Here is a 71,056-nt window from a genome sequence, read left to right as displayed (position 1 = left end):
GAAGGCATTCCCCCTGACCAGCAGAGGTTGATCTTTGCTGGCAAACAGCTTGAAGATGGCCGCACCCTGTCTGACTACAACATCCAGAAAGAGTCCACCTTACATCTGGTGCTGCGTCTCAGAGGTGGTACAAAAATTTAAACTGACAGTCTCAGAAATAGACAATTAATTATTTCAGTATTTTTCGCACATGCTCTCACCCCTTTTCTTTATTCCCATGCTTTGTTACGGAGTGACATTACATTTTATTGGCATCTTTTTCCACCTTGTTTATCTTGATGACAAAATAAAGCATTAAAATGTTTTTTTGTTTTATTTGTATTCTTTGTGTGACTGCAAGACTAATAACATGATGTTTTTTTTTTTTCTTCCATTTATGAAGTTGGGGCAGTAAAGGTAGGAGGTTGTATTGGTAAGCAAAGAGTCTCAAGGTTCTTAAGCAAAACAGACTATTAAAGTAATAGTTTCTAATTTCATGTCAACCTGTTCTTATGAAACAAAAATACTTTGAGCCATGCATTAGTATTAATCTAGACTTCATAATTATTTTATCAAATGACTGCTGATGTGATGTTGATCTAGAGAAAATGTCTGAAACCCTGAGGTGGTACTGTTGAATGGTAGGATAATGCTTCAGTGTCCTTCCAGTTAATGAGCTGTTTGTTCAAGCAATCTACTTGAAATTCGAACAAGTGTTGGAAGAAATTCCAAACTGTAGCTCGATGCCTTGTAAGCATGTTGTTGTTGTTGTTGTTGTTCTTCTTTTTTATTATTATTATTTTTATCCTTGTTAATCAACAAATTAAACTGTAATGTTAACCCTATTGTTGGCCAATGAGGAACCTTGGTTATAAATAATTTTATATGTTAGATTTCCAGGTATCAATTTCAGATTTAAAAAAATATATATCTTCCACCTGAATATAAATCTTCTTTAAACAGTGCTGTTTTTGAACTCCTTAGTTATTAGTCATTATTTAAATTAACCACAATTTTGTTGGACATTTCTTTTTTTATGTAATCAAAATGAACATGTAATCAAAATGCTGCTATGACCACCAGATATGACATAGTCAGTTTTAGTACACAAGTCCCAATAATTTATAGTAAAGCCAGTAAGTAATAAGGAATATATATAAACAATCAGCTGTGTACTGCTTAAATACGTTAGGCTTTTGTGGTGGTAATTCTAGTTGTAATAATACAACAATAGTATTGTAGCGGCTTCCAATTGCCGCTATTGTTGGTAGAGTGAGCTAGTTTTTAACGCGTAAAGTCAGAGTCCATAGGCACATAGATGCAAATAAAAACGTCTTTATTTTCCAATCAACAGAATTACTTAATCACTTTTCCTTAATCTATATGCACATTTCTCTGTTACCTTAAGTTGAGTTGAGTTGAGTTACTTCACGTCACGTTAAGTTACGGTCAAAAACTGTGCTTCCTACCAACAATAGCGGCAATTGGAAGCCGCTACATAAAAGTCAAAAACTGTGCTTCCTACCAACGCTCCTTCCATGCAGTGAAGCCACAGTTATATAGTGTGGTACTGACACCTTGTGGCCAATCGCCAATTTACAATGTATGGCTCCTACAAGTATAAACAAATTTCCTAATACTGTACAAAGGTTTTTTACAAATTCATCATACCACACCGTATGTTGTTGCATTTTTTCCAATATTATATAGTTTTCCAATATTGGAGTCTAATTTCTTACAGTAATCTGTCAGAAATGTTTATCACACAGTGATAACGATATTGTGTGAATAATTGTAGAATTAGTACAAATATCATCCTTTTGGCTGTTGAACAAGAAATCAGCACTGATTTCTAGTCAGTTGTTAATGCCTGTCAGTACCCTTTTACTTGACACTGTTGTAGGCTACAGTACGTTGTCATTTAAAAGTCTGTACTTTTGATAAAGGTGTTTTATTGTAATCTGGAAATGCAGAAATGCAAGCCTGGTATAAACACTGGCATAAGCACAGCTGATTTTTCATGTCAGAAGCATAGCTGTTTTTGACAGTATGGGCCCTGATTGCTAAATAAACACTTAATTGCTTTGTTGTCTATTTAGGCTTACTGTTTATGACCGTGACTCTCATGTTCAAACTCTTCCGTTAATAAAGGATTTGCATCAGGGAAAATTAACAACAGTTTGCCCCCCAAAAGGAAAATTCTGTAATCATTTACTCACAATTTGCTTGTTCCAATTCCAGTTCGATTTGTTTAATCTCTTGAGCACATAAAAGTTAGGGGTTGGACAATGAAACTGAAATTGGCCAACTTATGCCATGATTACACTAGAGTTTGAGCATGCGAAATTCTGTTGTATAGTGCTATGAAAAGAGGCGGGATTAAATATTTTAAATTAGATATTTAAAAAAGCAAACGGTTGGTCCATATTTGAATTTTCTGTACAGAGAGGCCATGTTTTGATCTTCGATTGGTCTCACACATATGGGCAGTATTTATGATGCATGGATTTCAAATACGTATTTTAAATACAAAATAGTATTTTGTCATTTGTATTTAATTGGGTGAAAATCACAATAATAATAACAATGAAAATCTTGTATTTTTAAAATACTGTAAAATATTTTGTATAAATTCTACATGATGACTTCATAAAAATGCGGCCTCACATTGATGCTTTCTCAAATTTGTTTTCACAAATAATAGTTTTAGATGGATTGCTAATGTAGATTCTAAGAAAATAAGACAAACGATATACAAATAAGACCTGCAGTGCCGATTCCTACAAAACTTATCTGTTTCAAATGCCAGTAGCTGATCTGCAGGTGCTCTTTGTAGTTAATGAAGAGGAAAGATGTTAAAGTGGCACAATGCCGTACATGAGACACAAATATTTAATAATACTACAGTCTGGTCAAAAACTCCAGACTCCTGTTACACAGCAGCAGGACGTATATGAAGAGTTTATTTGCAAAAACAGATTTTTTTAGAGATATCATTACTAACATGTTAGTAGTTTTCAGTAATCATGTTTTAATATTAAGTACGAAATTGATTTCAATTGCAAAAAAGTAGATTAGTTTTTTTTTAAATATGTGAACAAAAAAAATCAAATGAGGGCAGTATGGTGGCTCAGTGGCTAGCACTGTCACCTCACAGCAAGATGGTTGCTGGTTAGAGTTGGGCTAGTTGTCATTTCTGCGTGGAGCTTGCATGTTCTCTCCATGTTCGCGTGAGTTTGCTCTGGGTGCTCCAGTTTCCCACACAGAAAACTAAATTGTTCATAGTGAATGAGTGTGTACCCATGATAGTACCCAGTACTGGGTTGCAGCTGGAAGGGCTTCTGCTGTGTAAAACATATGCTGGATAAGTTGGTGGTTCGTTCCACTGTGGAAACCCCTGTTGAATAAAGGGACTAAAAACGGCTGAATATTAAAGAATGTTGGAAAACCAGTATGTAACCACTGACTTACATTTTATTTCTTTTTGCAATTAAATATAAAAGTTAATTTTCATTTTGGGGTCAACTTAATTTTTCAAAAAACCTTAATTTCAAAATGCTGTTTATAATATTAATGATAATGAAATAATGGAGTTTTGACCTTTCATTTTAGTGAAACCCACAGAACTGTTTGTTGTAAAGTCTTCATATCCTGTTTTTTTACTCCACCTATCAGAATACAAGAGCCACCGTGAAAGAAAGAGAGAGAGAGAGAGAGAAATTTCTATATAAAAGTTTTATTTGACAGTTGTGTGCAACAAAAGTACATTTAAACAGTAAATTCTAAAAATACATATGACACATTGTTCAGTTTCAAAACTCAGATAAAAATACAATTAAAATTAAATAATAATAATAATCCGCTTAAAGGCTTTTTTCCTCTAAATTGAGCTTGTTTTGGCATTGTATAAACACAGCAGACATGCTGGAATCATTTAAAGGCAGTCGGTGCTGATGTTGCTGAAGTCATGGAGCTCTTCACTGTGCCAGTTGTTGTACTGTGTGGCACAGACTGCTGCATCCTGCAAACACAAGAAACATTTCATTCATTATTTTAGTTATTAGCCTGTTTTATGTATGGTGAATGTATCTGTGAAGCATACATAAATATACTGAAGTAGAAGTTCTCACCTTTTCCCAATAGCCTTTAAGACGACATTTTGGGTGAATTTTGACTCTGGATTCAAGCATTTCTGTCCTGCACCGTTTTTCAGAGTCACACTGTGAAAGATCAAAAGTGATGCAGATATTACATGAAGCTGATCAACTTAACTGAAAATGAAATCACTTAATACTAAAGTTCTGCTATAAACTTACACAATCTCATGTTTGTTGCAAGATGGACTCGGAGGGAAGATTTCCACCTTCTCAAGATTCTTCATTAAAACCATGTTTAGACCTTTGTCAACACAGAAGCACCTGGCTCTTGAAGATCTGTCCTGACCTGGAAAACAGATGTCCTATTTAACTTCAAAACCTCAGCATGAGCAAAGATACATGTGCTGAATGATCCTGATGTGTTTCTGAAACTCACCGTTCACCTCTCCAGCGATCAGGCAGGCCAGAAGAAGAAAAGCCGCAAGAGTCTTCATGGTCTTCTTGTTCTTGTTCTGGATGAACTGAGCTTGTCTGGGTCAGTCAGATTATGACTGAAGAACTGAAGACGCTCACTTAAATACTGGAGCATCAGGGGCTTCCCTTCAGTTTTACTTCCCATTTGTGCTCCAACTTCCTCTGCTTGTTCTCTTATTATTATGATTTCTCAGAAACATCGACCTGAACCTTCTTGAAGAGAAGATACATGATTTAGGGCACCCTGAGCTGTAAATTCCCTGAATGCACTGAAATCTTCTTGTAAATTTTGCTTTAGAGGAACCTATCATAGGCCAAAGTTTAGTGGAAAACATGCATCCATATAATAATAATATCTAGCTATTAGGATACTCAGTGGATCGATTGCAATAAGACTCGCAAACAAGTTTGTCATATATATACTATATACTCATACATTACACATATATACACAATGAACATACAATTTTGCAGGCAGTTCTAGCATAAAATTCTAGACACAGGCAATTTTGGATGTTTTCAATACTGCTTTATTAAGAAAATAACGCAAATGGTCAGAAAATTATTTTGAGTAGAATAAATTATGATTTATAAGCAAATAGAATAACGATTAAACATATCCCTCTGTGAAAACTTGAAAATGTGTGAATAAAACTGTAAAATTTGGTGTATAAGTGAAGTATTGTGTATGTGTAAAGTATTGTGTTGAAGTGGATATTTATGAAAACTCTTTTTGTGAAATGGGCTTTAAAAGTATTTACTGTAATTAAAATCACACTGTAAATATGGGTCAAAAGGAACAAACTCAACTGCTCAGTTACAGTTTTAAATTAGATTTCTAATCCAACATTATCTGTCCATATTTATTCAGCATTTATAAAAGGCATTTAAAGTAATATTTTGCATGGTTTCTTTCCATCAATCTGAAAAAAGCCTTGTAGCAACCCATAATGTAATAGCTACGTGTAATAACTGGTTGTCACTGTTGCCTCACAGCAAGAAGGTCGCTTGTTTGAGTTCCAGTTGGGTCAGCATTTTTGTGTGGAATTTGCATGTTCTCCCCGTGTTGACGTGGGTTTCCTCTGGGTGCTCCGATTTCTCCCACAGTCCAAAGACATGCGCTACAGGTGAATTGAATAAAGTAAATTGGCCGTAGTGTATGCGTGTGTGTGTGTGAGAATGAGTGTGTATGGGTGTTTCCCAGTACTGGGTTGCGACTGGAAGGGCATCCGCTGCGTAAAACATATGCTGGAATAGTTGGCGGTTCATTCCACTGTGGAGACCTCTGCTAAATCAGAGACTAAGCCGAAAGAAAATGAATGCATGAATTAACATGCTCATCTAGTAAGCATCATGCAAGCAACATTCTGTTGGGGTGCTTGAAGGAGAAATCCCTCATTGAGTTTAGTATAGTGTCAAATTGTTATTTGGAAGTGGTGAAGGTGATTTGTGATTGATGCCCTGAGACAATGAATGCCTCAGACCTGTTTAAATAATGACTTTATACAAGGATATCCCTTTTAGGGTCTTTAAATAGATGTCTATAGAGCTTGTTGGTAGGGAGCTCAAAACTTGTTGCCAGGTATCCTCCAAGAAGATGCTTTAGACTAATAATAAAAACACCCCATGTCTCTGTGCCATTCTGTTCCAAAGATATCACCGCTTTTATAATGGCTGCCTATTTGGTTTGCTTTGCTAGGGTGACCTAAATGGTTGCTAGGGCATGGCTTGAGAGCTTCATGATGATCCAAAGACACTGATTGTTTGTCTGATTCACATAAACACACCCCCACGTCTCTCTGACATTGCTGTATAATGACAACATTCACTGGCATTAGTAATGGTGGACTGTGGGATCTATTTACCAGTGTTGGACAGTAGCATGATTCATTCCTACACCTTGTTAATTTGTTCATATTTAGTCATTTATTAATTTGTAAAATGTGGAAAGGAATTAATTACTTATCAGAGATAGTGCTTAAACAATGTCCATGAAATATTTTATTTCCCACCTGCATATCACAGTAAGAAATGCAAAATCAATGACAAAGAAATAACAATCCAAAATTAAACGGTGAGACTGTGAGGATTTGGTAAAAGAAACTATAATGATTAAGTACATGGAAAAAAATGTAACTCTGCAAAACAGAACACAAAGCCACAGATGTTGAAAATGAATTATCACACATTGTTTTAAATTATTTTTGGTATTATCCTATGATCTGAGATTACATTATACTTTGGCACAGTGTTTTTATAATGTAAGACATTTCTCATACAATAACCTATTGTTTTTAATGAATTCATTACAAAAAATATTCTTTTCTAAATCATGAAATACATTATTACATAAAGAGCTCAAGTCTATTACATTATGAACTTTTCATTACAATTATAATTTAGCACTCCCACAGTCCAAAGACATGCGCTACAGGTGAATTGAATAAACTAAACTGGCCATAGTGTATGTGTGTGAATCAGTGTGTATGGGTGTTTCCCAGTGTTGGGTTGCAGCTGGAAGGGCATCCGCTGCGTAAAACATATGCTGGATAAGTTGGCGGTTCATTCCGCTGTGGCGACCCCGGATTAATAAAGGGACTAAGCCGAAAAGAAAATGAATGAATATTACCATATGATCTGTGATTACGTTATAAGTTGGCACAGTGTTTTTAAAATGGAAGACATTTATAATTTAATACGTATTAGATTATTTTCAGTTTTTACAGCACATGCAGTTATGACATTATGAGTTGCTTCAAGCCTTTTGTGAAAAACCAAAACTGTTAAATCTTGCCAAAATTGACTGGTGCGTGTCTACAGCGTCTCACTTTACAAGGTTAACTGATTGATTTCTGTAATTTTTATTGGTCATATTTTTAGAGTTTTTAAACATCACACAAATTTTCTGCACACATTATTAAAGCAAGAGAGAACATGTGCAATAAGCATAATATAGCCATTTGCCACCTTTTATGAAACAATGGAACCTCACTCTCTGAAAAGAACTGAAACTAAATTTTAGTACCCAGATCAGAGAGATCTTCAAAAGTGGTTGAGATCAGCTGGATTTGCTGGTTTTATTGTAAATGTTGGATTTATTTAGCAAAGCCATTAAGAAACCACAAACTAGGATGTGGGGCCAAGCGAGTGCTTTTCTGTGGAAGAAGGTCAAATCATTTTCACTTCCTCTTTATTTTCATAAGCCACTGTAATCAGTGTAAAATTGAAATGTTTACATGAATTTTGGTCATGAACGTGTGAGAGTAATGTGTCCAGTATGAATTATTCTGTCATTTTAGTTCAATTCAATTCAATTCACCTTTATTTGTATAGTGCTTTTACAATGCAGATTGTGTCAAAGCAGCTTCACATAGAAGATCATAGTAAATTGAAACAATGTCAGTCCAGTTTTAAACACTTCTGGGTCACGTTTATTTGATGAGTGTGTTTATTTTTGATAATTTACCAAACATTTTGGAATTATGGTTCAAACTTTACAATAAGTTTCCATCATGTATTTACTAACATAAACTAGTTATGAATATCATGTGCACCTCAACTCTGTTGTTTCCACCAAAACTGTTCATCGGGAGCTCTACGAGGTCAATATATATGGCCGGGCTGCTTTAAGCAAACCTCTGGTCACTTGTGCCAATTGTGCCATCAGTTTCAATGGTGCCAGCAGCAAATATCTTGGGCTGTGGACAATGGTGAAACATGTATTGTTCTCTGATGAGTCCACCTTCACTGTCTTTCCTACATCTGGGAGAGTTATGATGTGGAAAAGCTCAAAAGAAGCATCCCACCCAAACTGTTGCATGCCCAGAGTGAAGCATGGGGAAAAAATCAGTTTTTTGGGCTGCAATATTAGGGCATTTCCTAGGTCCAATACTTGTGCAAGATGGGCACGTCACTGGTGGATCATGTGCACCCACTAGGTCAATGTCCTAAAGGCAATGTCGTGTATCAGGATGATAATGTATCAACACACACAGCAAAACGGGGGACAGGGTGCACTGTAAAAAAAATTTAGTTTCAACTTAAAATTTAAAAAAAAAAAAGTAAGTGTCAGTGCGGACAGAGTTGAGGATCCACGTGCAGTTTATTAAACACAGAATGGTCAGGCAGGCAATGGTCAAACAGGTACAAACAGTATCATAGGGGAATCCAGAAGCATCAAAGTCACAGGTAAAGAGGTCAATACAGATGGCAAAAATCAATATCAACGGTAAAAAACAAAGAAATGCTTCATGGTTACAGACTAACAAGACTCTGTCATGGATTGGTCAGGCTCTCACGACCCCCACTCACGAAGATCACCATCACCTGACTTCTAATGAGCACACAGCTGCATCACATTCACGAGCACCAGATAAAAGCACAGCACTCCAGTCGCTCATTGTCCGGGCTCGTCTCGACGAAAGCGGACAACTGAGCGACCACTCAGCGTAGTCATCCTCAGCTAAACAAACGATTTACTTACCTGTTCTCTTTGTATTCCTCCTAGTCTTCCTGGTCCTCCCGAATCGTCCTGTCTTCCAGTCCTTCCAAGTCTGTGTCATCCTCTGTCAGCTGTATCTGGTGTGTGCTGTCCATCCTCGTGTATTCCTGTTACCCAGCCACGGAGGAAAAGACCCCAACATCATTCCTGATCCTCCTGGCTATCCTTCATGTGCTCCTTGTTGTCATTCAATAAACACCCTAACGTTTCCTTACCTCTGTCTCCTGTCCGCTTCATAACAGAAGCCCGGACCCATAACGACGACAACATGAGCACCCTCGATCACTTTCAAGAGCTGGTGGACCAGTTGAAGCGGATTCTACAGCCACCAGCTCCACTTTCCAACGCACCACCAGCACCGAGCACTTCCGCCTCCACAGTTTCTTCTTCGGCCCTTCCTTCCAGTCCCATGGCCCGACCAGCGCCCTACTCAGGCGGAGCGGGGGAGTGCAATGGTTTTCTGTTACAATGTTCCCTCATATTCGAAATGCAACCTTCTCTATATCCCACAGATAAGTCAAAGATCGCCTACATCGTATCACTACTCTCTGGACCTGCACTTAAATGGGCTGAGACGATCTGGAACCAAGCCGGGCCGGTCATGAATTCCATCACTACCTTCACGGAGTATTTCAAAGAGGTGTTTGGACGTTCTGATGGGGAAGTAGCCGCTGGAGAGCAGCTGTATCATCTAAAGCAAGGTACTCTATCTACACAGGAATATGCTCTCCGGTTTCGCACTCTAGCAGCTGCAAGTGGATGGAATGAGAGATCGTTGTTGACCACGTACCGGCTCGGCTTGGAACCCACTCTCCGAATCCAGCTGGCCACATTAGATGATACAATGGGTCTGGAGAGATTCATCCAACATTCTCTCCGATGTTCCGATCGTCTCCGTTCCTATCAACAGGACACCATCACCCCCTCGTCTGCACTCCTCCAATCGCCTGAGTCAACAGCCTCTCCAGAACCAGAACCCATGATAATAGAGTCTGGAAGACTGACATCAGCGGAACGACAGAGGAGGCTGACCCGGGGTCTGTGTCTATACTGCGGTGTCAGTGGACACACCCGTATGGAGTGTCCCCTTCGTCCCATTCGGACTTCAGTGAGTGTATTCAGTACGAATATTGAACAATGTAAACCACTTACTACCACCGTACAAATAACTACTGCCTCTATTTCTCTCCTTGTCACAGCCCTCATCGACTCCGGGGTCAGCAGGGAACTTCATCTCCCAATCCCTCTGTCGTCAACTCCACCTCCGTACTGAGGCGTCCTCGCATATATACCAGATACAACCGATAACCCAGTGCACTCGATCTTCGACCCGTATCCATCGACAATGCGAAGACATCCTTCTTCAAGTGGGGCTGTTACATCAAGAGAGGATTCAATTTCTGGTTCTGGAGGGTGCAAATATGGACATCATTCTAGGGCGCCCGTGGCTGGTGAAGCACGATCCCATCATCTCTTGGGGCACAGGAGAGATAAAGAAATGGGGATCTGGATGTACACCTACCTGTTTTCCAAATCTCCCTCTTCAAGGTCGGAACCCCATTTCTTTGTTTGCAACATCGGTCGAGAGCCCTCCTGAGAAGCAGTCTATCCACATTCCTAAGGAGTACAGCTCCTTTCATGATGTCTTCTGCCCCAAGAGAGCTTCCCAGCTACCGCCGCATCGGCCATGGGACTGCGCGATCGACCTAGTTCCAGATGCCCAGTTGCCAAGAGGTAGGATCTACCCGCTCTCGCTTCCAGAGAATCAGGCAATGGAAGATTACATAAGGGAGGCTCTGAGTCAGGGGGTACATACGTCACTCAAAATCACCAGCCGCCTCAAGCTTCTTCTTTGTGGCCAAGAAGGACGGAGGGCTGCGTCCATGCATCGACTACAGGGTCCTAAATAACGGTACAGTAAAATACCGATATCCCCTTCCTCTGGTACCAGCCGCGTTGGAACAGCTCCGAGAAGCTAAAGTCTTCACTAAATTGGACCTCCGCAGCGCGTATAATCTGATAAGAATACGTGAGGGGGACCAATGGAAGACAGCATTCGTGACCCCTACTGGCCACTATGAATATGAGGTCATGCCTTACGGTCTGGTCAACGCCCCCTCCGTATTCCAAAACTTCATTCATGAAGTCCTCCGGGAGTTTCTTCACCACTTTGTAATAGTGTACATAGATGACATCCTCATTTACTCCCGGAGTGAGGCCGAACATCGCCAACACGTTGCGGAGGTCCTACACACATTGAGAGAACATCACCTCTACCTCAAAGCGGAGAAATGCTCATTCCACCAGAAGTCGATTCATTTCTTGGGATACATCATTGATCAAACCGGTATACGTATGGATGGGAAGAAAATTGAGGCTGTTCTATCCTGGTCAGAACCCACTTCCATTAAGGAGCTCCAGAGGTTTCTTGGGTTTGCTAACTTTTATAGACGGTTTATCAAGGACTACAGCAGGATTACATCACCTCTCACTAATCTCCTCAAGGGTAAACCCAAAGGACTGGAGTGGACCAAAGAAGCAGCCGCAGCCTTCCGCCTTCTTAAGAAGGAGTTCACAAGGGCCCCACTCCTGACTCATCCTGACCCAAATCTTCCTTTCGTGGTGGAAGTGGACGCATCCACCACCGGCGTCGGGGCAGTATTATCTCAACATCATGATACACCGCCCCGACTGCATCCCTGTGCCTATTTCTCTCGGAAGTTGAGCCCGGCGGAGCAGAATTACAGCATAGGAGACAGGGAGCTGCTAGCAATCAAGCTAGCCTTGGAGGAGTGGCGTCACTGGTTGGAGGGAGCCAAACATCCGTTCCAGGTGATCACAGATCACAAAAACCTCCAATATATCAAAGAGGCCAAGAGACTATGTCCACGTCAAGCCAGATGGTCACTTTTCTTCTCACGTTTTGATTTCTCCATTTCCTATCGTCCAGGACCCAAGAATCTAAGAGCAGACGCTCTCTCTCGTTTACACGAGCATCACGATCATGAAGAACTCCCAACGAAGATTCTTCCCGAACACATCTCCATTTGTCCGATCACCTGGAACGCTCCTCCAGTCGTTGCCACTCCGGAAGCCCCTGCTCCGCCGGGATGCCCTCCTCATCGGCAGTTCATACCACCTGAACACCGGGTAGATCTGATCCACTCCTTACATACCTCGCTAGGCACTGGACATCCAGGGATCAACAATACTCTCTCGCTAGTATCCCAACGATTCTGGTGGCCAAACATGGCAAGGGATGTGAGGCAATATGTTCAGGGCTGTAAGGACTGTGCCCAATCCAAGAGCCCACGTCATCTACCCGCTGGAAAGCTCCATCCCTTGCCGATTCCGAACCGTCCCTGGTCACACCTAGGAGTGGACTTTATCACTGATCTCCCTTCGTCAGAAGGTAATACCTGTATTCTAGTCATAGTAGATAGATTCTCAAAGTTTGTCAAACTAATCCCTCTGAAAGGTCTTCCCACAGCCTTTGAAACAGCCGACAATATCTTTAATCAAGTCTTCAGGTCATTTGGTATTCCAGAAGATATTGTGTCGGACAGAGGTCCACAGTTCATCTCACGTCTATGGAAAGCCTTCTTCAAGCTCCTAGGTGTGGCCGTCAGCCTCTCTTCTGGATATCATCCCCAAACCAACGGGCAGACAGAGAGGAAGATTCAGGAGGTGGGACGGTTCCTGAGGACCTTCTGCAGTGGTCACCAGAGCTCCTGGAGCCAGTATTTGGGCTGGGCAGAATATGCCCAAAATTCACTGCGGCAACCCTCCACCGGACTCACGCCATTCCAGTGCGTCCTGGGCTTCCAACCACCGCTCTTTCCCTGGGATGGCGAACCATCTGATGTCCCCGCAGTGGATCACTGGTTCCGGGAGAGCGAGAGAGTCTGGGACGAGGCTCATCAACATCTGCAGAGGGCAGTCCGTCGAAGCAAGGTAACCGCCGATAGAAGAAGGTCTGAAGAACCCAGATACACACCCGGACAAAAGGTGTGGCTATCCACCCGGGACATACGCATGCGACTGCCCTCTCGCAAGTTAAGTCCCCGATTTGTTGGTCCCTTCACCATCGTGGAACAGGTTAACCCCGTCACCTACAAACTACAATTACCCTCTCACTACCGTATTCACCCTACATTCCACGTATCACTCCTGAAACCCTATCACGATCCTGTTCTTCCCTCCACAGAGCCTGACCACGAAGAGGAACCCCCTCCTCCACTGCTCCTAGAAGAAGGAGCCGTCTACGCAGTGAAGGAGATCTTGCGTTCCCGACGTCGTGGTGGCCAGTTGGAGTACCTGGTGGACTGGGAAGGGTACGGCCCCGAAGAAAGGACATGGGTTCCCAGAGCTGATATTCTCGATCCTAGTCTCATGGTGGAGTTTCATGAGAGCCACCCTGAGTTCCCAGCGCCTAGAGGCAGAGGGAGACCACCACGGCGTCGGAGGTGTCGGCCCTCAGGAGCGGGCCCTGGGGAGGGGGGTACTGTCATGGATTGGTCAGGCTCTCACGACCCCCACTCACGAAGATCACCATCACCTGACTTCTAATGAGCACACAGCTGCATCACATTCACGAGCACCAGATAAAAGCACAGCACTCCAGTCGCTCATTGTCCGGGCTCGTCTCGACGAAAGCGGACAACTGAGCGACCACTCAGCGTAGTCATCCTCAGCTAAACAAACGATTTACTTACCTGTTCTCTTTGTATTCCTCCTAGTCTTCCTGGTCCTCCCGAATCGTCCTGTCTTCCAGTCCTTCCAAGTCTGTGTCATCCTCTGTCAGCTGTATCTGGTGTGTGCTGTCCATCCTCGTGTATTCCTGTTACCCAGCCACGGAGGAAAAGACCCCAACATCATTCCTGATCCTCCTGGCTATCCTTCATGTGCTCCTTGTTGTCATTCAATAAACACCCTAACGTTTCCTTACCTCTGTCTCCTGTCCGCTTCATAACAGACTCAGCCCAAAAGTGTGTGCTGTGTTTATAGTCCTTGTAATCAGAGAGAATGATCTTCACCTGTGTATATGTGTATGTGTGTGTATCAGTCCAGATAGTTCACAGCTGTAGCAGGAGTTGATTGGTGAAAAGCATCTTGGTAGATGTAGTTCATATGGTTGCAGATGTATAGTTCTCCAGCGATCTGCATAGGTTAGATTGCAGGTGATTGTGACAGAGCCTCATACACTGCAACCAATTCTGTTTATTCAATTCACTTACACCACATGTCTTTTGGGGAAACCGGAGCACCCAGAGGAAACCCAACCTAACACGGGGAGAGCATGCAAATTCCAGATGCCAACTGGCCCAGCCGGGACTCAAACCAGTGACCTTCTTGCAGTGAGGAGCCACCATGGACCATGTTCATTTTCTGGACCATAGTTTATTTAAACCAAATAATACAAATAATAATAAAAAAGAATACGAATAATACTAAAAACAGGTTTTTGAAGTCTGCAAATACAAATTTGACAAAAGAAGCAGGTGTCTGAGAAGAACCTCAGACAAACACACACTACAAAAAAAAGGTTCAGCCAAGTAAAACTTTGATATATAAGTTAGGTCAACACATTCAATCCAGATAAGTTAACATAACTCAAAATAATAAGTTGTCATAACTAATTGGCACAATCATTTTTACAGTGTGGTTTGATGAACATGAAAGTGAAGTTAAACATCTCCTGTGGCCTGCACAGTCTCCAGATCTGTATATTATAAAGCCACTTTGTGTTTTGGAGGAGCAAGTCAGGAAACATTTTCCTCCACCAACATCACTTACTGACTTGGCCGCTATTCGGCAAGAATAATGGCTCAAAATCCCTCTGGCCACTGCGCAGAACTTGTTTTAGTCATTCCCAAGATGACGTCATGCTGTATTGACCACTAAAGGAGACCCTGCACCATACTAATGAGTTATTGTGGTCTAAAACCAGATGTTTCAGTTTCATTGCTCAACCCCTTTATATTAAAGAACGTTGGAAACGTGCAACCACTGACCTCCATAGTATTTCTTTTTTTCAAGTAAATGTAAAAGTAAATTTTCATTTTGGGGTCAACTTGTGAGATTGGAATATGGCTTGTATGCAAAATTCTTGTTAAGAACATTAGCTATTATCAAACTATTAATTTAAAATTTATTTTCAAAGTGTTGTTTACAGTATTAAAAATAATGAAAGCTGAAATATAATAATAATGTTGCTGAAATATAATAATAATATAATAACAATATAATAATAATAATGAAATAATGAAAGCTTGGAGTTTTGACCTTTCATTTTAGTGATACCCACAGAACTGTATTTTTTTATTCCACCTATCAGAATACAAGAGCCACCGTGAAAGAGAGAGGGAGAGAAAGAGAGAGAGAGAGTAATTTCTATATAAAAGTTTTATTTGACAGTTGTGTGCAACAAAAGTACATTTAAACAGTAAATTCTACAAATATGACACATTGTTCAGTTTCAAAACTCAGATAAAAATACAATTCAAATTAAATAATAATAATAATAATCAGCTTTAAGTTTTTTTTCCTCTAAATTGAGCTTGTTTTGGCATTGTATAAACACAGCAGACATGCTGGAATCATTTAAAGGCAGTCGGTGCTGATGTTGCTGAAGTCATGGAGCTCTTCACTGTGTCAGTTGTTGTACTGTGTGGCACAGACTGCTGCATCCTGCAAACACAAGAAACATTTCATTCATTATTTTAGTTATTAGCCTGTTTTATGTATGGTGAATGTATCCGTGAAGCATACATAAATATACTGAAGTAGAAGTTCTCACCTTTTCCCAATAGCCTTTAAGACGACATTTTGGGTGAATTTTGACTCTGGATTCAAGCATTTCTGTCCTGCACCGTTTTTCAGAGTCACACTGTGAAAGATCAAAAGTGATGCAGATATTACATGAAGCTGATCAACTTAACTGAAACTGAAATCACTTTATACTAAAGTTCTGCTATAAACTTACACAATCTCATGTTTGTTGCAAGATGGACTCGGAGGGAATATTTCCACCTTCTCAAGATTCTTCATTAAAACCATGTTTAGACCTTTGTCAACACAGAAGCACCTGGCTCTTGAAGATCTGTCCTGACCTGGAAAACAGATGTCCTATTTAACTTCAAAACCTCAGCATGAGCAAAGATACATGTGCTGAATGATCCTGATGTGTTTCTGAAACTCACCGTTCACCTCTCCAGCGATCAGGCAGGCCAGAAGAAGAAAAGCCGCAAGAGTCTTCATGGTCTTCTTGTTCTTGTTCTGGATGAACTGAGCTTGTCTGGGTCAGTCAGATTATGACTGAAGAACTGAAGACGCTCACTTAAATACTGGAGCATCAGGGGCTTCCCTTCAGTTTTACTTCCCATTTGTGCTCCAACTTCCTCTGCTTTTTCTCTACTTGAAGAGAAGCTATATGATTTAGCACCCTGAGCTGAACTTTCCCTGAATGAAGAAGAAAATGTTGCTTAATTGCACTGAAATCTTCTTGTTAATTTTGCTTCAGAGGAAACTTTCATAGGCCAAAGTTTAGTGAAAAACTTGCATCATTCATTCATTTTCTTTTCAGCTTAGTCTCTTTATTAATCAGGGGTCGCTACAGTTGAATGGACTGCCAATCCATCCACTATATGTTTTATGCAGCGGATGCCTTTCCAGCCACAACCCAACACTGGGAAACACCCATCCACTCTCATTCACACACATACACTACAGGCAATTTAGTTTATTCAATTCACCTGTACCGCATGTCTTTGGACTGTGGGGGAAACCGGAGCACCTGGAGGAAAACCACGCAAACACAGGGAGAACATGCAAACTCCATACAAAAATGCCGACTGACCCAGCCGAGGCTCAAACCAGCGACCTTCTTGCTGTGAGGCGATTGTGCTACCCACCGTGACGCCCAAACGTGCATCAAAATAATAATAATAACTAGTTAACATACTTCCCCAGTTGATTGATTACAATAAGAATAGCTGGTTTGACTCTGCTGGGTTTGTAAGTTTGTTTTACATATATAAATATATGACATATACATTTATCAGGGGTCGCCACAGCGGAATGAACCACCAACTATTCTAGCATATGTTTTAAGCAGCGGATGTCCTTCCAGATGGAACTTAGTATTAGAAAACACCCATACACTCATTCACACACACAATGGGCAATTTAGTTTATTCAATTCACCTGTAGCGCATGTCTTTGGACTGTGGGAGAAACCGGAGCACCCAGAGGAAACCCACACCAACACGGAGAGAACATGCAAACTCCACACAGAAATGCCAACTGACCCAGTCGGGATTCGAACTCAGACCTTTTTGTTGTGAGGCAACAGTGCTAACCACTGATTCACCATGCTGCCCAAAACTCCACCACTATCATCTGGATTTGCTGGTTTTATTGTAAATGTTGGATTTATTTAGCAAAGCCAATAAGAAACCACAAACTAGGATGTGGGGCCAAGCGAGTCCTTTTCTGTGGAAGAAGGTCAAATCATTTTCACTTCCTCTTTATTTTCATTAGCCACTGTAATCAGTGTAAAATTGAAATGTTTACATGAATTTTGGTCATAAACGTGTGTGAGTAATGTGTCAAGTATGAATTATTCTGTCATTTTAAACACTTCTGGGTCACGTTTACTTGATGAATCTGTTTATTTTGAATAATTTACCAAACATTTGGAATTATGGTTCACACTTTAACATTAACAAAGATTAAGATTTTAAATAAATACTATAACGATAACTAATGGAACCTTATTGTAAATTATGCTTAGTCAAAAATACATATGTAAATATCTACAGTATATATTTTTACTTAGTTTAATGACATCAGTCTTTGTCGATGATTCAATATGTCAGTGATGCAAATGTTCTAATAATAAATTCAACAATCAGAGTTCAAATGTTGAAATACCAAACAGTTTTCAGCGTAAACAAACAACATCACTTCACTTTTTACTAGAAAATCATCAAGCGTTTTCATTACCTGCTGTGCTGAAGTCACTGAATATCACAATCGTGCAGAGAGATGAAACTGAAAGAGAGACTGAAAGTCCTTTAGGGAAATCTGGAAATGCCCTTTCAACTGCTGCATCTTTAGAAAATACACAACACACAATAATACCTCACAGAAAGAAGGTCGCTGCTTCGAGTCCTGTCTGGACCATTTTGCATTTACGTGAGTTTGCATGTTCTCCCTGTGTTCGCGTGGGTTTCCTCCAGGTGCTCTGTTTGCGTAATGGACACTTGTTGGCCCAAATCCGTTAATTAAACCATGATTTTAAGTATAACCACAAGGCCCACATTTTGTTTTGTTGTGCAGTTCTCCTCAAATGCAAGAGATTAACATTTATATTCCTGTCTGTTTTGACACACAGAAGACAACATTATAGTTTACTGATCTACAAATGATGAGGAAAACTTTTTGATAGCTCTAATTTAATTTAATTAATTTAATATTTAATTACTACAATATCTATTTCTTAATAATGGTTAAAACTTTAGAAAAATTATATAATTCTTCAACCGCTACTGTCAGATGTCATCTTTTTTTCTTAGCTCAGTTGTCACTCAATAGTGTATTTGCACAGCTAGTGTTTTTCAGCCAATGATAAACCTCCGGTGAAAGCTTTATGTGAATATTTTCAATTTCATAAGGTTCTAATACAGCATAAATGTTGTAATGTAACTAAAATGCATTCAGTTACATAGACTTAAGCATTCATTTAATTGTTCAAGTGTAAAACGATATGAAAGATCGTGTAACCGCTAGCGCCATTGCACCAGAAACTCCATTAAAAATACTGTGCTAAAATAATATTTTAAAGACATGGCAGTGCTTCTTGTCTGGTCTGAGACCCACTTTATATCTATCAGGCAGTGAAGATCACAGATTTTTAAAGAAATCAAACCTTAAATGTGGCAAATTTAAAATGGAAAGACGCTCATTAAAAGCGCTGAGGCTGGCTGGCTGAAATTAACAGTTCATGTGCATTTACCCCATTGAATGTGCAAGAGTGTATAAAAGGATACATAAATGTTGCCTTAACTAATCAATTATAATAAGATACAATAATAAAAATAAGAGTTTCAGCTGCCAGATGCAGCCCTTAATAACTTTGATGAGTTTTGTTTCATAAGTGCTGGATCTAAACTTGGCAGAACAGAAGCCCTATATGAGGAATAATGTTCTTCAGTAAGATTTAGGGCAGAAGCCATATTCATGTTTTCTCTGCAATTTTATATTTATTTATTTTATTATGTGCATGTCAATTAAAAAAATACACTAGTTAGTTACATAATTATGAAGGTCCCTTTGTAATTAAAATCTTTTATCTATGAAAGGAAATAAGGGTGAAACATGATTGAATTATACAGCTGTTGTAATTCACTGGGTTGTTTAATGATTGTATTTCTTGCAAACAACATCATTATTCTTCATTGATCAGAATTGCTCAGTCTCCGAATCAGTTTATTCAGAAGTGCAGGCCTTCTGACAGCTGGGACTAGCTTACTAAGTGGTCCTTTTGATTTTCAAATTTGTCTTTTAAAAACTCTATGGTAAATATACCAAATAATCTCATCTTATATTCTCATACTGTACATAGTGTGTATATAAGTGTCAAAAATTAACAGACAGTTAATTTATAGGAGAATTTATTTTATTTGGCAACAAACTGCAACACAATTAGTCATCGTAAGTGGATTTTACAACAGTGCTGTATAGCAGTTTATTATTTCTATTAACAAATAAAACAGGAATATACACAATTAAATGTACAATGTGCTTAAAATACAAAGTTAGATTCATATATTAATAAGTAGAAAATTTTACAATAGTAAATACATCTCTTCTCTAGTCAAACTCATGTGATGTGTGTGGAGGTTTTACAGCATCTGGTTTCATAGGTTTCGGGATGTTCTTCAGTGACTTTATGAAAATACAGCAGTAACTGGTCATCTTCTACTGCTGGATCCTGAAAAGACCACAAACACTTCATAGGTAATTATTTGAGCTTTTATGTAATTTATTGATTTCAGGAATAGTCATAGGTGTTTATTAACAACAACAAAAAGTGTTAAAATACTAACATCTTCTCAAGAGCTCTCCTGATTAATTCCTGGGTGAATTTAGACTCTGGGTTTAAGCATTTCTGCTCTGAGCTCTTCATGGTCACACTGGAAATAAAGGAAAGATCAGCTAAATGTGTTAAAATAGCAGTATAAATGTGTAAATATCTCCATGTAATCATTGTTTTTGTCCTTACATGATCTCCTGTTTTCCACAAGAGGGACTTGGATGAATGATTTCAAACTTCTCAATGTTCCTCAGTAAAACCATGTCCAGGCCTTTACCGACACACAAGCACCTGTTAATCTTTTTTTGCCCTGGAAGAAAGATAAAGAATAATAATCTGCAGAACAGCATCATAAAAACTAATATTTATCAGAGATACAGGTGTTAAATAAAAGGTATTAAATTGTATTAAAGGTCCTAATAGGCAACACTCACCATATATTTGTGTAGCAAGCAGACAGACCAGAAAAAGTGCAGCAGTCTTCATTGTGTTGAAGGTTTTGGTGACAGTTTGAAGCCGTATAAACACTGAAGATGTTTCGCTGCTTATATATCAGCATCACACATGGGCACAGTTCCCAGTTACACTTTCACAGCAGTTTCAATTTCCCATTTCTTTGAAATGCTTTCACTCAAAGTTTTGGTTGTTTGTCAGTCTCGTTTGTTTCCTGATTGGTCATTAATTAATTATTAAATGGACTGGCTATTGAAGTATTATAATTGGTTGCAGTTTTAAAAGTTATTGGGAATTTTGTCAAAAATTTAGGAGCCAATAAAACATTTAACATGTAACAAATACTAAACCACTTATAATATTCATATTCATTAATCATATTTAGTCAGTTACTCTTGTGCATTTTTCCATTTTATTTTGATTGGCTGTGTTAATGCAAACAGAAGTGCTTTTGGCAAAAAGGTAAAAATGTTTATACTTCACCCTCATTTTCTTTCATAGATAATATATTTTACATACAAAGGGGTCTTTAGGACAGAAAGTTATGTAACTTTGTAATGAAAGTAACTTCAATTTGATTAGATTGTTCCACAGATCTAATCATTTCCATGGACATAAATGATCAAATGATTATTTAAATGGCTATAATAAACAGTAATATTTTAAATCATAAAATGAACTACAGCAATGATGAAAATCAGTGATCTCAAATAAAACAGAACATGGACCAGACTTCTGTTTTTAGATCAACAGAAGCAATCATCAGTTTTCACCAGTGATTCTCAACCAGACTCCGACGCCCCCTTGTGTTCAAGACAGTCCTCAAAATCCTTCCTATCTAACTGATGTCTCCCTCCAAACGTAAAAAAATAATATAGGAAATATTGTGAAAATCTTCATGCTCTGTTAAACATCACTTGGTATATATTTGAAAAATATTTTCTAATATTTGAAAAATAGTTGCAATTTTACAGGAGGGCTTTAATTTTGCGTTCAGCTGTGTCTCATACATTTCGGGTGGTATACCTTTGGCCCCCCGCAACTCGTCGCTGGGCCCCTAAATTGCCAGGACCCTGTGCACTCTGTCTCCCTTCAACAAGTATGATATAATAAAATAAAACACCTGTCGCTAATATTAATGCTAATGTTTGTAAACAAATCCTAGTTTTAAAAAATGTTTTAAGGAACCTTATGAAAAGAGTTTTTTAGCACCAAAAAGGGTTCTGCTAGTATTGTTAATGGCTAAAGAACCTTAATTTGGTACTGTTTGGAACCATTTTTTCTAAGAGAGTATATAACAGCATAATGCTCGAGGAACCAATAACAAAGATACATCAACCTAAAAATGATGACACCTTTAAGATTAAATAGACATTTAAATTTTATTTCACGTTCCTCTGAAACTGAACTTATACCGACATGACTTGTATATGAAACTAACTACTATTAACTATTAACATAATTTGTTAAATAAGCAGTTAGACATTACATTGTCATATCATTTAAAAACACAAAGGAACTTTTAAAAGTTCACCCCATAACATTTTGTTCATCATTTACTCTCAAGTGGTTCCAAACCTTTATGAGTTTTAAGTTTTATTGGTTGGACAAAATGAAGATATTTTTAAACCAGTAGTCTGACTTTCACATTTTAAAAAAATTATAGAAATAAATGACTACTATTTCCAACATTCTTCCAAATGTATTTTTGTTTGTTTGTTTATTTGTTAGTTAGTTAGTTAGTTTGTTTGTTTTCAACAGAAAAACAAAGCTCAAAATCAAACAGGTTTAAAACATATGGAGTTAAAACAAAGTTAATGAGGGAACAATCCCTTTAAAAGCAAAGTACAAACTGGGCACAATATTGACATTTGAAAATGCAGCTTTCTTCTTCTTCATGCATTTTATTGAGCACTCCTACAAACAAAACATAAACATTTATTCACTGTCATTCATTTTTATTATGTGAAAGATGAGCAGATTGGGTTATCGAATCATTATCAAATGTCACTTCTAAAAATCACCTGGTTTTGTTTACAGTTCTCTGCAAGATCTTTTGGATAAACTTTGACTCTGGATTTAAACATTTTTGTCCTGCTCCGTTCTTTAGCGTGACACTGTTCAGATACACCCTTGAGTTATTATAAAGGAATACTGACAGACATCCTAAATTTAAAACTATGAATTAAAATGAATAATTAATGTACTGTACTTACATAACTTCCAAACGTTTACAAAGTGGACTTGGATCGAAAATGTCAATCTTTACAATCAGCCTTGGCGTCACCATGTTGACCCCAACATCCCGACACAAACATCTTTGGGTTCTAGACTGTGCTGGAGGACAACATAATGACCAAAGTAATAAAGAAGAAAACAAATGACACTGAAATATATAGTAAATTATTAAAACATGCAAAAACAAACATACTTTCTTCGATATCAGCAATAGCTAAACTGACAAAGACAAGTAGAACAGCAACAGTCTTCATAACTGTTTTTTTGTCCGTGTACCTTCTACCAGTTTGATAGGTTTTTTCATTCAGGTCCATTTGACTTTTTTTATTTGTGAATTACTGCTGAAACGCCTCTTTTATCTCATTGGACAAACTGCACTGTCTTTTTCAGTTAGGCAGAAATACAGTCAATAGAGCCACTGCCAGGTCCAGATTAATGATCTATTAGTGATTCATGAACTATCACGCATCAGAGCCTATTTGGAGCAGAAATTTAGCATTTTTACATGTATTAATGTGTAAACTAAACATTACTTTATTATGAACTAATAATGAGTTAATGTATGCACTAATCATGAACTAACTTTAACTACAACATGAGTCACATGAGTTAATAAATGATAGTAAACGATAATAAATGATAATGGCTACCCAAATTACTTGTTAGTATGTTGTCAATTAATGTATTAATTAACATTTAAGTTTAAACTAAATGTAACCAACATAAACTCCTGAGCTGTTAATGTATAATTGTATCATGACTTTACTTGAAGGGCCACATCATCAGCTCATCCTTGACTACTCAAGAACTCCTGTGTTTAAACTGTTCATGTTGATGTTGACAGAACACTTGTCCATTGTTATTCAGTGTAAACGCACTAGACGGAAGTGCATAAGGAGTTCATGAGTAGTTAAGAATGGGTCAATGATGATGTGCTCCTCCAAGTAAAGTCACGATATAATTAAACATTAACATATCATGAGTTCATCATGGTTTAATTAATCATAAACTACTGTGGTACGGTAATTAATCCATTAATTAACAAACAATCATTTACTAACAAGTATTTAGGGAGCCATTATTCACTCATGAACTCTCGTGACTCATGTTGTTAAGGTTAGTTTATGATAAGAGCATGCATTAACTCAACATTAGTCCATAATAAGGTCATGTTTAGTTTACATATTAAAACATCATTATTCATGTACTATTATTGTAAAGTGTTTCCCATGACATATCTAATAAACACCAAGAAGCTTGTGAAATCATAGAGTGTATTTTTTGGATAGTCCTATATGTTTTAGGGTCAAAATACAATAGCCAGTTGTTCCTTTAGATAAACGTATTAGTAGGCCTATGTATTACTGCAACAGAATTGTGTTTAAAAATAATAATAATAATAATAACAACAAACATTACCATGGGGTATCACGGTGGCGCATTGGGTAGCACGACCGCCTCACAGCAAGAAGGTCCCTGGTTTGAGCCTTGGCTGGGTCAGTTGGCATTTCTGTGTGTGGTTTGCATGTTCTCCCCGTGTTGGCGTGGGTTTCCTCCGGGTGCTCCGGTTTCCCACACAGTCCAAAGACATGCGCTATAGCTATGTCTAAATTGTCCGTATGTGCACTGTAAAAACTTTTATGTGCTATTTACTTTAAAAAATTGTGGGAACACTATCGCACGTATTATTTTTGATTTTTTAAATCAAAAACCACTTGAATAAATCATGTGAAAATTACTACATTTTTTGAGTGATAGATGATGATTTTATTATTATAAGTGGAAAGTGTTTTTATTTTATGTATAATTATTTTTTTAGGGTTTTTCACCTTTGATAGGACAGTAGAAAGTATTGACAGGAAAGTGTGGGGAGCAGAGAGAGGGGAAAGATCAGCATAGGACCACGAGGCAGAAATCAAACTCAGGTCACCATGAGCACCGGAGTGCATGTGTCAACACACTAACCACTACATCACTGGCGCCAACAGGAAAGTGCTTTTATAATTTAACCAAATCCACATATTTACTCTTTTTTTTTTAAACAAATTTTTTTTTTGAACCACTTGAACTAATCATGTGAAAATTACTAGTTTTTTTGAGTGATAGATGATGATTTTAATATTATTAGTGGAATGTGCTTTTATAATTTAAGCAAATCAACCACCATTTACGCAAATTTATTATTGAAAATTACTTATTCATAAAATGTAAAATATATAATTTATAATCAAATACTTACACAATGCATTTTTTGCCAAATATCATTTTATTACATGTTTCACTGATAACAAAATGGTATGTACAATTTGTTAAACACATCTATTTAAAATTTACAGCAATGTTAAGCTCTGAAAAAAGTCCTTTATCCATGTCATCGAAAAAATGTTCTGTCAACTTTCTATAGTATAGTCACATTTTAGACAAAACCTGACAGAATGTGTGTATTGCATAACATAAAACCAGTATAAAAGCTCTATCTCAAAATATTAGCAACACAATCAATCAATCAATCAATCAATCAATCAATCAATCAATCAATCAATCAATCAATAAATCAATCGATGCAATCAATCTATTCCACTAAAAGGTTGTAGCAGTGAAAGTGTCTCAGAAACTTAATATAAGTTTGTTTTGGGGTGAATATTTGTATAAATCCAGTTCAGCAATTCTAGATTTTTTTTCGACCCAGCCATGGCTCACTCATCTTCCAAGATAATGCAGAAGTCCTCATGGTCGGTCATCCCTCTGGCAGACAGCAATTCTCTGTGCATTCCTACACAGTAAAATAAACATTACGTTTATTATTATTAAATTATGCAATTATAAATTTCAAATGTTTAAGGTTTACTAAAACACATTAAGGAAATAAACCTTTCTTTGCATCTCTGTGAACAGTAATTCTCCAAAATGTTTGAGTAGACATTGCTGACTGACACTAAAGCACAACTACACAAGTATTTTGACTTATAATGGACAGGGTGTTTTTAAAATGTACACTAGTGTACAAAGAAATAAGTTTATAAAAACAAACCACGTTTATACAAGGATTCAACAATGTAGTGATTGAAAAATATAAAATGCATTTTTCTGAAAACCATAAATATCTGAAACAGTTTGAGACACTTACATTGTACTCCTGGGTGAGCTCTTCCACTTTTTCATACAAATACACCAGCAACAGAGGACGACATCTCTCATCTCGTCCCTGATTTAATGTGAGTTCTGATGCAACAAAAGTGTAGAAATTAGTAATATTGCCTAATAATAATAATAATAAACAAATAACATTATAAAAAATACCTGTTGTATGGCACCCATAGTCTTTATCAAAATCTGCCTGAGTAAACTGCTCCTCTTTTGTGGGAAAATACTGTGAACATTTTCTTCATTAAACTAAAAAATTAAGCAAACAAACATTAGTAATTTTACACAGTATTATATATAAACACAGTTAATTAATGTAGAATTTCAATCATTAATGTTATTTATTAATTACATTACATCATCAATGATGTAAAAGGAACCTTATGAAATGGAAAAGCACTAGCTGTGCATAAACCAAATTGAATAGCTATAGCTAACTTAGCTTAGCTTAGGCTTACCACTTCACAAGCTCACTGTTTTTCATCCACCCTGGTTAAATGTTGCCTGATCACTGCTGTAAATATTCCAATGCAAATAATTTGTTCAATTTCAATGTATAATTCAAAATGAACACTGAAGCAAATCAATTTCAAACAGGTTAAAAATACCCGTGTATCCCTTTATACATTGTATGGCAAAAACTAAGCTCCCGAACAAGCTTGAACAGCACATGTCTTTCCTGAAAGAGCTTATTTAAGACAATACAAAGGATACACTGTTAATGCTTACCTCTTAGCCTAACATGCTCACCGTGGATCTGCTCATTCAAAATGTCGTCTGATCACTGCCGTTGTTGAGATTCAAATGCAAACATCTCAGTCAAATCCGCAAAATCGAGCGAATTTTCTTAAAATAAAAATGAAGCCATCTTTCCTAAATTTTATTAGCTTAATTGTATTCTCTAATTAAGCCTAATAATTGAACTGATTTGCTTAAAAAATAAGTGAAATTTATATCTTGATTTTATTAGCAAAATCTTCTCAATATTTTATAATAAATCCAGAATATTATTTTATAAAGAAAGCATGCACATTATTTTTAATGACCACATCAATTTTTTTTTAATGAAAATTACAAGCCTCAAGATTCATTTTTTACAGTGTGTGTGAATGAGTGTGTATGGATGATTCCCAGTGATGGGTTGCAACTGGAAGGGCATCTGCATAAAAACATGTGCTAGATAAGTTGGCGGTTTATTCCACAGTGGCGACCCCAGATTAATAAATGGACTAAGCCAAAAAGAAAATGAATGAATGAATGAATGAATGAACATTACCATATGTACACCTGAATCAGCAATTGCAAAAAAAAAACACAACAGTAATAGGCCTGGGGATGAAGGTTGAATTAGAACTGTTTTGTTAGTTATGCTATAGTGTAAATGATGCTTTTATCCAAGGGAACTCTCTCACACAAACATACACACACCATGAACACACACCTGGAGCAGTGAGAAGGATCTGGCTGCAGACATGGTGAAGATGCAAGCTGAGGTGCATGCAATGCTTTTTAATGCGCACACCTAATCCGCTAACCCCTAACTGTACCCCTCAAAATGATGTCACTAGCTCCATTGAGTGCATTAGTGTGTCGGAGATTGCATGTCAAAGACTGCGTGTCTCAGCTTGCATATGCAAGTCTTCAGTCAGATACTTTTGGGGTCAGTGGGCTTCTCAAGGAACAGTTGGGGGTATGATGCAGGCCCGTAGCCAAGGGGGGGTTCGGGTGGTTCGAAAGACCCATTCCTCACTGACAAAGGCCCAGAATGTGTCCCATATATGAGCTAATTTGTCCTATTTCGACTGCTGTGCCATCCTAAATACTGAAAATAACCCATCGAAAAGGGTTTTAAGTCTTCTGTTGGCTGTCGCTTCGGTGCGACTTCAGCTTATCAGTTTTGGCCAGTGCACACAATTATTTTTCATGAGTTTAACATCCAGCTGTGTAAGAAAATATACAATCTGAGACAAGTGAAGTCATCTTTTGGTAGCCTATTGTAATGTGTAAAACAGAGAAAAATTTTTAAAAGGAACTTTTATTATAAATCTTGGACCTTATTCTTGAAACAAAAAAAAAGACCAATGAAAAAGTGTGAAGTACCAAAAGCGACCGATTTTATAATTAATCTGAATAATATTTTTCCTGTTGTTTTTCTTCTTGAATTTTCACATGAACTGTTTTGGTTATGATGACCATCCGACAATCTGTTTCAGCTAAAGTAGCACCTTAAATGTCACTAATATGCAGCATTTGAATCTCATAATAAAAATAGTAGCCTAAATGAGGCCTATTACCACAAAAAGGTCCACTTTTTGAGAAAAAAAGATTTACCCCTTTCACCAGGCTTTCTGTATCACTATGAGACACCTCAGCAATATTGAGGTGGATGAGAGTGCTGGTTATTTACTCCCCCACTTATAATTCCTGCTAGTACTCAAACCTGTGGCCTTTGGATAGGGAAGTTCGACTCCCTAAATATTAGCGTATAGGGTATCTCTGCGTGATTACAAGAGTGTGTTATGTTGTAAGTCAGAGTAAAAGTCTGTAATAATGCTTGAAAGAGGGAGAACTTTGTTTAGAACTCACTGTGTCTGCCTTAATCAGATTGCATGCCTTGTGAATAAAAAAAAACAAGCAAAGAATAAGTCGCACTTAATGGCCTAATTATCTAGAACTAATGGCTAAAGTTGCAATTGTACAGATGTAAATAGGGCAAGGGATACAGCTGCGGATACATGGGAATGCACACATCAATATATTATTATTTTTTAAATATATTAATATTTATATAAGTTACTGTGGGCGTCACGGTGGCACAGTGGGAAGAATGATTGCCTCACAGCAAGAAGGTCGCTGGTTCGAGCCCTGGCTGGACCAGTTGGCATTTCTGTGTGGAGTTTGCATGTTCTCCCCATGTTGGCGTAGGTTTCCTGCTCTGGTTTTCCCCACAGTCCAAAGACATGTGCTATAGGTGAATTGAGTAAGCTAAATTGGCCGTAGTGTATGAGTGTGAAAGGATATGTATGGGTGTTTTATATGCTGGATAAGTTGGCGGTTCATTCCGCAGTGGTGACCCCTGATTAATAAATAGACTAAGCCAAAAAGAAAATGAATGAATAAGTTACTGTGAGGGGTAGATTTAGGGTTAGGGTGGGGATAAATGTTAATAAAAACAATGTAATGTGTAATTTAATAATTAACTTCTAGGAGAAACCCACTCAGCCTCAAATCGCTTGTTTCACAAGACCATCAGGTGACCTGAAAACAACAGATCATTTACAGCACAGATCATCTGTGCCTCATTGCCTCATAAATTTACCCATGTGTGTACCCATCGCACTGACAAATATAGTCATATTTTTGAAGGAAATTATTTTTTGCTTTTCTTTTTTTTTTTTTTAGAAATACACTTATATTATGTCATCGTATCTCATGTTCTCCTCACAGTTTTGGTCCAGTGAAAGGAAAGTCTACCTTCGTCTTTAGTAACATGAGCCATTCATTCAGTACATAATATATGCTAAATGTGACGTTGAAACCAGTTGTTTATCTTCTTCAGGCAAACCGGTTTAAAGTGTCAAGTCATGCTGTCCTGTTGAACATTCTTTACTCTGTTGACGACCAGCTTAAAGAACAGCACAAACACTGTTGACTGAGTCACGTGCTTCAGTTCAGTCAGTTCACTTCATGCTCTCCGCGTCATCTGGTTCCACCCTATTCAGCTGTGCTCAGACAAGCTCAGACAAAAACCAGCAAAAAGAAAAGCTAGATTTCATCTAAACAGACTGAACTATAGTGCGTATTAACCATACATATTGTCATGTGACAACTTTATGCGGTATGGTGTTGTTCAAACAAAAAATTGTTGAATGAGATCAGTATAAAGCATTTTATAACTGACAGAATTTTCTTTCTATGACCTATATCTCTGTAAATGTTTCCCTTGTTTACAGAGATATTTAATGTGTTAAAACATTTAAACAGTACAGATATTATTTATACCATATTTCTGTTGATTTCAAGTTAAATTACACGAAGAGTTTGAAGATTGTCACGTGACAACACAACTGTTCAAGGTACACAAGCAAACACTCATCTGAGCTCAGTGTGGTGATGTGGCACCTGGTGACGTTTATCAGTGGGTTGAGCAGTTATAATAACCAGGAAAGTTCTAGAATTTATCGAAACGTTTAAGATATATATTTCCTGAGACAATTTCTGAGTAATTTCTTAAGCGTTATTGCCACCAGTAACATTTATAAACAACAGATGGCAAAATAAATAAATGAAAACAGAGCAGTGAGATAAAATAAACCACATTTTTATAAGCTGCCCTCTAAAACCCTCAAACAGTGATTAGTTTTGTACCTATAAACTTCCCCTTTCATTCATAATTCAAGAAAAGTGGTTCAGAAGGGTGATCTGGATAATGTAGCTGTTGTTCAAGCTCAGGGAGGTATCAGTGACCTGATTCCACAATGACTAATCCAGAGATTAGATGACTGTCAACATAAAAAGGCCCTATATATAAAAGCTGCCCTATATATTTTATTTTATTTTACAGACACACACACACACGCACACACACACGCACACACACACACACACACACACACACACACACACACACACACACACACACACACACACACACACACATATATATATATATATATATATATTACTTATTTAGTGCTGTAATTTCTGGTATAAAACTAACTGCTTACAAGAGCTCACTAGTAATGCCTCAGGCTCAGGGAACTTGGAACAGGTTTGTCTGGTTGGTCTTTATCCATGCATGCTTGTTTTCAACTATGGCAACACAGTCACATGGGACATAACAGAAATGATTTGTCGATGACGTGACTTATTATTAACGTTCAAAGACCCCAATAAGGCAAAATTTTAACAAATTCACATAATTATATTTTCAATCCAGCTTTGTAGCAGCTTTGACTGTGTTGCTGTCTGTCAGCTCACCCAGCGAAAATGACCTACATTACAGCAACAGATAGTCAGTATAAGGTCAGTGTGTCTCAAAGCAGTGCCATCTGTTTCACACATTGCGTTCTATATATAAGTGTGCTGGTTGACACAACTCTGTATAAGGCCTAGGCTAAAACACAAACAATGTACAATGACTCTGTGTTTTTTTTTTTTTTTTTGTAAACAAATGTTGTTTTTAGTAACACATCTTTGTGAAAACATCCTCCTGTCATTTATTTGCTATATTAAAATGTTAAACCCATGCAGAGTAGAACACGTACATAAAACACAACACGTTTTTAAATATTACTGAATATCAAGTATTGCAGGCTATTCTGTTTTTGTTTTACAGTACCCTTTGCCACAGTTCTCCTCTTTTCCTGGTCCAGATTCCACAAGTCTGAGTCACCAATAGCAAAGCGAATAAACAACCAAACCAGCCAATCACTGCTTGTAGACTGTCCTACGAGACCGGCTCATTCCAGCACATTCTGGAAACTTCCATCATATGATAATAATAAATACATTTAAAATATTGATACAAAACATGTAATTCCTAGAACATAACCATATCAATCTTTAGTTCTGAGGATACTTATGTATTTTTAAGGTTAGACTGCGGAAAGATCTGGTCATGTGACGTCTTGTGAACGTCACGCCCCTGGGTTTGTATAAATACAGTAGGACTCGCATTTGTCGGCAGATTTTTCGAAGAGGACAACAATTTCAGGAGCAGTTTCAGTCAGCGAATTCATTAACGGTGAGCGCGAACTTCCCAGTTTGTTTTCACACCATTCTTTAAAACCATAACGTGTTAATTTATTTGTAGTAATATTTCGCTTTCTTTATCGCAAGGGTCGTTTTGTACTGATTCTCCGCGGACATTTTCGGATAGACAATCAGAAAATGACCGCGGAGGATCAGTAACTTACATCACACGTATATCTTCGTGTATTAAAATGGTTGGGTTGTTAATTAGGTTGCTGTGTTTTGCGTGTAATCAAGTTGGTTTTGTCAGTATTTTTATTTACTTTTGATTTAATCTTTTTTTTTTTTTGCTGAATCATAGTCTCTGAACAAAGAACCCGGATGTTACATACAGTACAGCCGCCATGTTACAGAGAGTAATAACTTAATCAATTTAAAAATCATTTTGTTTTACTTTTGATTTGTCACGTTGTTCCTGAAACATCTGTAATGCTACATTAACTTGATTGATTGACTAATATAAATACATTTATTTAAGGAATTATACAATTAGAATGTTTTAATATATTAAAATAAACCATGATAACAATGCACTGAACTAGAAGTAATTAAAATGTTTTGTAGTGTCATGAAGCTAATGTAAGAGATGTACATTATAGATGTTCCGTGTCAAGAATTGGTTATTGTTCATGCAGCCTTACTGGCGATACTCAGTTGTAATAACAGTTACGTTACATGTTAATACACAACTGAGTATGCTGTTGTGTCCATTTATGCTCTGTTAGCTAAGAAAGGGACATAGTAAGCAGGAAAGGGTGCAATATATTTTCAAATTAAATTTAATAAAGACTGTCTATTAATTAATAGGCTTGATATTTCTCCTAATTGAGCGGAAATAAGAACAAATATGAACGTTATTGCTCTAGAAATCCTAGTTCAGGTTGGCTAACCACAAATACCTTTTTGTTCCTCAGACGTTTTTTTTTTCTTCTCTCTAATATTTGGCAGTCTATAGTACTATAAATGTTTTCCCACAGTCTTAACTACTTGGTACTGCCAAAAATGTGACAGTTATTACAATTATAATTTTGGTTCATTGGCATTGTTTATAGCCTGTGCCACCAATGTGGTTGATTGACCATGCTTCAAGAAAAAACTATATTGTTTGATGTCAGAGGATAAAATCTCCACCTGCTTTCATTACAAACAATTCCCATCTCATTAAATTCTGGTTTGTCTTAAAGGATTAGTTCACTTCCCAAACCAAAATTTACTCAGCCTTTTTTCATTCAAGACCTCTTTCTTTCATCATTAATAAAGAAATAGTTTTTTGAAGAAGTAATTTTAAGATTTTTCTCCATATTGTGGAGTACTTTAAAGTTCCAAAATGGAGTTTGCAGCTTCAAAGGGCTGTAAATGATTCCAGCCAAGGAATATAGTCATATATAGTCTTATCTAGTGAAACCATTGGTCCTTTTTTTTAAAAATGTATTTAGATTTTTAATTGACTAATTGAGTGATTAAGTTGAATTCCAGCGTTGCCTTACTGTGTAGAGGTACTGGCCCCACCATGTGGTTCTCTGCCAATGTGCTACCCAATTTAATGTGGTGGAACAAGCATGTCTATATACTTTATTATTCTTTATTTTTAATATTCTTTATTTAAAGACAATGCAAACTGCCTAGATGTGCAGTTTGTTGTTTAAAATGGCCCATGCTTTGGAAACACATGACATAATGAGATTACATGAGGCACAATGCCAAAATCTCAGAGCTTGTGCAAGATGAGCTTTTGTTTCACTAGGTAAGACCCTCATTTTTCATCTAGGTTAATTTAAACAATGATGCTGCATTTAAAATGCTTTTTGAAAGTACAAACCCACAAACTCCATAGTTGTACACTGTCTACCATTGTTTTGCATAGATTTTTTCTCTCTACATTTATAGTCAATAGTTACAAGTTTGTGATTACTTTAAAGGTTTGTAAAATTTAAGGGTGACAAAATGCAAAGTAAAATTTCATTTTTGGGTGAACTATCTTTTTAACATGGGAGAAGTGCAAACCATACATTATTTGCTGGAACATGATAGTATTTTTAAATGGAAATGTGTGATTGCTAATCTAACTTTGAATTTGTTTACAGATGCAGATCTTTGTCAAAACCCTCACTGGTAAAACCATCACCCTCGAGGTTGAACCAAGTGACACTATTGAGAATGTCAAGGCCAAAATCCAGGACAAAGAAGGCATTCCCCCTGACCAGCAGAGGTTGATCTTTGCCGGCAAACAGCTTGAAGATGGCCGCACCCTGTCCGACTACAACATCCAGAAAGAGTCCACCTTGCATCTGGTGCTGCGTCTCAGGGGAGGCATGCAGATCTTCGTCAAGACCTTGACAGGAAAGACCATCACCCTCGAGGTTGAGCCGAGCGACACCATTGAGAACGTCAAGGCCAAAATCCAGGACAAAGAAGGCATTCCCCCTGACCAGCAGAGGTTGATCTTTGCCGGCAAACAGCTAGAAGATGGCCGCACCTTGTCCGACTACAACATCCAGAAAGAGTCCACCTTGCATCTGGTGCTGCGTCTCAGGGGAGGCATGCAGATCTTCGTCAAGACCTTGACAGGAAAGACCATCACCCTCGAGGTAGAGCCGAGCGACACCATTGAGAATGTAAAGGCCAAAATCCAGGACAAAGAAGGCATTCCCCCTGACCAGCAGAGATTGATCTTTGCCGGCAAACAGCTTGAAGATGGCCGCACCCTGTCTGACTACAACATCCAGAAAGAGTCCACCTTGCATCTGGTGTTGCGTCTCAGGGGAGGAATGCAGATCTTTGTCAAGACTCTCACTGGTAAGACCATCACCCTCGAGGTTGAGCCAAGTGACACAATTGAGAACGTCAAGGCCAAAATCCAGGACAAAGAAGGCATTCCCCCTGACCAGCAGAGGTTGATCTTTGCTGGCAAACAGCTGGAAGATGGCCGCACTCTGTCCGACTACAACATCCAGAAAGAGTCCACCTTGCATCTGGTGCTGCGTCTCAGGGGAGGCATGCAGATCTTCGTCAAGACCTTGACAGGAAAGACCATCACCCTCGAGGTAGAGCCGAGCGACACCATTGAGAATGTTAAGGCCAAAATCCAGGACAAAGAAGGCATTCCCCCTGACCAGCAGAGATTGATCTTTGCTGGCAAACAGCTTGAAGATGGCCGCACCCTGTCTGACTACAACATCCAGAAAGAGTCCACCTTGCATCTGGTGTTGCGTCTCAGGGGAGGAATGCAGATCTTTGTCAAGACTCTCACTGGTAAGACCATCACCCTCGAGGTTGAGCCAAGTGACACAATTGAGAACGTCAAGGCCAAAATCCAGGACAAAGAAGGCATTCCCCCTGACCAGCAGAGGTTGATCTTTGCTGGTAAACAGCTAGAAGATGGCCGCACCCTGTCTGATTACAACATCCAGAAAGAGTCCACCTTGCATCTGGTGCTGCGTCTCAGGGGAGGCATGCAGATCTTCGTCAAGACCTTGACAGGAAAGACCATAACGCTCGAGGTAGAGCCAAGCGACACCATTGAGAACGTCAAGGCCAAAATCCAGGACAAAGAAGGCATTCCCCCTGACCAGCAGAGGTTGATCTTTGCGGGCAAACAGCTTGAAGATGGCCGCACCCTGTCCGATTACAACATCCAGAAAGAGTCCACTTTGCACCTTGTGCTGCGTCTCCGAGGAGGCTCAGATTATTAAACATGTTAGGGATGGACATTAAATTCTCAGTATCTCCTGCATATGCACTCACCACTTTTCCCCATTATTTTATTCATACATTGTTGCTAAATCCAACTACATTCGTATTAACATGTTCTTTCACTTGTTTTTTTTATGTCAGCTGTCAAAATAAAAGCATTGAAATACAACATTGTTCTTTTTTTCATTGTGGTTTTGCGTGCCTGGTAAAAGTAAAAAAGGTAATACAAATTATAAAATGCAAAATGAGAAGTATCTCATGATTATGCTGTAAAAAGCATAATTAGAATATACAAGTAGCTTTCCAAATTGTAGATGTATTTCTGGGCTTTTAAAGTATTTATTCATGTATATTTATAGAGGGCAAGTTTCTTGCAAACTGCTTTTAAAGGTTATAGCAGCTGCTGAAGTTTGGTGGTTCTCTATATTGTGTTGTATGAACATACAGGAAAATGGCTGAAAATCGCTGACACGTTGGTGCAAATACAATCAGTGTGTTTACTCAATTGCTAATATTTCAGTTACTGCAAAGTAAAGAACAAATTGGAAAACTTCACATTCATTCTGTGCTTTCATACAAATGTAGGTCTCCCAAGCTATTTTTATAATATAAATTCTAAAAATAAATGCGCATTCGGAAAGGTCACGGGAAACGTGCAACGATGGTGAACATATGGTAAAACACTTAGCAGTAGGCTAATTTGTAAAAAAAATTTCTCATAGATATTATACACTTTTTGAGATATACATTTATTAATCTAATGTTATTTAATTGATACGTGTTTATTCATATTTCTTATAGGCTTCATAAGCCTATTATTTAATATTAATTTAATTTAAATTACTGATTTATTTATTAAACCTTATGCATACAAACGTTTATTATTTATTTATTATTAATTCATATAATTTGAAATACAGATATATCATTAGTATAGATTGACAAAGTCATTAACTTTGCTGTAAAATTATTATTACTAAAAATGGCTCTCCTGTTACGTTCCTGCTGCGTAATTTGTCCGTGTCAATTTGCATCGGGCGCATAACCCCTTATTTAGGCTACTGCTAGCAAAAGATCAATGATAAGTATATTGACAAAATAAAGAAATTGTTCCTGAACAAAAGCAGAAAGCGGAGAAATGAAACGGGTTTTGCGGACATTAGGGGAAGACCAGGCTGCAGCACCACCGGCGCAGAGCAGTTGACAGCTGCTTCGAAGCTGTCATTGACACAGGAGCATGGCTCAGACCTGGGGTAACTTTTTCTTCTCTCTCCTCGATTACAAGACTGAGAAATTTGTCATCGCTAAAAACAAAAAGGTCGGAGTTCTGTTCAGACTCTTTCAACTGACGGTGATCGGATATCTGATCGGGTAGGTTCATTGTGCTTGTCTGAATCTAGACGTTAAAGTGAACGAACGGGCTCTGTCGGGGTTTTGGAAGTTGAAATCTTTAAATGTTCGTGTCATAAATGCGCTCTGAATGTAGGCTACTGCGTTCAAAATGGTTGCTGAATGTGAATTTCACCAAACCGAATGTAAACCAACAGTGAACTGTTTATTAACTGACACCGTGTCTGTCATGTTATATATATCAAGGGAAAGACTTAAAACCATTGCAGTGTCCCTGCAAGTTTGACCTGCTCGTGCTTGTTGAGTAAGTTTTGCATATCAGGAAAAAGATTTTGTTCTTATTTAGACTAGTAATTACCAGTAAACGGATTTATGAACAGAGTTAGATGAAAAGTATTTTGCTTCCCCTTCATTTTTTTCACATGGTGTTTTGAGTTCATAAACACGACGTTCTGCAAAAGGTGCTGAATGTAAAATGACCTGGATCACGTGCTGTGGCCAAACGCAACACACGAAAGCACCAGCCAGCCTTCATAAATACCTTCCAAATTGCTTAATTCTTTACTAGAATCAATCATAGTTCTTGTGAACGGGGCACTATGTTATAACGTCCTTCATGGCCATGCATGTCACACAGAATTACTCTCTCTTGCACCCTCAATAACCATGATTTAATTGAAGTTTTACCTGATTTAATTGACTTTTTACTGTATTCTGTTGACATCTTAAAGGTGGGTTTTCATTTGGAAAAAGGGATACCAGGAGACTGAGGAAGCCATCCAGAGTTCTGTGATCACCAAACTCAAGGGTGTGGATCTCACCAACAGCTCTCAGTTTGGTTTGCAGCTATGGGGTGCAGAGGACTATGTCATTCCTCCACAAGTAAATGCATCCCTCTGTATTCTCTAAGAAATATATTTGAAAAAGGCTTGAGTTAGTTACACTGTAAAAAAAATATCGTAAAAAAAAAGGTCAAATGACTGGCAGCTACGGCTGCCAAACAAAAACCATAATATTATGGTAAAATTTCTTTATTGAAATAAAGTGCAAAAAATAATAAATCTACAGATATTTTCATTAAAATGTTTACAAAAAAACACTGTTATTTTACAGACTTTTCCTAGATTATTACGATCAAATCCGTTCAAAAAAGTTACACACTAAGAGTTTTACAGAGAAACACTGTTATTTCACAAACTTTTCCTAGATTTTTATGATCGAACACCATCAATAAAGTGACTGCACTAAAATTTCAAGAGAAAAAATTTTATTTAAAAAATTTTTCTCTCTCAACCACTACAATTAAACACCTTTAATAAAATGCCAAGACATGCTCATGGTCGTAATTTAACAGTTTTATTTTGGATCAAAAACGTCTGGAAAAAACAATAAACGAGATACAACTGATTAAAATTCTCACAACTTTAAGATTACAGTTGTTGCATTTTATTGAATAGTATTTATATAAAACATGTAGAGGTTTAAGTTATATGGAATAATTCAGTTACAAATCCTAAATGAAATGGAACTGTAATGCAAAGGGGATGCTGACAAAGGACTGCAGATCCAAATGCAGGTTTATTACACAGAGATGGTCAGGCAAGCAACAGTCAACACAGGGGCAAACAGATGTGTGCAGGGAATCCAGAGTCATTGTCAAATAACAGCCAAATGGTCAGTCCCGGCAGCAAACCACAGAAACAATTAACAAACAAAGCAAAGCAAAAGAAGAGAAACGCATCATAATGTTCACAGTAACAGTATAACAAGACTTAGCAATTGGTGCGTGCGTCTGTGCTGCTTTTAAAGTCCATGTAATCAGTTCATAACGATCCTCCGACTGTGTGTGTGCAATCAGCGGAATCCGGAACAGGTGCATGTGAGCGGAATTTATCTATTTTAATTATTGAACAGATTTGATGGTAATGATCTAGGAAAAGTCTGTAAAATAACAGTGTTTTTTCTGTAAACATTTTAATGAAAATATCTGTAGATTTATTATTTTTTGCACTTTATTTCAACAAAGAAATTTTACTGTAATTTTATGGTTTTTGTTTGGCAGCCGTAGCTGCCAGTCATTTGACCTTTTTTTAAAGATTTTTTATTTTTTTTACAGAGCAAGTAATTATAATTTATTACTTTAATTTTACGTAATTTTAAATGTACTTCAAAAAACTGGAAAAAAACACTGTGTAAATAATAAGACAATTGTATTGTATAAAACAGGAAAATTGCTGTAATTTGTCATTAATTATATAATAGATAATACAACAGTCAAGCTGTTAATTTACAAATATTGTTTGTAATTTTTACCGACATTTGAATATAATTTAAAATAACAAAAAAAAATACTGTATAAATAAAACTGTAATTTCCCTGTATAAAAAATAAAAATGGCAGTAATTTGTTTTTAATGATAAAGTACCTAAATTGAAAGTCAAACTGTTAATTTAGAAAGATTGTTTATCATTTTACTAAGTTTTTAATTTAATTTGAAATGACAAAAAAATACTGTAAAAAATTTAGAGATATTTTCTGTAAAATTAGTTTTTTTTTTTACAGTGTACAGTATTGAGTGGATATACAGACACTGATGTGACATGCACATCTTTTGTGCATGTCACATTCATTGCACATCATAATGTAGGGGAGCGTGGGGCACAAAGTAACAGGGGGTAAAATGTAACACAGAGTTTTTAGATATATGATTAACCATGGAATGTTTCGGAGGTTTTTACCACAGTGTCGCCATACGGCTTCTTGCCAATTATTGAAAAAGTTTGGCGAAATTTAAATGAGAAACACAGGAGAAAATATTTTTTCAGCATAAATTTATTTTTATTATACTCTATATTTTTCATTTTAAAAAAATCTGTGAAAGTATGTACGTAAAATCCTATATTGTTGGAAATAAAAGATGGAAAAAGCACACAGTGACTGCTAGACAGTTTTGAGGAAAACAGAACACAGCTGGGTTAGTTGTAACAGGGTGTTTCAAATAAGCCACACACTGTTGGACACCAATTAAACAAACAAAATAATTTTAGAATTTTGAGTGTAATGTTGAGAACTTTTTATATCAAAAGTTTTTAATAGAAAATATTTTTAATAGAAAAAATAAATTGAATTAGTAGTAATGCAAATTAATGCATTGTGTAATAATGGATAATGCAAATTAATGCATTGTGTTTATCCAATAGATAAATAAATAAACATGCTCTGCTATGTTGAAAGAGAGTTAAGTACTGAGGAAATATAACTACTATTTAAAGTAAACTGCATTTAAATTAATGGTTTGAAATCTGACTTTTTAAGCATGTGTTACAACTAACCCTCTGTCTGTTACAACTTGCCCCGCAGGTGGGGTAAATAGTAACATTTTTACTTCTGGCACTTTTGGCAATACTGCACAGAAATCATAATTCCAGCGATCATACTTTCAGTGCTCATTTGTAGGAGAGGCCAAAAAATAGGGATTTTGTCTAACCTTGTTACTTTGTTCATTATTTGGCTACAACTAAATAGTGTTACTTTGTGCCCTGCTCTCCCCTACGATCTATTTTCATGTATTTATGTTTACATTATTGATGACTCTCTAAAAGAACAGCTGTTTTTCTTAAACATATTTATGCTTCTGAATAGCTGTGAAATACACAAATATATGTTTTAAATCTTTAATGTTTTAACCATTTAGAGAATGACAATCAATCACATGCCTTTTCCTTTAAGCACACTCACAGTTGAAGTCAGAATTAATAGCCCCCCTGAATTATTAACCCCTCTGTTTATTTTTTCCCCAGTTTCTGTTTAACAGAGAGCATTTTTTCAACACATTTCTAAACATAATAGTTTTATTAACTCATTTCTAATAACTGATTGATTTTATCTTTGCCATGATGACAGTAAATAATATTTGACTAGATATTTTTAAGACACTTCTTCACAGCTTAAAGTGACATTTAAAGGCTTAACTAGGTTAATTAGGCAGGTTAGGGTAATTAGGCAAGTTATTGTATAATGATGGTTTGTTCTGTTGACTTTCGAAAAAAAAAATAGCTTAAAGGGGCTAATAATTTTGACCTTAAAAGGATTTTTAAAAAATTAAAAACTGCTTTTATTCTTGCCGAAATAAAACAAATAAGACTTTTTCCAGAAGAAAAAATATTGTCAGACATACTGTGAAAATTTCCTTGCTCTGTCAAACATCATTTGGGAAATATTTTAAAAAGAAAAAAATTGAAGGGAGGGGTTAATAATTCTGACTTCAACTGTTTGAATTTTCGCAAAACCGTGTTTACTGGAAAACTTTGAGTCATTCATTGTTCTGTATATTCATTATTTGCACTGAAGCTTTGATCACAAAATATGCTGGTATGAGCTGGATTGAACGTACCACAGGATGTTCTCTGCTAGATTCATTTTTATAAGAGCTTATCAAATAAACACAGAAAATACAATAATTCACAAGAGCCTTACGTTGATATGATGGCTATGTGAAGAAATGTTAAAGTGAGAGTGTCATGTTAGATAGACATAAAATATCTGGATTTATAACTTAAAGGTGAAAATGTCTTTCATATATGTCTTTAACAGGGGGACAGAGTCTTCTTTATAGTGACAAACTACCTAGTGACACCAAACCAAAAATTAGGTTACTGCCCTGAGGTAAGAGTCAGGTAGTTATTTTAATTTCATTTAATTGTATTTATTTCCAGCACATTCACGGGAAAGATAATACCGTGTTTTAATTAAATGGTTTTATTTGAGTTTTGATTTCTGTGCCTTTTAAAATCTCACAAATGTTTGTATAATTATACTTATTTTAGAGTTCTAAAGTGCCAGACGGTTTTTGTACAAATGACAATGAATGTGTGGAAGGGGAATCTGTCATAGCAGGACACGGTAAGCACAGAAACCTTCCTGAAATAACAAGATTTTGTTTTTCATCCATCAAGTTTAAGAAAGCGCAAGTGTTTTTCAAGAAAACGGCCACATTTGTTTATGCTACTGCCCACTGGTATGTTTAGAATTCCTAGCCTTAAAGGGACTTCAGTGTAGTGTTGTTTGTTCAGGAGTGAAGACAGGCCGCTGTCTGAATGAAACAGGGACATGTGAGATTAATGCCTGGTGCCCTGTTGAGCATGGCCACGCACCATCGTAAGAAAACACTTATGTGCTTTCAGTGATCTGTGTTTATGCTTGCATGAAACATGTTGTACCTGTAACGTGTCTAATGTTACAACAGGGAGCCTATGCTGGCAAAGGCTGAAAACTTCACAGTCTATGTAAAGAACTTCATCAAGTTTCCAAAGTTCGGCTTCTTCAAGTAAGTCAGTCTATGAGGTAACTCATCAGTGTGTTTATTTTAGTATATAAAGGCTCTCATTTCTCTATCACTAAATAATACAGCTTTGGTGAAAAATAGTTAGAGAAATTGAGGTGGCACGATGGCTCAGTGGTTAGCACTGTCACCTCACAGCAAGAAGGTTACTGGTTCGAGTCCTGGCTTGTGTTGGCGTGGGTTTCCTCCAGGTGCTCCTGTTTCCCCACAGTTCAAAGACATGCACTATAGGTAAATTGATTGAACTAAATTCACCATAGTGAAAGACTGTGTACGGGTATTTCCCAGTACTGGCTTGCGGCTGGAAGGACATCCGCTGCATAAAACATATTCTGGAATATTTGGCGGTTCATTCCGCTGAGGCGACCTCTGAAATAGAGACTAAGCCGAAGGAAAATGAATGAATGAATGATTTTCAAAATGCATCTCTGTTTGCTTTTGAATCAATTTTGAGCTTAGTTTTAACTTAATTTTTCATTTAACTTAATTTTTTTATGTTTTTAATTGAATTATTCTAGCTAAGTGCATATTGTCCAATTAATTAACATAACTGAGGTTTTATTGATGTTTTCTTTAGTTTGATGTATCCCTTCATGCTGTTTTTCTGAGGAATTACATATATGTTATTAATTATAATATTTCTGATGACTATTGGTTTACATCACTGATATTTGAACAAGTTTATCCCAAAATAAGGTCTCCTAATGACTGGTGCGATACAGTCAGCAGCCAGTGAGTTTTGAGTTAAACACGTTCAATTTCATGTTCTCTGTGGCGTCAAATATTAATCATTATGAACATAATCTTATGAACATCTTCTTTTATACATTGGAAGAATTTCTGTCACAGGAATGGTAGCTTTTCATAATGGAACTATTTGTCTTACTCCATTTGATACATCAAGCTACATTGTAGTATCTGCAAAGTAAACTTTTTTTAGGTAGGCCTACTAATATGTATCTTTGAGTTACCATGTGGACCATAGCTACAAATGTGTACTTTTTAATAACCACCCCATGACAGCTATTCTGAGTGTGTTATTAACATGTCTAATGTGCCCAATGTGTAAAAGAAGAGGTCTAAAAGGAATATACATAATTATGATTCAATATATGGGGGTGTCACTGTGGCTCAGTGGGTAGCTCGATCACTTCACAGCAAGAAGGTCGCTAGTTCGAGCTCCAGCTGGGTCAGTTGGCATTTATTTGTGGAGTTTACATGTTCTCCCGGTATTAGTGTGGGTTTCTCCGGGTGCTCTGGTTTACAAAGACATGCAACTGAGTAAGCTAAATTGGCCATAGTGTATGTGTGTGAAGGAGTGTGTATCCCAGTGTTGGGTTGCGGCTGGAAGGGCATCCACTGCGTAAAACATGCTGGATAAGTTGGTGGTTCATTGCGCTGTGGCGAGCCCTGATCAATAAAGGGATTAAGCTGAAAAGAAAATGAATGAATGAATGAATGAATAAAATTCACACTGCAGTACAAACATTTGAAATCGGTCAGATTTTTTATACAATTTGGAAAAAAAGTTTTATGCCAAATGAATGAATGAATCAATCAATATATGATGCTGCAGAGAAGGTGGATGTGAACACACTAAACTCGGAGCTCGCTGGCCCCTGACTAATAACTTTTTTTTACTGAAGTTTCAGTAAACCACCAGTTGGTTTAAGGACCATTTGAAGACTTTATTTGTGCCCAACATGCTTAAAATATCAATAATATGAAGCAACAGTCAATAATTAATTTACATTTTTATCAATTCTTAAATTTCACTAATATTTTGAGGGGCTACATTTGGAAGCACAAGAGTGCAGTTTGAAAGAAGACTAGAAGTGACCATAACCATTTTGAGTACTTTATTTGTAATAAACCTTCTTAAAATGTCTATCATGAGAAAGTATCCATACAAATTGTTCATAGTTTTGAAAGAATGCATTTAGACTGAAAAAAGAGATTGTAGAAATTGATGTAGTGGTGCCATGTTCCAGTTTAACCATTTTAAGATAGAACCTCAATAGTTTTTAGTTCATGCACATCTGTCAATGTCACCGACCTGCAATAGTATTTTAAAGCTTTTCAACAAGATTTTCTGGAGTTAAATATTTGCATCTTATTTCCTTTGCAAAACACCATCAGAGTTTAGAGTGGAGCAACAATAACATGCATGAAATCTCATCGCCCCAGGTGTACCTCTGCTAAAGCCATTTCTCATAAAAACTGTAGATTATATCTGGCAATTGTATCTTGTGCATTGTGAAGACTGCCTGAATAATTTGGACATAGAACTTTAGTCTTTACTCTTTTCATTTAAGCAGGATGGTTTCTCTGTAAGCATTGGATGTTCTGTTTTCAACTTCTGCAGAATAAGAAAGGTGCATATACAAAATACTCAGGTTAAAAAGAACAAATATCAACATGTACTCATTTACAGACCCTCAAGTGATTTCAAACCTTTATAAAATTCTTTTTTTCTGTTGAACACAAATAAATCTATTTTAAAGAAACTGATATCCATTCCTTCCGTATTTGGAAAAACAAATACTATAGATGTCAATGGTTAAGGGTATCCAAAAATGTTTGTAAACTGAAACAGGTTTGTGACCAGTGAAGGTTGAGTGATGATGGCAGAATTGTCAGATTTATTGAATAACCCTTTAAGTGAGTGAGAGAGGCACATGAGTATGCACAGCACATATCATTTGCAATAATTTGTTTAGGGATGACATTTATAACAAATATTGTTAAGAAAGCTACTTATATTTCTTTTAGTTATAGGTTTTTGTTTTATATTCCTTTCTTGAATTCGTAAACTTTAAGTCTTTTTCTGAATCTGTGAACTGTAAGTTGCTGCAGACTTTTATTTGATGTACTTCCAGCTGAACCAGAATATTAAGTTGGCTTTTGTTTTTGTGCTCCTGCTTTTCGTTTTTAATTTGAAGCATACTAATATTGCTTTTTATTATTTTTTTATTTTAGTTTTGATTTTTTAAGCAATAGAAAATTTGATTTCATGAGATTTAAAGGATTTGTTATGTAATGAGAGAGACAAAAATATATTTTTAGTATGTTGATAGTAGAGCTGCACAATATACCGTTTAAGCATCGAAATCGCAATGTGATCATTTACAATAGTCACATTACACGATCCACAATGTCAAGTTCAGCTTCAGATTATTCATCCCTCAGAATATTTGAGTGGAATTATAGCTGACCAGGAACCATATTGCTAAGTGATTGTGAGGTTAAATCTTAAAGGAGTGCTTTTTTGCTTTGTTTTTAAGGCCTTTAAAGTCTCCGTGTACTGGAAGCTGCGATCGTTATTCTTTTCGTATTGTGCCGCAGTTTCTAGAGAAACGGAATTTCAAATGAGCAAACAGTGGGCGTGGCTTGTTTTTTCTACCACGGACTGAATGGATGTAGTAAAGCAGACATTTCATTCAGCAAGATAAGGAAAAGGGGTTTTAGAAGAGTTATTACAACCTAACAGACTCCTCCTACTCACCATTTCTGTTTGTTGTCAAAAGCGACAATTAAACCAGCGTGATTACATATGTTAGCCATGCCCATTACCTCAAAATCCCGTAATCTGATAAATTAATTGAAAACAAACAGGAAGTTCATTTTCAGATTTCAATTAAAGATTAAAAGGGCAAACATTTTTTTTATGACATGCACAGATGAAATGTTAATAAAATCATATGGTTAGCTTTGATTTCTTGGGGACTTTAAATATTTTATGTACAAGAAATTATAATAATGCAAATGCACTGCATTTCACTTTAATGCATTAAAGACTAGGGCTTCACAGTGGCGCAGTGGATAGCACAATCGCCTCACAGCAAGAAGGTCGCTGGTTCGAGCCCTGGCTGGGTCAGTTGGCATTTCTGTGTGGAGTATGCATGTTCTCCCCGTGTTTGCATGTGTTTCCTGTGGGTACACCACACAGTCCAAAGACATATAGGTGAATTGAATAAGATAAATTGGCCGTAGAGTATGTGTGTGAATGCAGGAGTGTATGGGTGTTACCCAGTGATGGATTGCGGCTGGAAGGACCCCTGATTAATAAAGGGACTAAGCCGAAAATAAAATAAAAGAATGAATGGATGAAGACTGTGCAGTTGTATTTGCTTACAAATTGATTATTCAACTCCTACTCAAAAACAGTTAGACTCACCAAAAAAATTTAAATCAATTCATGCAGATTATCTGGCTGTGAAATCATCCTCATCAATATAAAATTATGAGATCTGTCCAAATTGAGCTATTCAAGTCATCTGGTGAAGTAATCATATTTATATTGCAATAAATATCGCAGAAATACAAAATATCGCAATGTCAGATTTTTCAAATATCATGAAGCCATAGCTGATAGCTTATTTGACAATATTTATTAATTAAATTATATGCATGATTGGTCTGTGCTTTTATCTCTCGACAATGCAATCGTGACTTGTTATGACTTATTTTATGGATAATACATAAAAAAGCACAATACTTTTAAATGAGCACATTACCCAGTCCAAACTGAGCACTACCATGCTTTCTTGTTTTGTTTTCTTTTTAATTTAATGTTTTATTCAAATCAATTTATCTTTATTTCTATAGCGCTTATACGTAGATTGTGTCAAAGCAGCTTAACATGAAAGTTCTAATAAATTGAAACTGTGTCAGTCCAGTTTTCTAAGTGGAAGTTCAGTTCAGTGTGTTTTAAATTTCACTGCTGAAAGTCCAAACACTGAAGAGCAAACCCATCGATGCACAGCTCCACAAGTCCCAAACCAAGCAAGCCAGTGGCGACAATGGCGAGAAACTTCTCCAATTGATAAAAGTGAAGGAAAAAACCTTGAGAGAAACCAGGCTCATATGGGCACAACCATTTCTCCTCTGGAGAGAGGAGATACAGAGTAATTTATTAAGAGATATAGAGTAATTCCTCACAGACCCATGTAAAACTGATGCTATATAAAACATTTGAAAGAGTAGACCTGCTTGCAGACTGTAAAGTGTTATGTTTGGATCCTGATGGCACAGCACAAGCTGCTCTAAATATCTGACGCTTACTCATCTCTATTTATACCGACACACAACATGCGCTGCATACACTGAGACTTACTGCATGGTGACAGTTGTTCCTCTATACATGATCTTATGATGCTTCATGATCTTCACAATGTCATCACATAGTATATCGACAAATTCTATGAGCACCTACACATAATCCTTCTGCCACTTTTCTTTCTCTCCCTTGAAGATCAAATGTCCTGCCCACCACCAACAGCACATATCTGAAGACATGCCGATACGACAAGGACCATCATCCCTACTGTCCCATCTTTCTTGTGGGAGATGTAATTAACTGGACTGGATACACTTTCCAGGATTTGGCAACAAAGGCAAGTGGATACAACTACATGACATGTTAAAACAAAGAAGTATCCACCATTTTAAACACACTGGCAGCAGCTCAGTGTATAAACAATGAAAGACCTCACTGAGACAGCAATCTTTGAATGTATGAGTTTTTTAATGTGTGCTTTTTTGTAAATATTATCAAAATGTTGATCCAGGCACGTCAAATTATTTAGACAAGCAAGTCACAATAAAATATCAGTTACTAATGGGATATCTTTCTCTCTGAGTTCAAAGTTCAAGTTGCTTCATTGGCATGACATTTAGTACAGTATTGCCAAAGCAATATGTATAATATGTTTAAGATATGTATTATATTAACATCATCAAATTAATAAAACATACAGTAAATAAGAAATAAATGACAAAGAAAAGGAAAAAAAACAATACATTTGATAATAATAACAATATTAACAATAACAATAATAATAAAAGAAAGTTTAGATTATTAAAATAAGATACATGAATTTACATGAACTGTTTCTTATGGTGTGTAGGGTGTCTACATATTTTGCAGATAGTCTAGACGTCAATTCATCCTATCCGAGTACATGATGAAGTTTTTCTGAGTCATTTAAATAAAAAAATGAATGAATGAATGATTCTGATTGGGGGGAAAATATTTCTCTTGTTGTGGTGTATTTGGAGCCGAGCAGAAGGAAGTGTGTCTCATCCTCTGTTTGATTTGTGTCTCACTGTTAACATATTTTCTGTTCTTTAAGAGTCCGGGATTTTTTATGTCTGCCCTTTTTATTTCTAGGTCAAGATCACAGAGGCGCTATTTAAAAAGAATGAGTTTTTCTTTTAATTGTTTTAATGATAAATCATTTGCCAGCTGTGTGGTTCTGTTTAGGGCCAAATAACATTGAATTTTAGTTTGGAGGTTAAATTCAGTTTTCAGTTTTTAATCATAATTATATTTTAATGTTTTGTTAATGTGTTTGTGAAGGGTTTGTTTGCGGACGGGTTCGGTTTGAGTTTTCTTCAGTAGTTTAGATACGAATGTGTTTAGAGGATGAGACTCTAGGTTTCTCATTGGCCAGACGAGCTTTATACTGGACAGACTGGGGGTGAGACTGATGCAGATGCAGCGAGAACTAAACAGCTTGTTTTTGAATCTCCAAATTCAGCGGGTATAAACCCAGTTCAGCCCTGCAGGCAATGTTAGAGGTGTTTCTGTGGATATGTAATATGTTTTTACCAAGTTCTAATTGTCTTTTTCTCACTCTTTATCTCTCTCTCTCTCTCACACACACACACACACACACACACACACACGCACACACGCACACACGCACACACACACACACACACACACGCACACACACACACACACACACACACACACACACACACACACACACCTAATGCTTCAGATAAAAAAACTCTGCTGATGACCAGTTCAGGCGTTTCATTAGCATTGCCTGACTTATTGTTGTTAAAGCTGTTTGTTGTTGTTCTTTATGGAATTAATTTCCAAATTTTAAGACCTGCCAAAGATCAGATAAATTTTAATGTTATAATATAGAAAAAGGCAGCACGGGTGGTGCAATGGGTAGCATGATCGCCTCACAGCAAGAAGGTTGCTGGTTCGAGCCACGGCTGGGTCAATTGCCGTTTCTGTGTGGAGTTGACATGTTCTCCCCGTGTTGGCGTGGGTTTCCTCCGGGTGCTCTGATTTCCCCCACAGTCCAAAGACATGTGGTACAGGTGAATTGGGTAGGCTAAATTGTCCGTAGTGTATTAGTGTGAATCAGTGTATATGGGTGTTTCCCAGTGATAGGTTGCAGCTGGAAGGGTATCCGCTGAGTAAAACATATGCTGGATAAATTAGTAGTTCATTCCATTGTGGAATGATTAATAAAGGGACTTAGCCAAAAAGAAAATGAATGAATGAACCAATAAGAGAAAAAAAATTATTTTATAGGGTGTCCTGGTTTTCACATGACTGTATATATATATATATATATATATATATATATTAATATAGCAGAACATTGATTGGAAGAATGATCAGAGGAATTAGGTAGAATTGCTTGAAAATAATAAGTCTCTGTATGGCAGTCAACTGACACTGATATAATTTCACTATTTATTTATACATTAATCGTAACAATATTTTACACTTTATACAGTAACTGGATTAATGTAATGTAATAAGTGCAATTGAATATCACAGTGCCCCATGTACTTCTGTCATGTTCACATCACGCCCCTTACTTTAGTGTTCCCTTTCAAAATTGACCGGTCTGTTTTAGCAGACTGTTAAACTGTTTTAACTGCTCTTAAATTTGCACACAAAAAAACATTTTTAACCTCCAAATTTTTGTTCAACATTCTTTATCTGTGAACAATGTCTCAAAGTAGTGTTTAACATGAATTTATAGAATCAGACATAAAATAACTGCAGTGAAAATACAAATAGACACTGAAAATGTATTACAAAATGAACAATAGATGACAGAAATCAAAATACTTTGTTTTATTACTAATAGACAGCTCGCTAAAACAACCTTCACAGGGTCTGACCAAAGAAAGAGAAATTTTAATCCATCTGAATGATTTATCAACCAGCAAAGCACAAACAAAACTATCCTTTCCTGTGTACTGAGTTCTCGAATTTTCATTCAGTCCTTCAATTAGACTATATTAGTGATAATAGTGACTGGGGGTATAGATGGTGAGTATGGAAAGAAATAGCACTGGTTATACTTTGGTCATTTTTGAGCAAGATGCTAATGGTCTAATCCAATAAAATAATTGATGCTAAGCTAAAAGTGCTCTTGCTAGATCCAGAGATTGGCTTAATGGGGATTGGTGGAAAGAAAGAAAGAAAGAAAGAAAGTAAGTAAGAAAGAAAGAAAGATGGGTTCACATAACAGACACCTGTCTAGTCTGTGTGAAGATATGATACATTGTTTTATGAAGAAGTTAGTTCACTTGGGAGGATTCAACACAATCTCACGGCAATTCGTAACGTTTTGATCTAGTGGCTAATATGAATGAATTTGTACAATCTCATTCATACAATTTAGTACAATTTGCTTATCCCCATTGACGATTGGGTTTAGTGGCAGGGTTGGGTGTTACAACCCCTTTTAAAATCATACATTTTCGTACAACTGAATTCTACGAAGTAGCCACTAAACTGACAAAACGTAAAATAGTTATGTTTACTCATGAGATCTTGCTTGAGGATCGGCACATAAGCACAGAAAAGAGACGTGTACCTGCACAAGACATTGTTCAGTCTGAAATGTGCGAGTGTGTGTGTGTGAGTATGTGTGAGCGAGTGAGTTGGGGTGGTGTGTATGGGGATGTTTTCTGTCTGATGGATGAATATAGCCTGGATACCCATTCGTTTCCTATGGCGGTCACTTTTGACCGTGAACACCACATGTGTAACAAGGTTGATTAAATTACTCAAATTCAATGAAAGAGATGATCATCACTTTTATTTGTTCAAGTGCATAGTGTGGAGGATATCATAAGGCCTTGAGACAATCAGATGTAAAAAGCAAAATTTATGAGTGTTTTAAGTTGTAAATTGGTCATATTTGACCCGAACACAACAGGAAGGTTAATAAGATAATCGTTTTCCTCATTTTATACTCACAGGGTGGTTCAATTGGAATTGGAATTGAGTGGAATTGTGATTTGGATAAAGATGAATCTCACTGTAACCCTGAATACAGCTTCACACGCTTGGATTCCTCTGAAAACTCACAGCACTCGGTCACCTCAGGCTACAACTTCAGGTATTGCTTTAATTGATTGATTTTAGCTTATATAACTTTGTTTTGCAATTGGGTTGACATCAGAAACCAAAGTCAGACCAACGTCAATGACCAACCTCAGACAGACATTGCATTTTGGTTGCATTACAACCAACCTAAAAACAACAAATTATCTCAAAATGTCTAACGATGTTACAGCTGTTACAGCAAAATACATATGTAAATTTCTAGATGACTTACAAAGACGTTTTACAACATCTTAGTCGGCATCTCATTGAAGCAGAATGCAATATCCGCAAAGATGGTACACATATGTGTCATTGTCAAAAAAGATCTTGCAAAGACTTTCAAGCCTACTTGATTGGTAATCGGGGACTATTGGGAAAGATTCATTCTTTAGGGAAGTATACCAGAGAACATCAGGAGGACTGAAAGGATTTTTGACTGCATTTTTTAAATTATTTTTTGTAAAATGTATTTTACTTGTAAGGTCCAGCCAGTTAGTCCAGCGACGGTGTCTACTGGTGGATGAAGGTTCACTGCCTGTTCGGTCTTTTCAGCGCACAATGTTGAATTTCTTTAAATTTAACTCATATCTGACTCCAATTTCAGTATGAGGGTTTTTAGAATATAAAACATTCATAAAACATTAAGAAGCTTATTGTAATATTTAATTTAGATGAATGTTTCATTGTTTTATTTAATCCTGTTTCTATATATTACACTCATTCATTCAGATTCCTATAACATCCTGAACTGTGTAGGGTGAGTCTTGTACCGGCCCAATATACAATCTCTTAAACACAAGCATGTCAGTCTTGCTCACTAAACAGGTAATTACCCACTATTCTAAAAAGGCAGAACCCTACCTACTCAGATTAGAAGATTTTTTGTGTGGTTCCCATTGATCTGCTATTTACTCAATCAAAACAAAGCTATTTAATCATACCATGATCATTACTATCGAATTAAGCAGACCAATTTTCTTAAACTATTAGTAACTTTAAGTTATCACCATATGATTTAAACAGTATGAAAAGATTATAGATAAAGGCCCACCCACATTTAGATTGGTCTCAACAATATTCTGTTGTTTCTACGGGCTTATATGTTTCTCTAATCATCTAGATTTGCTCGATACTACAATGATGCAGCAGGACAGACCTATCGAAATCTATTCAAAGTGTATGGCATTCGCTTTGATATACTAGTAAATGGAAAGGTAAGAGATAATACATTTTGTTCAAACTATTATAGATTCCTGTCATTAAGGTCATGGTGAAATATAACAAATAAGTCATTTCCCTTTTTCTAGGCTGGGAGATTCAGTATTATTCCTACTGTGATCAATATTGGCTCTGGACTTGCTTTAATGGGCGCTGTGAGTTTCTAAGCTAGTTATAGTGTCACCATAGTTGTCTCACTAACGTTGACATGTAAAAGGCAGAAAAATAATTTCACTTTCATGTGATTGGCCTTATTTGACAGGGGGTTTTCGCCTGTGACATGATTCTCCTCTACATGATGAGCAAAAGCTCCTTCTACCGAGAGACAAAATTTGAGGCAATCAAAAAGTAAGTTTTTCATTACAGGTTTTATATGATGTACTATTATGTCTAGTACTTGCCTTTAAGCCATTCAGTAGAACATTAAAGAAGATGTTTAGTGGACACTGGGGTCCTTGATTCATAAACTGCAAATGAACAGCTACCACTAACACTAGCAAAAAACATAATACTACAGGTAAAACTAAATTAATACCTGTGTCTGTCTCCTGATGATACTTATTGAGGTCTTATAAACCAAAATAGTATAATTATACAATACAGCATTATTACCTTTAATACACAGCCTCTGCTTATGTTCATTAGCACATTCACAGCAGTGTGAACAAAAGCTTTATATTTATATGACGGAAAGCTTGTGGTTTACACTGCTGTGAATGTGCTAAAGACCATAAGCAGAGGCTGTGTAAGGTAATAATGCGATAAATAATGTAAAGTTAATTGAACAAACCAATCATTTTGCAATTATATATATATATATATATATATATATATATATATATATATATATATATATATTCCCGGTCACTTTATTAGGTACACCTTACTAGAACTGGGTTGGACCCACTTTCGCCTTCAGAACTGCCTTAATGCTTTGTGGCACAGATTCAGCAGTGTACTGGAAATATTCCTTAGAGATTTGGGTCCATATTGACATGATAGCATCACGCAGTTGCTGCAGATTTGTCGGCTGCACATCCATGATGCGATTCTCCCAACATCACAAAGCTTCCACCACATCCCAAAGGTGCTTTATTGGATTGATAACTGGTGACTGTGGAGGCCATTTGAGTACAGTGAACTCATTGTCATGTTCAAGAAACCAGTCTGAGATGATTCACGCTTTATGACATGATGCGTTATTCTGCTGGAAGTAGCCATCAGAAGATGGGGACACTGTGGTCATAAAGAGATGAACATGTTCAGCAACAATACTCAGGTAGGCTGTGGCATTGACACACGATGCTCAATTGGTACTAATGGGCCCAAAGTGTGCCAAGAAAATATCCCCCACATCGTTACACCACCACCACCAGCCTAAACCGTTGATAAAAGGCAGGATGGATCCATGCTTTCATGATGTTGATGTCAAATTCTGAAGCTACCATCTGAATGTCGCATCTTCTATGGTCCAATTTTGGTGAGCCTGTGCGAATTGTAGCCTCAGTTTCTTCTTCTTAGCGGACAGGGGCGGCACTCGGTGTGGTCTTCTGCTGCTATAGCCCACCCGCCTTAAGGTTGGACAAGTTGTGCTTTTAGAGATGCTCTTCTGCATACCTCAGTTGTAACGAGTGGTTATTTGAGTGACTGTTGCCTTTCTATCAGCTCAAACTAGTCTGGCCATTCTCCTCTGACATCAATAAGCCATTTGTACCCCCAGAACTGCCGCTCACTGGATATTTTCTCTTTTTCAGACCATTCTCTGAAAATCCTAGAGATGGTTGTGCATGAAAATCCCAGTAGATCAGCAGTTTCTGAAATACTCAGACCAGCCTGTCTAGCACCTACAACCATGCCACATTTGCTGCCATGTGATTGGCTGATAAAAAATTTGTGTTAACGAAGAGTTGGATAAGTGTACCTAATAAAGTGGCCGGGGAGTGTGTATTTTGGTTTATTTTGTAACTATTGCAGTGTCAGGTAGCCATTGACTTACATTATAAGAATGACCAAAAACAGTTTTAGCTAATAATATTCTTTGATGTTCTGCTGGAAAATCAAATCTCTTACATCTCAGGTGGTCTAAGGGTAAATAAATGAACTTTTTTTCCTGTTAAATCCAGTGTATTATTGGCAGAACTATCCCTTTGACCTTTTAACGTACGTGAGCTATTATGTACATGGCTTCCATTATTTGCATTTGCACCTGCAGAAAGCAATCTGGAGAGCAGAGAGAGAGAAAGCATGCCCGCCACCATCGTCATCATCATCATCGGCAAGATGGACGACACCGGAGAGAGGAGAAGCAGACGGCAGAGATGCAGCCCTTGACATCAGTGTTGACTCAGGCCAATAACAACCCAGAGAGACAGACGCAGCCCAGCACAGCCTCAGCACTCAAACCCCACAGTCCCGAGAGGAAGCCACAGGCAGCGGTGTCATTCAGAACTCACACTGCTGAAAAACACACCGTTTCCCCCGTTTCCACGTTGAGAGCAGCACGCCACCAGTAGAGCACTCATCATGCTCAATGCTATCGGATTAACTGTGGATGAATGAAGGGAGTTACTATAGCAGGTCTATCTTCAATCCTACCAATGAGGAATAATGCCAGTATTGTTTATGCTCATTTACAGGTTTTGTTACGAAGAGATGTTCAATTATTTAATATAAATCTGGCCTGACACTACAAATGCTCAAGCCCAGGTTTAATAAATGTTAAAATACTTGAAGAACAATGCCTGGCCAACTGTGTTGTTTTCACTATGGATAAATGTGAAAATCGATTTTTTAACACTACGGTTTACATGTTTGGCTCTGCTTTAACTAAATTAAGAGTTTTATTTTTATTCATTAAACTGTGGTGACAATAAAGACATTTAGGCATTAGATTTTGACAGTATGATAACCATGGATAAAAATATTACGGTTTCACTGAATTGTGCTCACTGCTTTAAAATATGCTCATTTTAAATGTCTGGGTAAAAAAAACTAAAACTCTTTTCCCCTTTAAACCCAATATATTTGATTTTGAGAAACATTTAAAGTATTTTGCAGCAGTAAACATGTCAGACTAAATAGTTCAAATGAATCATTGACTTCTGCTGTCTTCATTAGTTTCAAAAACAGATTTAAAATGGCATCTTTGGATATTTCTTCTGCTGGAGATACTGTTGTCTTAAAAACAAACAAACAAAAAAATGTAAATTATAAGAGCTTACACATTTCATAGGAACGATATAGCAGAATATTTTGGTGGTTTTAAAACCTTGACTTTTCCAAACTGCTGTATACCTTGAAAACGGTTATCATCTCATGCCTAAAGACATTTATAATGTTCTTAAGCATTTATATTTAAAAAAGGTTTCCACAAAAAGTACAAGGCTAACTTTTAACATCTAAATGCAACTGTGGCATAAAACTTTTTCCAAATTGTATAAAAAATCTGACCGATATCAAATGTTTATACTGCAGTGTGAATTTTATTCATTCATTCATTTTCTTTTCAGCTTAGTCCCTTTATTAATCAGGGGTCGCCACAGCGGAATGAACTACCAACTTATCCAGCATACATTTTACGCAGCGGATGCCCTTTCAGCTGCAACCCAACACTGGGAAACATCCATAAACTACAGCCAACTTAGCTTATTCGCGTGTGTTTGGACTGTGGAGGAAACCGGAGCGACATGCAAGGGAGAACATGCAAACTCTAAAAGAAATGCCATCTGACCCAGCCGGGGCTCGAACCAGTGACCTTCTTGCTGTGATGCGATCGCACTACCCACTGCGCCACCATAACGCCCCATGTGTATTTAAAAACTTTTTTATAATAAAACAATAAAAAAAATTACATTTATTCGAAATTAAAAAGTCTGTCATCATTCACTCAACCTTCACTTGTCGCAATCAAGTTTGAGTGTCTTTTGTTGAACACAAAAGAAGATATTTTGAAAAATGTTGGAACTGTTAGTTAATTATTGACTTCCATTGTATTTGTTTTTCCTGACATGGAGGTCAGTTTCCAACATTCTTCAATATATCTTCTTTTGTGTTCAACAGAGCATAAAACTCAAATGTGTTAAGAGCAAGTCAAGGGCGAGTAAATGATTTCCTTATTGAGCGAACTATGCCTTTATTTACTAATTCTAAAAGAAAAAGAACTGTAAGTGTCATTTAAACACTGAGGAAATACTCCAAATAACCCATTTTTAAATATCATACACATTTTTACTACTAAAATTCCATGACTTATCCAAGACTTCAAGTAAATTTACATGATCTAATGTTTCATGCAATGTCTACATATGCGTGGTAAAAGAAAACCAATACATGTTAAAATTTAATACAGCATATCGTAAAACACACAACAATCTATTTAGTTTCAATTTATATTTATGTCTATGTAAAACTGATTTAGATAATGCTTACACCGCACTAATAATGTGAGAGTATGTGATTGGCCAAGGACAGAAAATAAGTAAATCACCAAGATTTTCCAAAACTTTTCCAGGCCTGGAAAATGCCATGTCAAAATTCCATGACTTTTCCAGGTTTTCCATGACAGTATGAACCTTAAAATATATTTAAGCTGAATATTTACTAATTTATCTATTTTTATCAAGCTTCTGAAAATATCTATGAAAATAGAGCAGAAACAGCTTTAACTCAATCCTAGGTAAACTATTCAAACACACTAAAATGTTTCAGTGATAAAGTAAAATACATCCATCTTTTGTATTACGTATTCTTGATAAAACCAGACAGATTAATGCATGAGGTTAATCATTTATTTTCCTCAGTTAATATAAATTAAAACCATGTGATTTGTACAGATTTAAAGTGGACGTGGAGTTTTTACACAGATCTGATTCGTTATCCGGGTCTTACACAGAGAGCAAGCTGAAAACACATTAGTCTTGTTGGTCTACACTACATCCAAACCAGCCCTGTCCCATTAGGAAAACACTAAACCTACAAGAGGAAACCATCCTCAGCTCACATCTTCAAACCTTCAGTGCAATTAGTACTGAGAAAATATTCTATGCCTAAACATGAGATAAAAAAACAAGGTCAGTCAGCACCCGCCACCACCCAGAGGCCTCTCTATCGTGTTACTGTCCTACATCTGGTCCGAGTCGCTTCAGTACACATGCACCATCCCGTACAGGAACGTCCAGAACAGCACGTAGGTGAACAGGCCGCCGACGAGGCCCCCGGTGAACAGCAGACGGCGAGATTTAAAGCACTTGTTCCACCGTCGACCTGCTTTGAGGATGAGGAGCAGCGACAGCAGGAAAGAAGCGAGGAAGTAAAAGACGAAGCCGTAGAGTCCCGTCAGGCCGAGGATGCCCGCGGTGGCGCCGGACAGCGCGGACACGGACGTGCGGCAGTAGTCGAGCACCGCCCCGTTCCCCCGCACCGACACCTCGCTGATGAACTGCGGACCCTCGCGTTTGGCTGCGACTGAAGTCATGATGAGATGTTAAAAACGGGCTAAGAGACAAAAACAGGAGAGCAGTGAAACATCGACCATCACATAAAGCCGTGCGCTCAGTTTAAATCTCCTCCTCCGCTTACCGTTAGAGAAAACACTGAGGAACACAAGCGTCTGCCTCCGCGACTCAAACAAACATCGTTTACATCAAACACTCGGGCATCGCAAACTATTAGAGCTCTGTTATAGTGGGGAATGTGCTATTTACGAAGATGTTCTGGATAAAACACGGCGTGTGTCATTCAACATCAGCCATTTTCTCGCAAAGCACCATGGGAGATGAAGAAATGTCATTTTTATTTATTTTAATGATTAACTCGTATTTAATTTTAAAATAATAACATGTATAATTATACACCTTTAGATGTATAATTACAAGAAATATTACAGTTTAAATATCTGCTTATTTGATTTACCTTTCACCCAGTGTACGGGATCCGCGAAGGCTCAAAACTTGTGGTGGGAAGTAAGAATCATTCGCAAGAGTCGGTTCCTTTGGGCTGTTCACTTCAAACAACTGACCGAATGTTCTATTTTTATGCGTTTTCTGACATCTCTTGGCGACACAAATTTTTAGATATGGCTGACCAAATACACACTAAAGAAGAAAACGGACAAGTCTCTACTTGTTAAGTCTTCATTATTCGATCATTCAAAAATCTGTACTTCCAATTTAAAATAACTAACATAAACAATAAAACTAAAACAAATAATATAAATAAGTATATATAATACAAATCACATATATTTTGAACTTTAAAATCATTTTTCTCGGGATGACAAAGCTGAAATTTTGCAGAAAGGATTCAGTTTCAGAAGATTATTGATACTTTTGTGTTATATTTTTATGACTGATAAAACAGCTTTTTTCAAGGGCATTCAGTTGATGAAAAATAACAGTAAATCCTATTAAACATATGACAGAAATTATTTCAAATTAATATGTTACATTTTTTCATCATTCTTGCTACTTATTACATTTTGTGAACTATAAAATATGTTCTGTACACACACACACACACACACACACATGTACGCATGCATTTTTCTATCAGTGTTATTAAATGTCTATTATTACGTTATTATTTTTATCAAGGTGTAAGAAAAGACGCGGGTTTAATAAGTTATTTTGTCATTATTTTAAATTAATCATTTACACCCGTTTTGTGAATCAGTTCAGTATGTTCATTGAAAAGATTCGAAACACGATTGATTCATTCACCAGTGACTATAGTTCAGAATCACACAGTAGACAGACAGCATGCAGGGAGTTTTCTGTGCTATTATATGAAAGATATTTACTGCAAATATTTTCGAGACTGCACAAAAGTACTAAAGTAGGGATTTCTTGACAGGTAATGGCAGGATCACAGACCGGTTTCGATGGCTTCGTTCTCGGCATGGATCTGGGCACCACATCGGTGAAAGTGGTGCTGCTGGAAGCGCAGTCAAAGACGGTGACAGAGAGCAGGAGCTTCACTACAAACGCTGATATCAGCAGAAGCACACACACACATGTAGGTGACAGATCAAAATACAGTTACAATGCTGCTGTGTATGTTGTTGTACAAAGGATACTTCTGTGAGTGTTCTTCAATAAATGTTGTTTAATGTGCTTTTTAACTCAAACTTTTTATCAATCTGACGTTGTTGTTGTTGTTGTTGTTGTTGTTGTTGTTGTTGTTGTTGTTGTTGTTGTTGTTGTTGTTGTTGTTGTTGTTGTTGATAATAGGCCAAAGAGCAGGATCCTGCACTAATAATTGCGGCTCTGGACCAGTGCATGGATGCTTTACCTAAAGACAAGCTGAAAAAAGTCAAGTGCGTTGGAGTATGTGGACAAATGCATGGCATTATGTTGTGGAAATCTAACTCAGGTTAACACTGAACAACTACTGACAGCATGTTTAAAGGGTTACTTTACCCAAAATGGAAAAGCATGTTATTAATTACTCACAAGTGACTCGATCCAAACCACTGAGACATTTGTTTGTCTTCAGAACACAAGTTAGGATATATTAGGTGAAGTCTGAGAGCTCTCTCATCCTCCCTAGACAGCAAGGTCCCAAGCTTGTGCAAAGTCCAGACAATAATCCAAAAACATCCTCAAAACAGACCATATTCCTTCAGTGATTCGACCAGAATATTATCAAGCTACGAGAATACTTTTGTGTGCACTTAAAACACAATTAAAGACTTCTTCAACAATTTCGCCTTCTCAGCGTCAGTATATTGTGCACATTCATGGGCACTGTGCAGTGATGTTTACCACTGAAAGCTCACACTCGGCTTAATCTGTTTGCAGGCCCTATACTGACATTTAAGAGAGGAAACTGTTGAATAAAGTCATTATTTTTTTATGTTGTGCACACAAACATATTTTTAGTAATATTTCGATAGAACCACTGAAGGTTTATGGTCTGTATTAAGGCTATTTTTCTGGCCTGCGGATGACCATGAGGATGAGGGAGCTCTCAGATTTCACCTAATATATCTTTAATTTGTGTTCTGAAGAAAAGATGATTGGAAAAGGTCTCAGGGGTTTAGAAGGACACGAGGATGAGATATTAATAAGATAATTTTCATCTTTGGGTGATATTACACTTTATTGCTTCTGGCATTCTGCTCTGGCCCTGTAGTGAAGGCATTTATTCTCATTCATAAATGGAGAGACGTCAGTAATTACACTGTTGTTCATGTCTCTATTAGGCTGTGAATGGCAGAGTAAAGATGGCATCACTACATTCAGTCCCAAAGACGTCAGTCAGCTGATCACATGGCAGGACGGGCGCTGCGGCACTGATTTCTTGTCAGCTTTACCTAAACCAGATTCACACCTGAGTGTGGCCACCGGCTTCGGCTGTGCCACAGTCTTCTGGTTTATGAAAAACAGGTAGAATCACACTCCGCATTTCAAACTAAATATGTCTAAATAATCCAAATTATCCCTTTTAATCTATGACTCTGAATCAGGCCGGAGTTCCTGTCAGGCTTCAGTGATGCAGGAACCATCCAAGACTATGTGGTTTCCATGTTGTGCAGCCTTGACAAGTGTGTGATGACTGGACAAAACGCTGCCAGCTGGGGCTACTTCAACACAGCTGCCAACCAATGGAACACACACATGTGAGTTATATTCGTTTCATTCTCCTCAAGGAAACTATCTCTGATTTGGAATAATGCAGAATACTCGAGTGTCTTCTGGTGGGTATCGGTGGCAGCATAAATTGACGGTGTGTTCATAAATGGTCCAGTCTGAAGGATGCAGGTTTCCCTGTGCACCTCTTGCCTGTGCTGGTGGATTCAGGACATGTGGCTGGTCAGACTTCCTGTGAATGGTACGGCATTCCTGCTCACACAGCGGTCGGGGCGGCACTAGGAGACTTCCAGTGTAGTGTGTACTCCTGCATGACTGACAGAGGACAAGCAGGTACTGTGTAGGTTACATGAACCTTTATTTTCAGTTGGTCATGGAGCATATTATGTGTTTCAAAATGCCCCATTACGCTTTTATTGTGTCCAATACTGCACATGTTCTGTACAGTAAAAATAAAAACATCAAATTTTTTAAAAGTTCAAAATGTAAATAAATACATTCTCTACAAATAAAACTTTGTCCATTTAAAAATATGTATGTATTTTCAAGCATTTTAAAAATAAGAGCCTAATTATTTTCTAACAAAACACATTAAAGGTACAGTATGTAATTTCACCATTAGAGGGTGTGCATTCACAACAAACAAAAGCATAGTTTGATGACGCCATGACTGAGGATGACGCCATGACTGACACATGACTTTACATTCCGAACCTGACCACGCTTACATCATCGATGATGCAACTGTTCAGTTTAACGGGAAGAGAATCACTCTAGCTCCATACAGTGGAGATTGCTTTAGTTATATTGTTTTAGTCATTTGGGATGCTGTGGCATGCAGTTAAATGTTTTCCTGTGCAGATCCAGCACTTTTTATGCTCATAGATTATCATAAAAATCCTCGTGTTGCAGGTATTAGGAGGTTTGCTAAAGGTGCAGCTGTCGTGCAGTGAGGGGTTTGCGTCTCTATTAAACTATGACAGTTTGCGTTCATTGAAAATGAAGAATCATTAATAAATCCTTATGAAACAAACCTTAAAAGTGACATCGGATCCTTGCACTCACACTACAAGCGTACTACGATAAAGCCCAACCGAACCGCGCTCTGGCACAACTCTTCCAACTGGGCCAGGGCCGATAAACTGAACCACGCGTGGGCTTGATTCGAAGCACTCTTAATTGTCAAACAAACTGGGAAACACGCGGGGGCATGGTTCGGATAGCATAGTGTGAGAGCACCCTGAGTGTGAAATCATTGGAGTTGTCTTCTGTACACCCTACAGGGAACTTGCAGAAATGATGTTCATGGATGAGCTAAAGTATTCAAAATGTATTATCATGGTAAAACAGCAGAGTTTTTATTATGCCACAGTCGATTGCTTCTGGTTCTTCAGGTCATGATCACCTGGAGAAGCAGCAGCACAGTTTTATTGAACTGAATACATTTTAAGGTATTATTCTTTCTTTTCTTTTTTTTTCGGCTTAATCCCTTTTTTTAATCTGGAGTCGCCACAGCGGAATGAACCGCCAACTTATCTAGCATATGTTTTACGCAGCGAATGCCATTCCAGCTGCAACCTATCACTGGGAAACTGTCATACACACTCATTAACTCACATACACTATGGACAATTTAGCCTACCCAATTCACCTATACCACATGTCTTTGGACTGTGGGGAAAAACGCAGCACCTGGAGTAAACCCACACGAACATGGGGAGAACATGCAAACTCCACACAGATATGCCAACTGACCCAGCCGAGGCTCGAACCAGCGACCTTCTTGCTGTGAGTCGATCGTGCTACCCACTGCGCCATCGTGAAGCCCTGTTATTATTCTGTTCAGTCTAATACAGTAATCAACATTTTAAATCGTGTTTTTATGTTTTCTATAAAACCAAACCAAAAATCGAGGCTGTGTGACATCATTAGCATGACACAGATGCACATTTCTCTGGATTTGAACATTCTTCAAAATATTTGGAATAATGCAAATACATAAGTCAACTAAATATATAAAACTCGTCTAGTGGGTTTTTTTTGTATTATATATTGTATTTATATATTTATTATATTTTATTATATATATTGTCATGAAAAATGCATATGTATTGTGCCTTGAACTTAACATTAGAATAAAATGTCTAAAGCAAGGAACACAAAACTATTCTTTAGCGCCACTGTCAGTCAAAAATCACAGCTATTTTTGTGTAGCTGTTCATAATGTGTAGAATTGTACATGAGATATATTTTTGTGACACTAAACTATGTTACAATCCAACTCCTCTAAATCATTTTGTATGGGAAACTAACCAAATTAGTAACCTTTAAAAGAGTTAATAGGAGCACTTAATTGAACTCATATCTGGGTTTCTAAATAACCCAATCAAGACAATGATATTTACTGTATATAATGTAATAATCTCAACTACAAACAGTATTCATATTCCGTATACACAGTAGTCCTCCTAAGGTCAGTTTTTGTAGTTCAGCCTCTAGGTGGAGTTATCATGAGCACATTTAGACATTGCAGATCATGCACTCAGATTTCAGCGTCATCTCTCAAGGGCATGGCCTCATTATCTGTTTTATGGGTTCTTGTAAATGAGTTATTTCTGTTCAGCAGCTCAAGCTTATACTAAAAAGTATCATCTTATCTTGATCTCAAATTTCTTCGTTATTATTTGGTTCCATGTTAGGATATCAATGTTTAGTTATTTGGTGTTACAATAAATAAACAAACATGCCACAGGTTTTATGAAGCAGTCAGAGATGATTTTGATTTGTTATCCTTCAGCATGTTGTGATAGAACTGTTTAGCAAAAATTACTAGATTTATTGGACATTGTGCTGAATGTGCAATACAAATACAATTAGCTACATGATCTGGTGCATTGATTGTATATATTATTGCTTCAACATATATTGTGGATTTTTAAAAATCTTGGGTCAGTAAGACTGTTACATATACATGAGTGACATTTATAGTGGAACAGATTTCAGCATGTTGAATAAATTCTTCTAAACTTTCTGATTAAAAGCACAGAAAATGTGTTCAAATTTATTTAAAATTGACAACAAAATTAAATGTTTCTTGAGCACCAAATAATAAAATTACAATGATACCTGAGGGATCATGTGACTGAAAACTGAAATAATAACTACTGAAAATTTAGATTTGCATATTATGTATTAATTTAAAATGATAAATACAAAGTTGTTATTCAAATTGTAATAATATTTGACAAAATAACAGTTTTATGGCATTTTTGATCAAATAAATGCAGTCTTGGTGAGCAGAATAGACTGTTTTCAAATCTACCGGTGTTAATAAACAGACCCCAAATTTTGATTCATGCACATATGATATGTGTACACATACATGCACAAGTTAATTTTGAATTTTGTTTACTAGTGTTGAATATGAGTACTTCTGCCCAGTTGACGTTCAGGATGCCAGCTGAATTCACTCCTACCAGTTCTCCAGACCCGCTCTCGCCCATCGCTTATTTCCCATACTTTGACGGATCATATCTAGCGGTGGCCGCATCACTTAACGGAGGCAATGTCATGGCCACTTTCGTCAGAATGCTGGACTCGTGGATGAAAGAATTTGGTAAATCAACTGTTGTTATATTTCTAAATTAATTATCATTGTAGTAATTTAGTTAAAGGGATAGTGTAACCAAAAATATACATTTTCTGTTAATTTACTCACCCTCAGGCCATCCAACATGTAGGTGAGTTATTTCCAGCAAAACAGAAGATTTTTAGCTGAAACTATTGTCTTTGGTCTTTCATAAATTACAAGTCAATGGTTAACATTAAAAAGCAGGTAACTGGGAACACAATATTTATTATCTGATGTTACATTAAGGTTTTATAAAGGGAAAGGATCAGATTTGTGCTAGAAACTGAACATTATTTACAACATTCATTCATTCATTTTCCTTTCGGCTTAGTCTCTTTATTAATCAGGGGACGCCACAGCAGAATGAACGGACAACCTAACCAGCATATGTTTTACACAACATTTTTTTAGTGTGAAATGGTTCTTTGAGACAGTTTATTTATGCTAATAAATTAATTATTCACCAGTAGAGTTCACATATACTATTTTTTTATATAATTAAATCACCCAAAAATAATAATGAAATATGGATGTTTATGTTTGAAGCATAAATTGTGAATAAACTGGTCTTCACCTTTTCTACATAAACCATTGGAAACCACATACCCTGATTTTGCCCCTTCATGTAAGTGGCTAAGTGCTCAGTTCAAGTCTGAGCTGGAGCCATTTCCTCTTTGCAGGAGCACTGAATCAGTTGGTAAACCCAGAATTATATATGCTGATATACTGGCACATCTTACGTCAAAGTGACTGTTGGATATGCCCAAAAATGAGTTTAAATTGAGCAACTTGTAGGTCTGTGCTGTCCTGTATCATTAACTCTTTCAGACAAAAAAATCTAATCAAACAAATGATTAATTCATGAACTGGTGGTCACTCTAAATTAGGGCTGCACAATATATCGTTTCAGCATCGATATCGCAATGTGTGTCCCCGCAGTAGTCACATCACAGGATATGCAATGTTAAGTTGGGATTATAGTCTATCAACAATTGAGAATTCATGAGATTCATAGAGTCATTGCAACATATAACCATAACAGAGTGAAACTTTATCATTTGCATGTGTTTTAAAGGCATTTCAAGAAACTGTAAAGCATTTGTAACTTTAATGAAGAGAATTTTGACTGATTTATTAATACAATGAAGACTATACAGTGTTATTTTACACTACATTATTACATTTCTGTATCTGAATGCTGTTTGACTCTCCAGAAAACCATAAAGATCTTTTATTGTAGTTATTCTTGTTAATTTCTTAGTTTTTTTAATACATGAATCACACCCTTACAAAATCAACCAACCAGCCAAAAATTTGGAGGCCCACATCTGACATTTTTTTTCTTAAACTGAAGGACTAGAGAAAATGCTTATTTTAAACTTTTATTTATTAGCAAATCATTCATTTTGCTTATTACTATAAGCATAAGTATTATTATCTCATTTATCCTACAGCATTTTATAAAAAACGAAACATTATATATATATAAATATAAAATGTATTTTCATTTTTTATTTTAAAAATAAAATTATTTTATTGGCATTGGGATTGCCCATGTGGGGTCCACCTGGGTTTGCCCAATACTCTAACTACTTAAGTATCCGCTAGTGTATCTCTTTTAGTATCCGCTTGTGTATCTCTTTTAGTATCCACTAGTGTATCTCTTTTAGTATCCACTAGTGTATCTCTTTAAGTATCCGCTAGTGCACAGGTGTCAAATCCAGTTCCTGGAGGGCCGCAGCTCTGCACAGTTTAGCTTTAATCCTAATTAAACGCACGTGATCAAGCTAATTGAGTCCTTCAGGTTTGTTTGAAACCAGGTTTGTTTGAGTGTGTTGAAGCAGGGTTGAAACTAAACTGTGCAGAGCTACGGCCCTCCAGGAACTGGATTTGACACCTGTGCGCTAGTGTATCCCTGTATCCGCAAGTGTATCTCTGCAAGTATCCGCTAGTGTATCTCTGTATCCGCAAGTGTATCTCTGCAAGTATCCGCTAGTGTATCTCTGTATCCGCAAGTGTATCTCTGCAAGTATCCGCTAGTGTATCTCTGTATCCGCAAGTGTATCTCTGTAAGTATCCGCTAGTGTATCTCTGTATCCGCAAGTGTATCTTTGTAAGTATCCGCTAGTGCACATGTGTCAATTATAAGGCCCGCGGGCTAAATGCGGCCCGTCAAAACATTTAATCAGGCCCGACAACAAGTTTTGGTAATGAAGTTCAAGTGGCCCACGCTTGCATTAAATATTAGGTCTGTGACTATTACAGTATTAATTTGAGACACAGATGTTGCTGTTGCGCTTCACCCTGCTCTCTAATTTAGACGTTAGTGTATCTCTTTAAGTATCCGCTAGTTTATCTCTTTAAGTATCCGCTTGTGTATCTCTTTAAGTATTCGCTAGTGTATGTCTTTAAGTATCCGCTAGTGTATCTCTTTAAGTATCCGCTAGTGTATCTCTTTAAGTATCCGCTAGTGTATCTCTTTAAGTATCCGCTAGTGTATCTCTTTAAGTATTCGCTAGTGTATGTCTTTAAGTATCCGCTAGTGTATCTCTTTAAGTATCCGCTAGTGTATCTCTTTAAGTATTCGCTAGTGTATGTCTTTAAGTATCCGCTAGTGTATCTCTTTAAGTATCCGCTAGTGTATGTCTTTAAGTATCCGCTAGTGTATCTCTTTAAGTATCCGCTAGTGTATCTCTTTAAGTATCCGCTGGTGTATGTCTTTAAGTATCCGCTAGTGTATCTCTTTAAGTATCCGCTGGTGTATGTCTTTAAGTATCCACTAGTGTATTGTTTTCTTGTAGGTTTTTGTGTCTCTTTTGTTTTTATTATAAAAATTCTTTGCTATTTTATGTTACAGGACTGGAAGTAAGTGAGTCCAGAATCTACTCTCAGCTCATCCATTCTGCTCTGGCCCAGCCAAACACTGACCTAACTGTGACATCAACACTACTAGGAGAACGTCATGACCCGTCCAGCAGTGCCAGCGTCTCCCAGATCTCATCCTCAAACCTGTCTCTGGGTCACGTGACCCGGGCTGTGTGCAGGGGTATTATTGAAAACCTGGCCACTATGATGCCCCCTCAGAGCCTGCGGGCTGCTGGCGTGCACTGTATTATCGGCAGTGGCAGCGCTCTGTCATGTAACGCAGTTCTGCAACAGGAAGTGGAGAGAGTGTTTCCATTTTCTGTAGTCTATGGGAAAGATGTGGACTCAGCAGTTGGAGTTGCCATGGTGATAAGTGACCAAACATGACACAAGAACCAACCCTCAAGGCTGTAATGCCCTCTGGTAGGGCTCATTTTCTGGATTCATCTTCATAATTGAGTGCTTTTAAGGGGATTGTTTACAAATTTCTAAAATGTTGTTAAATTTCTCACCCTCAGGTTATCCAAGATTCCTGTTTTTTTAGAGTAGAACATTAAACTACATATTCAGCTGTAACTGTGGTCAATAGCTATATTTCCATCCACCTATTATTTTGCACATTTTGGATATGTGCATTAAAAAACGGTTGATGTAAACACCAAGATGTGCATAAATTTAAAAAATGTGCATAAAACATGCGCATAATTGAGTAGGATAAACTTTTTAATCAATAAGAGAAGATCCGCATAAATAAAATGGAAACACTTTTACCGACAAAATTCCAGTATGTGCATTAAAAAGGTCATGTGATTTTGTTATAGGAGATCATGTGATGATAAAAATGTGTGTGAATGAATAAACCAGCAGGCTGAGCACACTGTAAAACATCTGAAATGTTGTTTTGGTCATTCTAAAATGCCTTTACCATTTCAGTATTAGTGTTATTATATTATTAATTATCTCCAGAATAATCAAGAGCGTCTGCGCTCCGCGTCTCATACCTTCAAACGTCCCCTCATTGCGTGTAAGGATTTTCTTTCTGAGGCACAGGTCCTTTATTAAATGAAGAAAAGATTCACACAGCTTCTCCTACTTCAGTAAATTCCATTTATACTGTTGATATTTGGTGACAGATAATCAGGAAGTGGCGTTTTTGTTCGCTTTGTCTACTTGGATGGAAACGCTGCTTTATTGGCACGTCTTTTATTTTATTATATTCCAGTTTTGTGCATAAATTGAATTCGCATTTTTGATTGGAAACATTTCTACTGGTGATTGATCAAATCAACCCTAATTACTTTGAGAGTAGAAAACATATACAGGTATACAGGGAAAACACAAAATTAATTCTTGTGGCTTCTAACGATCCATTGAGGTCTTATAAAGTGAAAGACTGTAATCTGTCAGTGCAAGAAACTGAACAACTCTCCAAATGGTCCTGAGAACATTAAAAATCTTGTTGTGCATAATATATATGCAAAGGAAAAAATGCTTTTACTTTTTCACAGTAAAGATGGAGGAAGTGTGTTGTAATATTCAACTGAATTACTTGTGCTTAATCTCTTAAAAGATTCTACTGACAGCATCCGCTCACGTATAAATGAAAATATTTCTCATTTTTTCAATAATCTTTGAGCCCAGTAATTATAAATGTGGACTCTTCCAGGATTTTGATAACCTGGCTTAAAGATCATGATGACTGAGAACAACTCGAAATATTAACTCTTTGTGACCTAGAAGTTGTTGAGACTTTTTTCAGTATGATGATGTAGTTGGAGCTGAATATTGGGGGTTGAAGCTTTCTTTTTGCGCATCATTCCCATCATTTCCCAATATTTTCATTTTCAACAAGAATTGCTAATAGTTCTGCAACCAAAATAAATAATAGAGGAGAGCTTCCACATTTTTTAAGGATAAATCTAATTCACAAATGGAGAGATGTGAATCACAAAGGTCTTTAAATGAATCTTCAACGTTGGGGATAAATTTGTTTATTTTTTAAAGAACAATTCAGCGTCATCCTTGGAGTAGGAGGACGTGAAAAAGTCTGAGTGAAACTGTAAAACCTCTTTTGCTATTTTATTTTTATCTGAACTTTCTACTTGATTAATTATCAAACTTCCCTTAGCATTTCTTTCTTGATGTCTTTTTTCAAGATTACAAAAATATCAATAATTTTTTTCCCCTGCCTCAATCCAATTTGCTCTTGATCTTACATATGCACCCTTTGCCTTTCCTATATAAACTTCGTCTAATGAAGACTGTAAATGAATACGTTTTTTCTTATCAACCTGTTTATGTTTACTACAACACTCATTTATCACATGTAATAATTAAAAAAAAAATTCTAATCTCATTTTTTTCAGTTGTTTTCCGTATGTTTTCCGTTTGTTCCGTATGAATACTCTCTAATTTTAAATTTTAAAAACTCCCATTTACAGTCACTAGACATACTTTTGCTACCAATATCCTTTATAATCTTCTTTATCTGTTCACAATATTTTTCTTGGGATAAAAGCTCAGAATTAAATTTCCAATATCCTTTTGTGTAGCAAGAATCAATATTTTGTTTTAAATTTAGCTCAATTACACAGTGATCTGTTAACGGTGCACTAGAGATAGAACAATTATACACATATTTAAAAACAGTCTCAGTGCCGAGCCAGTAGTCAATTCTTGATCTAGCCTCTGCGTTTGACCCAAGTGAACTGTCTAATTCCAGGATTCTGTTTTCTCCAGATATCAATGAAAAGGTTTGTAAAGCCAAAATTTTGAATTATGTTATTAACATGAGCGAACCTGTGCTTAGAGGGATCTCTATCTAGCCATTCGGCTGGCGTTAAATTAAAATCCCCTCCAATTAAAATAAATTCTGTTTGATAGGTGATTTTTAATTCACTAATAATATCAGTAATTGAGCAGAGTTGTTATACCCGGTTGTTATACCCATGCACATTTATCAAAATAAGAAAGTGTTTATCTAAATTAAGAACAATTATTAACCAATCTCCATCATCATCAGCTTTGTGAAAAACTATCTTACCGGGACATTTCTGCAAACAAATAGCAACTCCTCCGCAATGATTTGTGCCATGACTAAAAAAATATCATCATGTCATTGATTACGCCAGAACGGAGCATCCAGAGTGAGTTTCTTGAAGAAAGATTATAATTGATTTTTGGCTCTTGCAAAAAAGAAAAATACCTTTCCTTTTAATTGAATCTTTTAGACCCCTTCAGTTTAAAGATGAAAACGAGAGATTCGATTATAACAAGAACATTAGAACAACGACACCAACAAAAAAAGACCTTGTCTAAATCATTTTTAACCTTGTGGAATAAAATTGTAGGAAAAAAACTAAGTACAAAAAAGTTGTACAAACTGTAAAATGTCCTACATCATTTGTATATCATCTCACATATCCAATGGCACTGTCCATATACCCCTTAATTTTCTGAGATACGTTTTCCATTT

At 36.9% G+C, this 71,056-nt stretch overlaps 8 protein-coding genes across 8 annotated transcripts in view; 4 read left to right on the top strand and 4 right to left on the bottom strand.

Moving 5' to 3' along the window:
• The window catches only part of LOC130229420 (polyubiquitin-C), a 4,470-nt gene extending 4,166 nt beyond the window's left edge, over window positions 1-304 (top strand). The window contains exon 2 of the mRNA XM_056458216.1: window positions 1-304. This exon is cut by the window's left edge and continues 1,695 nt beyond it. Within this exon, the coding sequence (XP_056314191.1) occupies window positions 1-141 (141 nt within the window). The 3' untranslated portion in view covers window positions 142-304.
• A 3,456-nt stretch (window positions 305-3,760) lies between these two features.
• Window positions 3,761-4,608, bottom strand: LOC130229423 (C-X-C motif chemokine 11-6). The gene is made up of 4 exons (XM_056458219.1): window positions 4,513-4,608; window positions 4,296-4,422; window positions 4,110-4,199; window positions 3,761-4,000 (listed from the first exon to the last, which is right to left on the bottom strand). The coding sequence occupies exons 1-4, from the start codon at window positions 4,568-4,570 to the stop codon at window positions 3,910-3,912; spliced, it is 366 nt and encodes a 121-aa protein (XP_056314194.1). The 5' UTR covers window positions 4,571-4,608; the 3' UTR covers window positions 3,761-3,909.
• A 10,833-nt stretch (window positions 4,609-15,441) lies between these two features.
• Window positions 15,442-16,349, bottom strand: LOC130229424 (C-X-C motif chemokine 11-6-like). Its single transcript, XM_056458220.1, has 4 exons — window positions 16,254-16,349; window positions 16,037-16,163; window positions 15,851-15,940; window positions 15,442-15,741 (listed from the first exon to the last, which is right to left on the bottom strand). Exons 1-4 carry the CDS (start codon window positions 16,309-16,311, stop codon window positions 15,651-15,653), a joined length of 366 nt encoding a protein of 121 aa, XP_056314195.1. The 5' UTR covers window positions 16,312-16,349; the 3' UTR covers window positions 15,442-15,650.
• A 3,365-nt stretch (window positions 16,350-19,714) lies between these two features.
• Window positions 19,715-20,652, bottom strand: cxcl11.5 (chemokine (C-X-C motif) ligand 11, duplicate 5). Its single transcript, XM_056458221.1, has 4 exons — window positions 20,584-20,652; window positions 20,339-20,459; window positions 20,163-20,249; window positions 19,715-20,047 (listed from the first exon to the last, which is right to left on the bottom strand). The coding sequence occupies exons 1-4, from the start codon at window positions 20,633-20,635 to the stop codon at window positions 20,035-20,037; spliced, it is 273 nt and encodes a 90-aa protein (XP_056314196.1). The 5' UTR covers window positions 20,636-20,652; the 3' UTR covers window positions 19,715-20,034.
• Window positions 20,653-31,622: 10,970 nt separating this feature from the next.
• ubb (ubiquitin B) lies at window positions 31,623-35,600 on the top strand. The gene is made up of 2 exons (XM_056458217.1): window positions 31,623-31,730; window positions 33,823-35,600. Exon 2 carries the CDS (start codon window positions 33,823-33,825, stop codon window positions 35,428-35,430), a length of 1,608 nt encoding a protein of 535 aa, XP_056314192.1. The 5' UTR covers window positions 31,623-31,730; the 3' UTR covers window positions 35,431-35,600.
• Window positions 35,601-36,587: 987 nt separating this feature from the next.
• p2rx5 (purinergic receptor P2X, ligand-gated ion channel, 5) lies at window positions 36,588-55,386 on the top strand. Its single transcript, XM_056458218.1, has 12 exons — window positions 36,588-36,802; window positions 37,513-37,663; window positions 41,375-41,446; window positions 41,608-41,683; window positions 41,854-41,938; window positions 42,027-42,107; window positions 47,377-47,518; window positions 51,153-51,292; window positions 52,400-52,493; window positions 52,587-52,652; window positions 52,760-52,845; window positions 54,710-55,386. Exons 1-12 carry the CDS (start codon window positions 36,669-36,671, stop codon window positions 55,008-55,010), a joined length of 1,428 nt encoding a protein of 475 aa, XP_056314193.1. The 5' UTR covers window positions 36,588-36,668; the 3' UTR covers window positions 55,011-55,386.
• A 1,884-nt stretch (window positions 55,387-57,270) lies between these two features.
• emc6 (ER membrane protein complex subunit 6) lies at window positions 57,271-58,272 on the bottom strand. The gene is made up of 2 exons (XM_056456984.1): window positions 58,075-58,272; window positions 57,271-57,990 (listed from the first exon to the last, which is right to left on the bottom strand). The coding sequence occupies exon 2, from the start codon at window positions 57,968-57,970 to the stop codon at window positions 57,638-57,640; it is 333 nt and encodes a 110-aa protein (XP_056312959.1). The 5' UTR covers window positions 57,971-57,990; window positions 58,075-58,272; the 3' UTR covers window positions 57,271-57,637.
• A 953-nt stretch (window positions 58,273-59,225) lies between these two features.
• On the top strand, window positions 59,226-69,026 carry shpk (sedoheptulokinase). The gene is made up of 7 exons (XM_056458215.1): window positions 59,226-59,508; window positions 59,724-59,865; window positions 60,698-60,881; window positions 60,962-61,114; window positions 61,243-61,418; window positions 64,501-64,701; window positions 67,574-69,026. Exons 1-7 carry the CDS (start codon window positions 59,350-59,352, stop codon window positions 67,966-67,968), a joined length of 1,410 nt encoding a protein of 469 aa, XP_056314190.1. The 5' UTR covers window positions 59,226-59,349; the 3' UTR covers window positions 67,969-69,026.
• The last annotated feature ends 2,030 nt before the right edge of the window (window positions 69,027-71,056 follow it).

The sequence above is a fragment of the Danio aesculapii genome, chromosome 5, assembly GCF_903798145.1.
Source record: "Danio aesculapii chromosome 5, fDanAes4.1, whole genome shotgun sequence".
Classification (NCBI taxonomy): domain Eukaryota; kingdom Metazoa; phylum Chordata; class Actinopteri; order Cypriniformes; family Danionidae; genus Danio; species Danio aesculapii.
Note: the sequence above shows the minus strand (reverse complement) of the source record. Positions and strands in the feature narration are given on the sequence as shown.

Excerpts from the sequence above, each read along its gene's own strand:
- LOC130229424 (XM_056458220.1), bottom strand. The coding sequence starts at position 16,311 with ATGAAGACTCTTGCGGCTTTTCTTCTTCTGGCCTGCCTGATCGCTGGA. Across the intron at positions 15,941-16,036 it reads TGCAACAAACATGAGATTGT|TGTGACTCTGAAAAACGGTG; the intron begins GTAAGTTTATAG and ends GATCTTTCACAG. Across the intron at positions 15,742-15,850 it reads TTAAAGGCTATTGGGAAAAG|GATGCAGCAGTCTGTGCCAC; the intron begins GTGAGAACTTCT and ends TTGTGTTTGCAG.
- shpk (XM_056458215.1), top strand. The coding sequence starts at position 59,350 with ATGGCAGGATCACAGACCGGTTTCGATGGCTTCGTTCTCGGCATGGAT. Across the intron at positions 59,509-59,723 it reads GCAGAAGCACACACACACAT|GCCAAAGAGCAGGATCCTGC; the intron begins GTAGGTGACAGA and ends TGTTGATAATAG. Across the intron at positions 61,419-64,500 it reads GACTGACAGAGGACAAGCAG|TGTTGAATATGAGTACTTCT; the intron begins GTACTGTGTAGG and ends TTTGTTTACTAG.
- ubb (XM_056458217.1), top strand. The coding sequence starts at position 33,823 with ATGCAGATCTTTGTCAAAACCCTCACTGGTAAAACCATCACCCTCGAG.
- emc6 (XM_056456984.1), bottom strand. The coding sequence starts at position 57,970 with ATGACTTCAGTCGCAGCCAAACGCGAGGGTCCGCAGTTCATCAGCGAG.
- p2rx5 (XM_056458218.1), top strand. The coding sequence starts at position 36,669 with ATGGCTCAGACCTGGGGTAACTTTTTCTTCTCTCTCCTCGATTACAAG. Across the intron at positions 37,664-41,374 it reads ACTATGTCATTCCTCCACAA|GGGGACAGAGTCTTCTTTAT; the intron begins GTAAATGCATCC and ends TGTCTTTAACAG. Across the intron at positions 51,293-52,399 it reads ACCTCAGGCTACAACTTCAG|ATTTGCTCGATACTACAATG; the intron begins GTATTGCTTTAA and ends CTAATCATCTAG.
- cxcl11.5 (XM_056458221.1), bottom strand. The coding sequence starts at position 20,635 with ATGAAGACTGCTGCACTTTTTCTGGTCTGTCTGCTTGCTACACAAATA. Across the intron at positions 20,460-20,583 it reads GCTTGCTACACAAATATATG|GGCAAAAAAAGATTAACAGG; the intron begins GTGAGTGTTGCC and ends TCTTTCTTCCAG. Across the intron at positions 20,250-20,338 it reads TGTGGAAAACAGGAGATCAT|TGTGACCATGAAGAGCTCAG; the intron begins GTAAGGACAAAA and ends CTTTATTTCCAG.
- LOC130229423 (XM_056458219.1), bottom strand. The coding sequence starts at position 4,570 with ATGAAGACTCTTGCGGCTTTTCTTCTTCTGGCCTGCCTGATCGCTGGA. Across the intron at positions 4,423-4,512 it reads GATCGCTGGAGAGGTGAACG|GTCAGGACAGATCTTCAAGA; the intron begins GTGAGTTTCAGA and ends TCTGTTTTCCAG. Across the intron at positions 4,200-4,295 it reads TGCAACAAACATGAGATTGT|TGTGACTCTGAAAAACGGTG; the intron begins GTAAGTTTATAG and ends GATCTTTCACAG.